At 45.4% G+C, this 66,448-nt stretch overlaps 3 protein-coding genes and 1 pseudogene across 4 annotated transcripts; 1 reads left to right on the forward strand and 3 right to left on the reverse strand.

Moving 5' to 3' along the window:
* Positions 1 to 5,383: 5,383 nt before the first annotated feature.
* DUSP3 (dual specificity phosphatase 3) lies at positions 5,384 to 17,441 on the reverse strand. The gene is made up of 3 exons (XM_053568993.1): positions 16,963 to 17,441; positions 13,505 to 13,731; positions 5,384 to 6,824 (listed from the first exon to the last, which is right to left on the reverse strand). The coding sequence occupies exons 1-3, from the start codon at positions 17,085 to 17,087 to the stop codon at positions 6,619 to 6,621; spliced, it is 558 nt and encodes a 185-aa protein (XP_053424968.1). The 5' UTR covers positions 17,088 to 17,441; the 3' UTR covers positions 5,384 to 6,618.
* A 1,275-nt stretch (positions 17,442 to 18,716) lies between these two features.
* CFAP97D1 (CFAP97 domain containing 1) lies at positions 18,717 to 22,125 on the forward strand. Its single transcript, XM_053570770.1, has 4 exons — positions 18,717 to 18,840; positions 19,967 to 20,037; positions 20,312 to 20,430; positions 21,942 to 22,125. The coding sequence occupies exons 1-4, from the start codon at positions 18,717 to 18,719 to the stop codon at positions 22,123 to 22,125; spliced, it is 498 nt and encodes a 165-aa protein (XP_053426745.1).
* A 6,666-nt stretch (positions 22,126 to 28,791) lies between these two features.
* On the reverse strand, positions 28,792 to 29,199 carry LOC128571189 (fatty acid-binding protein 5-like; annotated as a pseudogene).
* A 4,897-nt stretch (positions 29,200 to 34,096) lies between these two features.
* MPP3 (MAGUK p55 scaffold protein 3) lies at positions 34,097 to 60,097 on the reverse strand. 2 transcript variants are annotated; one of them, XM_053569997.1, is made up of 19 exons: positions 59,893 to 60,097; positions 58,615 to 58,668; positions 58,313 to 58,431; positions 58,026 to 58,103; positions 56,769 to 56,849; positions 56,407 to 56,544; positions 54,558 to 54,639; positions 53,268 to 53,353; positions 52,955 to 53,029; positions 49,371 to 49,567; positions 46,892 to 46,956; positions 45,611 to 45,631; positions 45,020 to 45,061; positions 43,810 to 43,974; positions 43,627 to 43,707; positions 42,168 to 42,261; positions 41,856 to 41,964; positions 40,337 to 40,459; positions 34,097 to 34,528 (listed from the first exon to the last, which is right to left on the reverse strand). In XM_053569997.1, the coding sequence occupies exons 2-19, from the start codon at positions 58,637 to 58,639 to the stop codon at positions 34,352 to 34,354; spliced, it is 1,758 nt and encodes a 585-aa protein (XP_053425972.1). In that variant the 5' UTR covers positions 58,640 to 58,668; positions 59,893 to 60,097; the 3' UTR covers positions 34,097 to 34,351. The 2 variants fall into 2 exon arrangements, with proteins under 2 accessions (XP_053425972.1, XP_053425973.1); XM_053569998.1 differs by lacking the exon at positions 59,893 to 60,097 and adding an exon at positions 59,622 to 59,674.
* Between the last annotated feature and the right edge of the window lie 6,351 nt (positions 60,098 to 66,448).

The raw sequence follows: 66,448 nt of genomic DNA on the forward strand, positions 1-66,448 counted from the left end.
TAGCTCATTTCTGTTTAGTGCTAACTAATATTGCACTGTCATGGTGCAACATGGTTTATCTGGTCACCTACTAAAGGATATCTTGGTTGCTTTCAGGTTTGGGCAGTTATGAGTAAAGCTGCTACAAAAATCTGTGTGCAAGTTTTTTTTGTTTTTTTGTTTGTTTGTTTTTGTTTTTTGAGATAGAGTCTCAAGCTGTCACCCTGGGTAGAGTGCTATTACATCACAGCTCACAGCAACCTCCAACTCTTAGGCTTAAGCAATTCTCTTGCCTAGCCTCCCAAGTAGCTGGGACTACAGGCACCTGCTACAATGCCCAGCTATTTTTTGGTTGTAGTTGTCATTGTTTGGCAGGCCTGGGCTGGATTCGAACCCTCCAGCTCCGTCATATGTGGCTGGCACCCTAGCCACTTGAGCTACAGGCACCAAGCAAGTTTTGTGCAAGTTTTTATGTGGACATAAGTTTTCAAATCATTTGGATAAACACCAAGGAGCATGATTGCTGTGTTGCATAAAGAGTATGTTGGTTTGGTGCCCATAGCTCAGCAGTTAGGGCACTGGTCACATACACCAGGGCTGGCAGGTTTGAACCTGGCCCAGGTCTGCTAAACAACATATGATAATTGCAACAAAAAAACAGCCGGGGGTTGTGGCAGGCACCTGTAGTCCCAGCTACTTGGGAGGCTGAGGCAAGAGAATTGCTTAAGCCCAAGAATTTGAGGTTGCTGTGAGCTGTGACGTCACAGCACTCTACCAAGGGTGACATAATGAGACTGTCTCAAAAAAAAGAGTATGTTTAGAGTTGCAAGAAAATTAACTGCCAAACTGTCTTCCAAAATGGCTGTACCATTTTGCTTTCCCACCAGAAATTAATGAGAGTTCCTGTCACTCTATCCTGGCCAGATGCAGATTTTTTTGTTTGTTTTTTGTTTTTGTTTTTTGAAGAACAAAGCATTAAGGACCTTCAAAGGAGAGAACAATTTCTTCCCCCTGGGGTGGGTTTGAGATCTTCATGGTGAGACGTGGTGTTTGGACCAGACTTTGAAAGATAGGCCAAATTTGGAAAGTATATTATGCTCCTTTGACTCTTTGGGATTGTAGAGTCTTTGAACTGGAAAGAACCTCAGAGGTCATCTGGTTTCTTTCTATACTTGGTTATTGAGGAGGCTCTTCCCTCTAATTAATGGAAACTGAAGGTTCTGCATATTGGCTGCATTTTTAAACAGATTTTGCTTCCACTACTCAGTGCTAAGAAGGGAATGTCTGGACTTGGAGTCTCATTTTTAGGCAGCTGCCTGCATTGAGAGATGTACAAATCATCCTGTCTTTATTTGCACACCCATAAACATGGAATGCTATATGCTGTTAAGACGAATGGGGTAGAACTCTAAGAAATAACTAGAATAAAATTTTAAAAACAAAGCATAGATATCTTTATGTACACACACATCAGTAAGCTTACGGATGCATAGTTTTTCTTTTCTTTCTTTTTTTTTTTTGTTCAATAAAGTTTTATTTTTCCAAATATATGGTTGGTTGGACCCTGTTCACGCATCTTCACCAGTAGCTGGGGCATCTCCACCCTTGGTATTTCTGGTGTAAACTACTTGAGCTCTATGCTTTGAAACCAGTTAGATAAGGCCTTTACTAAGGAGCTCCTGAAGGGCTGCCCTGGCCAGGGAACCTCGAATCCTCAGTCTCTCAGAGACCACGGCAGGAGTGATAAGCTTATAGTTGGGAACTTCCTTACAGAGTTTGTCATACGTAGCTTTGTCAAACAAGACTAGGTTGTTGAGCTTGTCCCGAACTTTGCCTTTGGGCCACTTCTTCTTTTTGGCCTTGCCTCCAGATTTGTTCACTGGGTCTTTGTCTTTCTTGGCCGACTTTCTGGCATCTTTCTTCTTGCGTCCTTGGGTGGCATTGCGAAGCTAGGAGAGGAGCTGCCACTACTGCAACCTGGCTAAGATGTCCGATGCATAGAGTTTTTCTTAGAAGGATATGATACTAGTAGTTACCTTTGGAGAGATTAAAGATTTGGAGTAAAAGGAGTCTGTCTCACTTTTCATTATAGGTCTTTATGTTATTTAAATTTATTACTATGGGGTGGCACCTGTGGCTCAGTCAGTAAGGCGCCGGCCCCATAAACCGAGGGTGGCGGGTTCAAACCCGGCCCCGGCCAAACTGCAACCAAAAAATAGCCGGGTGTTGTGCCGGGCGCCTGTAGTCCCAGCTACTCGGGAGGCTGAGGCATGAGAATCGCTTAAGCCCAGGAGTTGGAGGTTGCTGTGAGCTGTGTGAGGCCACGGCACTCTACCGAGGGCCATAAAGTGAGACTCTGTCTCTTAAAAACTAAATAAATAAATAAATTTATTACTATGTACATATAGTATTAACTGTCCATTAAAATGTTTTAAATACTTTAATAACACTGTTACCAGATTTATCTATTAGTGTTCTGCCTTAAGTTTGTGTAAAACTATCAAGATTATGTTGTTGGGCAGCACCTATGGCTCAGTGGGTAAGGTGCTGGCCCCATATACCAAGAGTGGTGGGTTCAAACCCAGCCCAGGCCAAACTGTAACAACAACAAAAAAATTATGTTGTCAAAGAGGTTTGACAAATAGTGAACCAGTCTAATTGGTTCATGTGACAGAGGGGGGTGGGAACCTTAGAGAGGCTCCTTCTCTGCCTCCAGAGGCTTTTTTGTCTGGGAGAAAAGATATTCACTTTCTCTAACTCCACCTCCACCCCACCTCCACCACAGAGGAAAAGGAATATAATGCTGATAGTGGTAGTTAAGATATCTGGGGGCAGGAGATATATTTTGGGATTGCCTGTTAGCAGGATCACTCAAACCCCCAAATGCCACCCAATCATCATGTCAGGCCACCTTGAGCCTGCTACCCCAGTTCCTTTCTTAAGTATACAAATCTCACCTCCCTCCAATTGGGTGAACCACTGTACCCATGAATATTCCTAACATAGAACATTTCTGGTACTAGAGAGAGAGACTCCACAAATAGCTACTGCATAAATATGACCATTATGGAACCTACAGCTAGCTTCGGATGGCTTTTTAGATGATAATTATTTTAAAAATCTAGAAAAAGCAAACATAAAACCTAGATATAAAACCATCAAAAAAATCAACTGGGATAAGGAGGACAGAAAAGACAATTTCTTTGTAATGTAAGACATTTATTTTGGTTACAATTTTAGTGTTTTAACACTGATTTGTGATACAACGAACATTAAATTTGGTTTTGTTTTTCTTTTAACCAATTTTATACCTCTCCCTTTTCTGTCCAGAAAATTCACTCTTTCACAATCAAATTATCCCAAAATTTGGCAGGAAGTAAGGGAGAACAAAAGTTAAGCTTACAATCAATCTGCTCTCTCAACTTGAGATGGCCTCTATTTCCAATCACAATAAAATCTTGACTTGGAAAGACCATCATTGTTGGCTCTTCAATTATTTCTGAAACAAGTTTTATGAAAAAGAAATTTTTCTATGAGAAAAGCTCATATCTTCATATTTAAGGTCAGTGCTTACTTTGATTAAAACATTAGCATCTTAACATTAACTTGCGCACAAAAGGCACCAAATTCCCCTTTCTGAACCGTCACCACGGCGGGGACGCAGCGTCACCTGCTGGCCAGTATATTATTACTCGCCTACCCTAATTTCCCGGGGGTACTAAACTCCAAGTAAGGATCCCCAGAGACCCCTCAGAGCCAAAAGGCACCTTAGAGGTCTTCTAGATGAGTCCCCTCGTTTGATAGGTGGAGGTTTCTGCTCTCAAGATAAATCAGAGTGGCAGGGAAACATACCAGCCTGTGGAAAGGTGTACTGCTTTAAGATTGAAAAGAAAATTGTTTGGCGCTCTCCTTTTGCCCGGATGGAGCGCTGTCAGCAGAAGGGATTGGGGGGGTGGGGGTGGGGGATAGTAAGGGCATCCTGAGTTCCTATCCCATCACTTCCCAGGGGGTGGAAAACTGTCTGGGAACAGCTCCCACTCACAGCTGGGCATGTGTTGGCTCTTACACAACAGAATTTTATTTTACTTAAAGTGCTAGGAGCTAAATCTCGTGAGGTTTCAGGGATGAAAAACGATATATCAAGAAATCCTAAGTTATTGGCGTAAAAGTAGCCCCAAAATAAAGGCAGTAATTCTCCCAATGGCTTTCTCTCCTTCATGCCCACACAGGCCTTGGAGAGGTCCCAGATTAACCAGCCACATCCCCCTGCTGTGCTCACCTAAGTAGCTGTGGCTTCCTAAGGAGTGACCACTGCCTGGACCCGGAAGGGAGCACTAGCCCCAGTGATTCCTCTAGGAGCACAGAAGAGGCTCTGACTTAAGAGTGCTACATGTCACCTGGAAGAAGAGCTGCACACTCTAACCCAGTTGGGGACCTACACTTGTTACTTCCTACTCCAGGGCTGGGGTCAAGAGCGTGTGCAGTGCACTTGGATACTCTTGTGGAGCTCATTTCTTGAGAAATATTGTATTAAAGAAAGAACCCAGCCTCAGCAAGCAGCAAACCTGAAATCTTACCTCAGCTGTGCCTTAAAGAGCTAGGCAAAGGGGGAGGGGCACGCCTTTCATCATTCTGAAACCCAGTTCCCTTTTTTTTTTTGTTTTGAAAAGATCACAATATATGAATAAGCTCTACCAACTTTATAGGGTTACTGTGAGGTTCAAGTTAGATTAAGTAGGAAGGCTACCTGAAAACTGTGAAGTGAGGCACACAGTTTGGGGGACTGCCATCTCACTTAGGTGGGTCTATCTGGACAGCTCAGTGTCTGGAAAAGCTACAGTCTAGTAGTCCACAGCTGCTGTGATCACACAGAAAAGGGGACAGTGAATGTCCAGGCTATGCAGGGCCAATCCTGTGTAATCAGAAATCCTCCCACCTAGAAGTGAGGCCTTGCAACATACCTGCTTCTCTTAGTCCTAGCTGGAAGCTTCTGGTCAACTGAAAAAGGCACATTCCCCACCTGGACGTGTTAATACTGTCTGAACTTAAAATTTAAAACTGAATTTTAAATAGTTAACAAAAGTCCCTGATATTTCCTTCAGTGCAGGTAAGACTCCTTTGCAATTCCTTGCCAGTGATCTTACCATGAATTCAGGCTTCTGGGAGTCTGATACACCCACCAGAACAATGTCCTATATATGTTTGGCATTCACAGAGTTTAATTCCACATACTTTTATCAGACACCCTGTGCTACGGGTCAGGGGCTTGACTGAGGGCCTTCTCTCTGCCCAGAGTGACCCTAAAGATAAACAGCATTACACCGCTTTCCATGACAACGACAACATGAAGTCCTAACAGGACTGTGTCCAAAACAAAACTCCTATATTCTGGCAAATGTACACATACATAAGAGTGCTAGTGCATCCTGATATCATCCTAAAAAAGTCTTTTAAAAGGTTGTTTCTGTTTGTTTGCTCTACCACTAATACAGGATCCATTTGGCCACTCTGCCATGTCTTGCTTCTGCCTGGGCTAAGTCCTTCCAGGGACCTTGCACTGGCACCAGAGAGCCTTAAGAGCCACCTGTAGATGGCAGGGTGTGTGCCTGGGACCATTCGTTCCCTTTCTTGTCCCTTGGCTGCGTTTCCGAGAGGTACACCCCCCCACACACACACCTACACACACGCACCGTCATTGGCCAGCTTCCTCCTTCGGGTCTCGAAATAGCAACTGAGACAAAAAGCAGTTTGCACGAGTGGCTTGGGCTCACCCACACTATAATTGAGGACAAAACCTTTGTAATTCTCCAAGTGGTGGAGTTTTTAAATAGGCTGGACTTCAACACCCTGTTTTCTAAAAAAGAAAAATAAAACCATGCCCAAAGCATCGCTCTTCTAACAAATGAAGTGACTGAAAGAGGTCCAAGAGAAATCTTCCAAAGCTGTGAGTTCTGCATTCAACCTTTCAAAGATTCACATTTTTAAAACTCTATGGATTTAGAACAGTCCTCTGGGAGAATTCATTGCCCACCCAATTAATCCCAAGGAAATAATTAAAATGCAGCCTTTTGTGGGAATCTCCATCCACTACAACTGACAGACACCCCCCTGCCCCAGCCTCAGAGCTTGTGATGCGAGAACTCTGCCATGCACAGCGTGGAAGGCTGCAGGGACACCTGGGGACACAGATGTGGTGGGGAGGGGTCCCGTGTTTGCCTAGTTCCTTTACTAGGGCTCAAGTGCTGAGGTTCTCTTTCAGGACACGATTTGGGGGTAAGGGAAGGGAGGTCATAAGGGGCCCCTGTGAGCATCTCAGGCCTCCCACTCCTACAGACCTCTTGCCCTGGGCCATCAAGAAGCATGCAGGCCATAGGCCTTTCCCTTCTGAGCCCCCACCCCAAGGAAAAGGACATCATAAGTTACAACAGGACAACCAGGGAGCAAAGATGCCTTCCTTACCAAGCTTCTTTATATGTTCCCCAGGGGGAAAGTGTCCCAGAACTATGTAGAGACAGACTTGTGGGCATGTGCCTTGTGATGCTGAGAGCAGAATACAGTGTGTTTTCTAAACATGGCGGCTTGGGACACCTTCAACCAGGGCCTCCCTGGAGAACCTCTCAAGAAGAGGCAGCAGGGGCCCTAGAGTTTCAATTTCCCTTCCTTGACTAGTCTGTCATTGAGCTGGCAGAGTTGGGCCAGGAAACCATCGTTGGGGCCGATCTCACGGTTCTGCCTCACAATGCTCAGGGCAGACCTGACGTCCATCTTCTGCCGCATCATGAGGTATGCAATGACGAGAGTCGGGGAGCGGCTGTAACCCTCACGGCAGTGGACGAGTACCCGGCCTGCAAGAAACAGGGAGGCGTGGTGAGCTACGGACATCTGATTCACACCACAACTCTGGTTGAGACTCTTCCATGAGATGCCAATTAAAAGCACAAAGTCATGCCACTGGGCACCCACCAGAATGGATAAAATGAAAACGATGGAAAATGCAAAGCGTCAGTAAGGATAGGGAGCAACTAGAACTCTTCTGCACGGCTGGGGAAGGTAGGATGTAAATTGGTACCACCACTTTGGAAAATGGTGGTAGTTTTATCTCCTCAAACAGAACACTTGCATCCAGATCCATGACAAACAGGAAATATATACACATGTTCCCAAACAGACATGGGCCAGCACTATTCAACCCAGCCCCAAGCTGGAAACCTCTAGGGGCCTATCAATAGAATAGATAAGTAAAAAGACTGAGCAATCTACGACTCACAAGAAACAACATAAATGAAACACACAAACACGAGGTGTCTGATTCCACGGAGCAGAAAAGTGGGTGAAACTGATCTGTTTTTGGAAGCTTGGATAGGGTAACTCTGGGAGTAACTACACACTCATGATATGGGTACTTCTTTGTATGCATTTTATACTTCAGACAAAAGCAAAACATGGAGGAACTCAAATGTCCATCAACAGGCCGAATGAGGTGGCTCATATCTGTAATCCCATCACTCTGGGAGGCCAAAGTGGGTGGATTGCTTGAGCTCAGGAGTTCAAGACCAGCCTGAGACAGAGTGAGACCTTATCTCTAATAAAAATAGAAAAATTTGGTACCTATAGCTCAAGCGGCTAAGGCACCAGCCACATACACCACAGCTGGCGGGTTGGAATCCAGCCCGGGCCTACCAAATAACAATGACAACTAAAACAAAAAACAGCCAGGTGTTGTGGCCTGTGCCTGTAGTCCCAGCTAATTGGGAGGCTGAGGCAAGAAAATCACTTTAGCCCAGGAGTTGGAGGTTGCTGTGAGCTGTGATGCCATGGCATTCTACCCAGGGTGACAGCTTGAGGCTCTGTCTCAAAATAAATAAGTAAATAAATAAATATAGAAAAATTAGCTGGGTGTCATGGTGTGCACCTGTAGTCCCACCTACTCAGGAGGCTGAGGCAAAAGGATCACTTGAGCCCAAGAGTTTGAGGTTGCTGTGAGCTATGACACCATAGCACTCTACCCAGGGCAAGAGAGTGAGACTCTGTCTCAAAAACATAAAAACAAAACAAATGTCAACAGGTGAATGAATAAACCACCAGTGGCACATCCATACACCCCACTACTACTCAGCAATAAAAACGCAACAACATAGATGAAGCTAAAAATAATTATGCTGAGTGAAACAGACCAGACAAAAAAAGAGAGTACATAACTGTGTGATTTCCATTTATAGAAAACTCCACAAAATGCACACTAATCTCAAGTGACAGGAGGCAGATCAGTAGTTGCTTGAGAGTACAGGATAGAGAGGAGTGGGAGGGAGGTGACATAGGGACATGAGGGAAATTTAGGGGGTGACGGACATGCTCACTATCTTGGCTATGATGATGGTTTCATGGGTGTATACATCCATCAAAACTTCAAAACTTATGTGCAGTCTGTTGAATGTCAAACATACCTCAACAATGCAATTTAAAAAACAAAAGGATACATATTAAGTACAAACACAAAAACAAAACAATCACACACACACACAGGCCCTCAAATGGTCTATGAGGTCCTGCAAAATCTGGTCTCCAGCTGTGACGTCATCTCTTTCTCTTCCCTTGCCCTCCACTCTAGCTGGCTCTGGCCTATAATTCCTCTTTCCCCCAGGCTTTGCTTAAATGTCCCCTTCCCAGGAAGGCTTTTTCCACCCACTCTCTCTCAATCCACAAGCCCAGTCCTATTACTTATCCTACCTAATCTCCTTCTCCCAGCTTTATTCTCCCTGCAACCTGCCACGGATCAGATCATTCTCACATGTTTACTGTCATCCTCCCACTGTGATGTAAACTCCACAAGGGCAGGGATGTCATGTGGTTTTCTCTCTTCTGGTTGATGAGGAGATGCTAGAGGTCAATGTCACCAAAGTCCTAGCATGTTACAGGAGGCCCCATGAACAACATGCCTTGGCTTCTCCCCACACAGAGTGCTTAGTTCAGTGCTTAGTTGTGTCCCTTGACACCCCCACACTGAGCTCTCCCTCCATCTGCACCACTTCCACTCCACTCTCCACCTACCAGCTGGAGAGATCTTTCCAAAACACAAATATGACCTGTCACCATTTGCAGGGGAGAATCTGGTCACCAAAGAGTGGCTTCCAAGGCCAGCTGCTCACAGCCTTGACATTTTTCCACACTTTTTCTCACCTCTACGCCTTGGCACAGGTTGTTCCCTCTACCAGGAATATATCTCCCTCTCGGCTACCTGGTAAACAACTACTCAGCCTGGTAAACAACTACTCAGCCCTTATGACACCGGTTCAATTATTTCCCTTGTCAGCACAGGTACTTAAAATCCAAATCTTCAAAGGTTCATGAACCTGGGTTTAAATTTTAACTTGATGGTTAAATGTGTCAATTTGACTAATCTACAGTGCCCAGCTGCTTGGCCAAACGCTAGTCTAGATGTTGCTATGAGGCTATTTTGTAGCTGTAACTAACGTCTACAATCAATTGACTTTAAGGGGTCCGCCACAATCAATTGACTTTGAGTGAAAGGGACTGCCCTTGATAATGTGGGTGGGCCTCACCAAAACAGTTGAAGAACTTAAGGACCACAACGGAGGTTTCCTGGAGAAGAAGTAACTATTCCTCAAGATTATAACAGAGAAATCCTGAGTCTACTTGGTGGCCAGGCCTACAGACCTAAGACTTGCCTGCCCCCACAATCACAGCCAACTCCTTAAAATAAACCATATGTGTATATATAGGAATATATATAAATCAATACAATAAACATACATTAATACAGGGTATCCATAAAGTTTGTATGCAATTTACTATGTTAAACTATTTTAATAGGCACATGAACTTTATGTCCACCCTGTATAAAAAATAAATCATATCCGTACAATAAGGATGACTTTAAAAAATCATATATACAGAAGATGCCAAAAAATGTATACTCATTTTAAGAAAGGAAAAAACTGTATTAAATTTGTGATACTCAAGTCATGTTTGACTTCTGCAATTACAAAAGGTTCTCAATGTGACTTGTGTTCATCTTTTGTTATCAGTATATATTGAGTATTGCAATTTTAACAGCTTTTTCCGTTCTTAAAATGTGTATACATTTAGGGGGGACTCTCTGTATACGAATATATGTATAGTTGTTTCTCCATATCTATGGGAGATTGGTTCCGGAACATCCCACAGATGCCAAAATTCATGGATGCTCACTTCTGTAAAATGTCATAGTGTTTGCAAATAACCTACACATATCCTCCCATATACTTTAAACCACCTGTAGATTACTTATAATATCTAATACAATGTAAATACCATTTACATTTCACATGCTATGTGGATAGCTGCTACACTGTATTGATTAGGGAATAATGACAAAGGAAAAAAGTCTGTACATGATCAGTACAGATGTAGTAACCTTTTTTTCCTGAATATTTTTTTTCCCTTGGAAACTGATACTTTTTTTTTCTTTTATTGTTTGGGTTCACTGAGGGTACAAAGAATTAGGTTACACTGATTGCATTTGTTAGATAAAGTCCCTCTTATAATTGTGTTCTGTCCTAAAGAGGAGTGCCATACACCATGACCCCCAACCCCCTTCCTCCTCCCCTCTCCTGCATTCCCCTACCCCACCCCTTGTATTAGCTCATCTGCCTTCATATTAGAATTGAGTACACTGGATTCTTGCTTCTCCATTCTTTTCCTGAATATTTTTAATCAGCAGTTGGTTGAATCGACAGATGTAAAACCCATAGATACAGAGGGCCAGCTTCATATTCTGTTGGTTCTATTTTTCTGGAGAATCCTGACCAATACACTGGTCATAACACTATGACCCACTAACTTCATGGTGCCGCCAGTAGACCCATTTCATGAGGTATTTGGGGGTTTAAAGGAGACCACACAAAAAGCCACTCAACTGGTGCCTTGCATACGAAGTCCTCAGAACTGTTACCCAATACTAGGAGCCCTCTGTTGGCACCTAGAACATCCTCAGCTACATCAGCCCAGTCCTGGGCCATTGCTGGCCATGTACAGATCTACTCTCCTCTTCCAGGGGGTGAATTCCTTAGGAGTGAGGACTGTGGAGTATATATTATTTTTGGATCCCTTATAATGTCTATGGTCATTATAAGGGACCTTATAATACTAGGTCCCAGTAAACAGTTGCTGACTAGTTGAAGAATGATTGCCCACTAACACCTCTACACAGCCATTATTTGGAAGGAAATCTGCCAGCTCAGAGTCTACCTGCTCCCATCACTTACCCACAAAACACTACTTTTCCAGCACCTCCCAAGTCAGGAAGGAGTCCTTTACTTTCCTGCCCATTCCCTCTCTGACTAGTATGCCTAAAGTGTTCAGAGTGGGACTGCCCCGCCCCCCACCTCCACCCTGGGAAAAGGACTCTGCAAAACAGCCACCTTACCACCTAGAACAGCAGTTCTCAACCTGTGGGTTGTGACCCACAGGAAGTATATTAAAGGGCTGCGGCATTAGGAAGGTTGAGAACCACTGATCTAGAACATACTCAAGGCACATAGAGCCCACTGGGGAAGGGGGTGGTTCAACCTCTGCCTCATCCCCCAGGCCAAGCCCAGATGCCATCTCTTCCACAAAGCCTCCCTTGGCCTCCCCAGCTGGAAGTGACTGTTCTCTCCCCTGAGCACCCCCAGCCATCCCACCCAGCTCTCTTAGTGAAAGGTTTCTGGGTCCCTTGAACCCTGCACATTGTTAAAGGTCAGCATTCTTCTGTCATCTGACTTGGCCAATCAACCTTAAAAGCATTTCCACTTGGCATTAGAACCCATGGAATTCACTGTCACTTGTTCAGTAACCATTTGCAGCATACCTACTATGTGCCTGACGTAGATCAGGAGACAGAAAAGGGATACAGTGGACGCAGCCTGAGGGAAGGCTTCACAGAAGAGAAGACACCATGCCCAGTACTAAAGCACAAGGAAGAGTTTGCCAGAGGACAGGGTAGGGAGAGGCAGAGACAGCTCTCTCTTTTTTTTTTTTTTTTTGAGACAGAGTCTCACTTTATCGCCCTTGGTAGAGTGCTGTGGCACCACAGCTCACAGCAACCTCCAACTCCTGGGCTTAGGCGATTCTCCTGCCTCAGCCTTCCGAGTAGCTGGGACTACAGGCACCTGCCACAATGCCTGGCTATTTTCTTTTTTTGTTGTTGTTGCAGTTTGGCCGTGGCTGGGTTCGAACCTACCACCCTCAGTATATGGGGCCGGCGCCCTACCCACTTGAGCTACAGGCACTGCCTTAGATAGAGCTTTCTCAACTGAAGTACCCAGGCTACCTGAGCTGAGGCAGGAGGTCTGAAAAAATCAGTGCATGTTCCTAGTTAGCTGGAACCAGGAAACAAAGTCAGAGACTATAAGTTCCCCGAACAGTTGACTCCTCGATTTTATATGAGAAAAGCAAAATCCTCCCCCATCAGAACCCTCATTCTGTATCTACGCAGAGCGACAAGCTTAATACAGCTGGAGTGGAAGTGGGTAGACTGGGCTGAGTGTGTAAGTGACCATGACAGACCATGAGGGGCCTCACACAAAAGTCTGCAGATTCCCTGGTCAATAAAACTTCTCTCCAGAGCCCTGACAGTGAGCTATCCAGTGGTCTGATGTAGTCCGTCTGCTGGAAATCACTTGGGTGAGAAGGCTGCTGGGTGTAGCAGAGAGAAGGCCAATAACACTGCACAGGGGTCACCTCCCCTGGGAGGGCATGGAATGGGGAGGGAGGACGAGGTCAAGGAAGGAGCTAAAAGCAGAAAGGGCAAGCGGCTGGGCCTGCTCAGCTGATACCTGCCCTGTGGCCTTCTAGGATTTCCTAACAGAAAGTCTTCTCTCACTGCCAGCGCCTCAGCAGTTCTCCCAGTCTTTCCTTACATTTGAAGGTTACAGAAAGTATCTTAAAAGCTGCTGGAAGATTTGGCATGGGGACCAGTTAGCCACACTACTCCCCATGTCAATACCTGGTCAGTGAGGTATGATGGGGAGTTCCCTGGGGAATTCCTGGGAGATGCTGTCCTTGCTCTTAAAAGAGAGAAACGTATGAAGAAATGGCTGCATTTTGGCCTGTTGGGATGTGGTGACTAGATCTCACCTTGGGAACACGAGGGTTCTGAACCCAATGTTGAGGTGGCAGAAGAGAGACAGGGAAAGAAAGTGGCCCAGACACCACCATAGAGCTGATAAACCAACTAGCCCTGGATAATAACAAATATTTCTTATGATTAAAGCTGCTTGGATTGGGGGGTAGGGGAGAAGCATGTAAGTGGCGGGAAACCAACCCTCAGCCAATGTCAAACCAAATGCAAGAGTCCTGGGTCTACACTGTGTGAATGAGCCACACAGGCAGCTCGGGGAGCAGGGAGAGAGCCACAGCTGTCAGTCATTCACCACAGGAAACACAGAATAAGAGGGTTTCCGAGATAAGACTTGCTGTGGGCCTGTGTTCTAGAAGGACAGTTATAGGGGCCTCCCATTTTTTTCCTGGGTAGCAGGTCCCTTACCGTTCTTTTGAGCCAAGGCCTGATCAATGAAGTCTGAAGCCTTTTCAAAGTAGGCGCTGAGGTTGAACTCCTGCGTATCATTGGCCTTGATGCCCAGGTAGATGATGCCAGAGTCCTTGTAGAAGTTGGCATTAGTGTTGACGTGCATGAAGGACCTGCCCTCAGCAGCATTCAGGACATGGGTGATACCCAGTTTCTGCAGCTTGGGGATATCCTGAGCCACAGACCTGGACAGGAGACAGTGGTAAGGGACAATTCACTGACCAACTGGCAATCCTGGCAGAGGGGACAGAGAAGGCTCTAAGCCTCTTGGCAAAGCAAGAACCCTCCATGCTCTGGCCCGTGCTCCAGCCTCATCTTACGATCTCTCCCTTCACTCCAGCCATATCAAATTACCAACATCTTCCCCAGATAGACTGGTGGTTTCATGCCCACCCTGTCCCCTCTGCCTGGAATGCCCTTCCCCCACCTTTTCTGTAGACATACCCCATCCTCATCTGTCACCAGCCTCTGTAGTATTTCCTCATCTCCACTCCATCCCATCTGGCACCATCTCCCTAACCAATGGTGGTAGGTGAACCAAGTGGTTACAGATGGACTCTGGAGCCAGAATGACTGGGTCAGAATGCAGCCCAGTTACCAGCCAGGCAACCTTGAGCAAGACACTTAAACTTCTTTCTTTCTTTCTTTCTTTCTTTTTTTGAGACAGAGTTTCACTTTGTTGCCCTCGGTAGAGTGCCATGGCATCACAGCTCACAGCAATCTCCAGCTCCTGGGCTTAGGCGATTCTCTTGCCTCAGCCTCCTGAGTAGCTGGGACCACAGGCACCCACCACAATGCACGACTATTTTTTTTTTTTTTTTTTTTGGCAGTTTCTGGCCAGGGCTGGGTTTGAACCCACCACCTCCAGCATATGGGGCCGGCGCTCTACTCCTTTGAGCCACAGGCGCCACCACCCCGGCTATTTTTCTGTTGCAGTTTGGCCGGGGGCTGGTTTAGAACCCTCCACCCTCGGTATTTGGGGCCAGCGCCCTACTCACTGAGCCACAGAAGCCACCTGACACTTAAACTTTCTGTGCCTCAGTTTCCTTCTCAGTAAAATGCAGATGATAATAGTGCCTACTCCCTATGAGTGTTAAACAGACTATTCTGCTGACAGAGCCTGACACCATAGTGAGCACTACTATTCTAATGCTCATCGGTGCTTCGTTGTTTCCAAGTCCCGACTGTGTGTTCCTTGAGGAGGAACCCTATCTGCTTCAGGTCTGTCTCCCCAGCACCTGCTGCAGCACCTGATACATAGTAGGTGCTAAATAAATAGGAAGTGAGTAAAAAAGAATGAAATGTTCACATGCCAAGCAGCCCCACCCCCACCCCAGAAGGGTCCTTCCTGCCACACTCCACTGGCCACATTTCTGAAGCTCTCATGGGTGAGTTAGGACTTGGGGAGCAAGTGGGCCCAAAAGAACCATGGGGGTGTCACAAAATATTTGATCTGAATCGTCAAATGGTCCCTTTATTTCACCTCACAAAAGAGTTCAATTCAAACAGTAGTCTACACTTTACAGAAAACACCGCCTCCTACAGAATCTCATTTGCCCATCTCAGCAGCCCTGAGAGCAAAGACGGACTGCAATACCACCACATGACAGAGCTCTGGCCTCAAGGACAGGTGGAGGGGCATGCATATGCTCCCCTTGGCTGCTGATGGTGGAGTGGGGAGGAAACCTCCTTCCCCTCAATGTTTAGTCCTGCTCTGTCTTCCACCTCACTCTGCTCTCATGCCCCAAAATCTGGCAAATGTGGCTCACACAGGCTCTGTCTGCCCTATGAGCACATAGCTGGAGCCCTGATGTTAAGGGTTCCTGATGGGTAGGGGAGCCTGAGTCCTCCCAGTACCTATGATCATTTGATCCTCCCTGCTGAGCACCCCACCCCCACCCTTGGCCAAGTCAAAGGAGGTCAAAGGATGCTTCTTCTATAGTGACTCAGCACTTGCCACTCTGGCTACCACCAGATGTTCACAACCTCGGTTTCCACACAGGAAGCAATGACAGCTGAGTGGCCAAAATGCCCAGGCAGCAGGAATCCTGAGGCTACCCAAGCCCACTTGCTGCTTGGATAGTTGGGGGGTGAGAAGGTGTTCCCAGAACTCTGAAATTAGTGGGGCCTTTGACTGGGACCATAGGATTCTGTTTTAGCTATGCCTGCTCAGGGCACTGCACAAGACTGTAAAGCAGTGGCTACTAAAAGAAACACTTTGAAGAGTCACTCTATTCATCTCCCTTCTCTAATATTAATTTGACATTCTACAAATTCACCACTGTCATTGTACTACCTCTACTATCAATGAACATTGTATACAGTGCCTGACACATCGTGGTAGCTCAAACTGGAGAATGAATGATGGAATGAATGAGACCACGAGAGGCTGGGTCTTGCCTCATGGACCCCTTCTAGCTCCATGATGACCCCAAATTTCCATGGCATTCCTTGGCAGGTTAAGCAGCAGGTCCTGGTGGAGGTTAGATACAGACATGAACAAGACACTGACTCTATCCTCACAATCCCTCAATTGCTTTGGGCCACCATGAGAGGAGATGTTAGTTCTGGGTTTTCAGGTCCCTTGGCTAGGCCTGTGGAGCTTAGGACTTTGGTAACTGGGTCTTCAGAGTAAGCTGTATAGGTATTCTTTCTTTCCTTTGGCTGGTATCTCAGCGCCTTTCTGGCTGGTTAACATTGGTTCTCTCCTGCTGCTGAGAAATTCTAACCAGTAGTTTAAATAAGAGAAAACAGAGAAATCAACCTCATACGCCTGTGCGTAATAAATATTACAGTAAATGCATTTCCTGGTGGTGAAAAAGTCAGGAACCTCTTCTAGGTGCCGGCTCAGGTCCTTACGGGGCTTATCGCTGCTTCGGTCTAGACTCTAGAATCTCATGTAAGTCAAACCCTAACTAGAAAATGGGAGAAGAGGACAGGAAATCCCAGCCCGGCTGTCTGGATATTTAGATTGCCTGATCCGGGCCTGCAGAGCGGGGAAAGTTCCACGCCCGAATTGTGACGTCAGCCCGTTGCCATGGCGGCGAAGGCAGACATTCCGCTGTGACCTCACTGCAGAACCAGGCAGCTGTCACATGATGAGCGGGCAGAAGACCGGCCTGGCGACAGAAGGCCACCTGTTAAGTGACCAAGGCTAAGACCGACCCCGCCCAAGACCGATCCACAAGCGGGTGGCGGCTAAGGGCGGGGCCAGGCGCCCCCTGGGGTTCGGGGCACCCGGCGATGAGCAAGGACAGCGCTGGGCCGGGCCGGGTCGGGGTCCAGCCCCTCCGCCCCACGCGAGGGTGAGCGTCGACTCCTCTCCCCACCATCCGCGGGTTCCCCCCGCCCACGCCTGCAGGTGGGCGGGGCGCGTCAGGGAGGGACGGCGGGGTGAGTTTGCTGGGGAGACTCACGCGTTGCCCACGTAGATCCTCGGGGTGACCTCGTTGCAGGGCTGGCTCGGGAGGCTGTAGCAACCGCTACCGTCTGACAGCAGGTCGTTGAGATCTTGCACCGAGAGCTCGAACGGGGCCGACATGGCGGCGGCCGGGCCCTGCACGCCGGGGCAGCAGCGAGCGAGGGGGAGAGCTGCGGGTCAGCTGGGCGGGGGCTCGCCAGACGGGAGCCGCCCCGCCCCGCCCCGGGGGCGGGCCCGCCGGGCGCTAGAAGTGGCGGAGCTCCGGCGCCGTGACGCCTGGGGGCATCCACGCTCCACGCTCGGGGAGGACGCGGATCGTTGGAACTGAGTGACGCTCCGCGGAACCCCCGAACGTGACTCTCAGGGATCCTCTCCCAAGCCCTGTCTAAGGCTGTTTGCACATCTTCATAAACTGGGAAGGGCAGCAATTTCCTTCACTGAGCCAAATGCGAGAGCAATAAATATTCCTAATAAAGGTACACCAGGGTGTGGCTTGGTTTTTCCAGGATATAGGGACACTCGTGTTCCACGTGTGAGCTGCTTCCTGCTGTGGACCAGCGGAGTGTTGTCACCACTCCGGCCCTTCCAAGAAACGCAGAATCTGCCCCCGTCCCCGCACCCAGCCCTGCTTGATCAGAATGTGTATTTTACCTACGCCAGGAGATCCCTAAGAAGGGCAAAGTCTGGGAAGCCCTACTCTGCGGCACGTCTGATTTCAACATTCATGGAGAGTCAATGTCTGTTTAAAATCTTGGCCTATATGCAGCCAGGCTTGAAAATCTGACCCTGGGGAATTAAGCTCTCTGAGCCTGTGGCTCAGAAAGAAATAGTGGCAATAATACCACCTAACTCCTACAGTTGTTGGAAGGGTTAAATATGACATCCAAGGACAGTGCCCAGCCCTACACAGTGAGCACTCGGTGTTGTTGTCCTCCCTCCCTGCATCAGCCAATGTGTTGAGCACCCAGTAGGTGTCACACCCTGTACTGGTGTGGAGATAAATAGGACTCCTTCACAGTCCTTCCTGGCACAGCTGTCAGCTCACTAGGAGCTACGTAGTATCAGCACCTCAGCACTTTCTGAGCTCCCGCTAAGTTGGAAAGACACAGTGTCTGTCCTGGAAGGAAGCGCCCCTCCCCCACTGCCATGTAAAATGGCGATTCCCTTCCCCAAAAGAGCGAATGTGGTCTCTGGAATTCAGGGAACCCACATTCTTAGCCCAGCTCTGCCACCAACTTGGTTCTTGAGATGCTTCACTGATGCTCTGGACTTGAGTGTCTTCATCTGCAAAATGAAGGGAATGGATCAGGTTATTGTTAATGTCACCTTTTCCCTCCCCAGAAAGCTTGTGGTCTTGCACCTGCCAGGAAACCATTGCAGGTGGAGACTGCTTGGCTTATAGCCCCAATGTGTATCCAACGCTGGAATTCTCTATCCGTCACCCCCACCTATGCCTTCCCACCCTTCCCAGCACACCACTCCTTTCCTTCTGGTGGTGGTTGGCAGCATCTACATTGTAGGCAGTAGGAAAAGCTTGTGAGTCCCTTGACCCTCATCTTGATTTAGGCTTAGGTTAGCATTAAACAGAAGCCCAGAGACAACCAGCCATGCTCTGTTACTCCAACTCTTTCCTGAAACTGGTCCCTGATGTCATAACTGGGTAACTATGACAACCTGCCATGGGGAAAGCTAACTACCTCACAGAGGAGCCTAGGTGCCTCATTTCTGAAGTGATACTAGGAAGAGAAGATGAACAATTCCCTGGATTATCTGGCCTACCCTGTTATCGTCTCTAATCACAGGCAAAGCACAACCTTCAGAAAGAAACTGGACTTTGGCCACTACCTATTTCATAAGAATAGAATACAAATAGGTATGTGGGTGGTTGGGCTGGTCACTGCTATCAGGGATTCTGGAAGAGTCTTCCATGGAGATATTTACAGTAAACCAGATTAGGACATGGCTTTGGAATGATAGGGCCTTCTCTGCTGAGTCTGGTCAAGAGGACATTAGCATCAGTAACAAAGTTTATCTTCCACCAGGGATTTCATTTGATGGAAACACTCATTATAAACTCTTTAAGGCCAAAGTAGCTTAGAAAGAAGATAGGACTTCAGAACCCACTAGACAGGCTAATAATATCGGGAAAGATGGGAGAGAGCCTCTTTCATTGGATTAAAAGGACATTTGGGCTGGGTGCAGTGGCTCACTCCTGTAATTCAAACACTTTGAGAGACTGAGACAGGAGGATCACCTGAGGCCAGGAGTTTCAGACCAGCCTGGGCAACATAGCAAGAACCATCTCTATAAAAAGTAGAAAAATTGGCTCGGCACCTGTAGCTCAGTGGTTAGGGTGCCAGCCACATACACTGCAGCTGGCGGGTTTGAACCCAGCCCAGGCCTGCTGAACAACAATGACAACAACAACAAAAAAAATAGCCAAGCGTTGTGGAGACGCCTGTAGTCCCAGCTACTTGGGAGGCTAAGGCAAGACAATCTCTTAAGCCCAAGAGTTTGAGGTTGCTGTGAGCTGTGATACCATAGCACTCTATTGAGGGCTACATAATCAAAAAAAAAAGAAAGAAAGAAAAGTAGAAAAATTAGTGCAGGATGGGAGAACTCACACTTGTAGATCCAGCTACTCAGCAGGCTGAGGTGGGAGGTTATGATAAGCTATGATCATGCCACTGCACTCCAGCCTGGGTAGCAGAACAAGACCCCACCTTTTAAAAAATAAGTAAAAATACAAATAAAATAAAAAGGACATTTATCTCTGTAAATTTTACTTTTTCTAGTCCTCACCATTCTTTCATTTCTGCTCAAAACTCTTTAGACATGTCCATTTGGGAAATTAAACCAAACTAAAATTTCTGAACCAGATTAAGGTCATAATTCAAAACCATTCATTAGCCAGGGTCATTGCCTATATGTGAGTTGGTTTTCTGAGGCTGCTAATTAGGATTCCTCTGATATAACTCTTTTTTATCCCTCTTCTCTAGTGAAGCCTACTGTTGATACCAAACCTCCAGTGGCGCATACACATCATATTTTAAAATTGAGCAAACTACAGGTATTTGTTTTTGCCATCTATAGATGTCTTTTATTGATTTTTAACCTATGTCCTAAAGAGGTCCACTTTCCCAGAGCCTTCTAAATACCCACCCAATTCAATGATGTGTTAATATTCCTTCATCCCATACACATCACTGGTTTCCTAACCTCCAGTCTCCCCTGTGGCCCTCAGGGTGTCCCTTTCCCACAATCCCAGAGGAAGGGTTGCTAAGCCACTGTGTGTTGGAGGAAGCGTAGCCATGTCTCCCCGGCGGGGTGCGGTTTCTTACCAGGGTGAACAAAAGAGAATCGACAAAATCGAGTACGAAAATAAGCAACTATGCCAGAAAATTGCAAATGCTCATCGAGGCCCTGCCAAGGTGGATTGCTGGAATGAATATTTTACCAAGAGGTAGTGTTCTTTCTCTTCATTTCATTTTTGGAAAGTCAAAATTGGCCCTCCCTTGGGGTTTTAGTGGGAAGTTCTCCTGAGTAAGAGGAATACTTAAGGGAAGTTATCTTGAGGGATAACCAAAGCGTCCACTTCAAAAAGGGGACCTTTCTCTAGTGTAAAGAGCCACCTTTTATTTCATCTAAGAGATTTTTCAGAGTCCTATTTGGTTTGTCACAGAATTCACTGCTTGCTTTTTAAAATGATCATGTGCTTTAGTCCATTAGAGGATGACAGTAGAACTTCTGCAAATTGACTACCCCAGGGATTATAATAAACTGGTCAACATACATAGGTCATCATCATAAGGATCTAAGCCCACTATACTGATATGTACTAAACGGACCTAATTTGCATAGACTGGACATGCATCACGTGTACTAAGGCCTAGTTCCTTATGTTGACCACCTCTATATGTCCCTTAGATGGTCAGCTTATAAGAGGTTCTACTATACCACAAACTAGTGGCTAATAAATGACAGACATTCTCACAGATCTAGAGATGGGGAATTCCGAAGATCAAGGAACCAGCAAATGTGGTGTCTGGTGAGAGCCTGCTTTACAGACAGCCATCTTTTCACTATAACCTCACTTAACAAAGGGGCAAGGGGACTCTCTCAGCCTTCTTTGATAAGGGCACTAATTCAGTTAGGATGACCTAATCACCTCCCAAAGGCCCTGCCTTCTAAGAAGATCAGCTTCTCAGTTAGGATTTCAACATAGGAATTGGGGAGGGAGTGGGGAGAGGGGAACACAGACATTCAGACCATAGCATCATAGCTGGGGCTATGATGTAGCGTTTTAAAATCTGCTCCACAAATATATCCTGAGCAATTGCTAAGTGCTAGGCACTAAGAATACAAAGATGAAATGAGATGTGTATTTCCTAACCTCAAAGAACTCAAGATCTTGGGGGGAGGCATTTAGGTAAATAACAGTGCAGTGTGGTCAGGGCACCAAAAGAAGTGTGTGCAAGGGGAAGAATTTGATGGAATGTGTATGTTGGTGGGGGGTGTCAAAATGCCTTGACAGTATCCTGGGATATCCTGGTATAAGTTGAAAGCTGAGAGGAGTGACATGAACCAAAACTTGTCACCAGCCATTTGCAACTTATCCACTGGGAAACCCCATAATATGAACCAGAGGTTCTCAATTCTGATTTCACATTTTACTGCTTGGAGAACTTTTACAAAATGCCAATGCCCAAGGTCCACACCAGACCAATAAAATAGAATCATCTAGTGGGCAGCAGGTTTGAGGACCACAGATATGAACTGTAGATGCTCTGCATGTTTCCCAAAATGCAGTGTGGTCAGTTCCCAGGGCTGCCCCTGGGATCTCAGGATTCAGCAGGATGGTTTATTCCCCACACTCAGGCAGTGTTTATGACATGATGACTTTATCTCCTCCCCTACTCCCATCCAGGAGGAGTGTTTCCTTCTCTACCCATCTTGAAATTTTGTGTTTTTCAGCTTAAACAGAGAATCGAGGAACCGTGAGCTAGTGAGAATCACGGTGGAAAACCAAGGCATTCTGAAGAGGCTTGGTGACCGCAAACCCCACTATGACCGTAGGTCATCTGAGATAGACTGGCAGGCACGTGCACATTCTTGCCGCATCTCAGGCATGCACACAGTTTGTCTATGTTCAGCCTAGAGAGAGTCTCGGGAGAATCCTTAAACAGCTAGGGCCAAATTATGTGAATTGCAATAATCGTTAAAATGAAAACCATCCAAAGCAAAGCTAACAGGCACAAACCATCAAACAGCTAGAGAGAGCTTGGTAGCAAAACTGTTATGTGTCAGTTTCATAACAATTGTAGGTCAGGTTCAGAAAGTATCTGCTAGCATCTTCCTTCCTCCTTAATTCATTAGGAAAGGCTGAAAACAGCACAGAGATGATGGGTATGCAGTTCTGTAAGCAGTTGATTTGCTTCTTTTAGGAATGGCCCTTCATAAAGGGGGGAAAAAGGCATCTGCGATGTTTTGAAAAACCTCCACTCCCTGGCTTTGGTCTGTAAACATTTTCTAAGCCATCTTTAGGATATAGAACTTAAGCAGCAGCACCAATGTCATGGCATTGACATCAAACTTTCTGATATTTTTCCTTCAAGAATTCAAGGCGCTATATCAGAAATACAACAAGATATCTTCTCTCCTGAGATGAATGGGTATGTCTCTTTGCTATAGAATATGATCAAGTTGATACCAAAGCCCTAAAGAGCCCCATGAATGGTGATTGTGGGCCTAGTTAAGGGGAGGGATTTTTTTTTTTTTTAAGAGACAGAGTCTTATTTCGTTGTCCTGGATAGAGTGCTGTGGCATCACAGCTCACAGCAACCTCCAGCTCTTGGGCTTAGGCAATTCTCTTGCCTCAGCATCCCGAGTAGCTGGGACTACAGGCGCCCACCACAATGCCCAGCTATTTTTTTGTTGCAGTTTGGCTGGAGTCGGGTTTAAACCTGCCACCCTCCGTATGTGGAGCTGGCGTCCTACTCACTGAGCCACAGGTGCCACCCAAGGGGAGGGATTTTGCTCTTCTCATACAGTATTGGTTGGTCAGCCATTCAGGGAACTGAGGGCTTGCTCTCCAACTTTGTTTGCTCTCTCCATACAAGTAGGAAATGAAATTGTCTTTTGTCATCAGCTTTAAGGCTTTATGGGAGTCTAAGGGGAAGTGATTTGTTCCAGTAAAACAAACTAGAGGCCTCGTGGCTTTAAGTTGTGCCAAGGTTACATTACAGGTCTCCATCAGTATTTAAAAGTACTGTCATGCATTTTGTATTATTTAATGTTGTTAGTAATGACTAAGCGGTCCCCACCACCACCACGCCAAGGGGAGAAGGATAAATAGACACTCAGGCTTTCTAAAAAAATAGGTTGTATAATTGATATGTCTCTCTCTCTCTCTTCCCTGCTGAATACAAGGTTGTTTGCCATGGAAAAAGATATAAGAGAAGACCCTAGGATTTTCTTGGCTGCTTAGAATCTCCAGACACTCCTGAGTGGCTGAATGCTCAATCTTAGGGTGCTTCAATAAAGCTTGGAACATAAAATGAGTAAGTCACATTTAAGGAACCCAAAGGCTTAACATTCCCATCCCAAAATGAGGGAGACAGAAGGAAAGATGCAATGAGCATTTTTATTTGGGGCTATGAAAATAAATTTTAAAAGAGGAAGAGTGAGAGAGGAAGAGATCTGAGACAGAGAGAGAGGGTGGGGGAGATTTGAAAGAACTTTTTAAAACATACACCATCATTGTCACCATCCTGGGGCAGGGGGAGGGTGGGGTAAGATCATCCAGCCACAAGTACAGCTCTGTCAAAATGGAAAACAAAAGCACGTGACAACATCAAGGTTCAGACAACACGAGGAACAAATGCCATTATTTCCTGTGAATACACAAAATTGGAAAAGAATAAAGAACTGAAGTTTCCTTGTACTCTGTTGATTTATAGGGGAAAACAACAGTTAAAATGTCTCAAAACATATGGTGTATGTTGTATCACTTCTATGGCTGGTCTTGCTGGTTTTGAGCTGGACTGTATTAGTCAGGGTTTTCTAGAAAGATAGAATCAATAGGATGAATGAATGGATAGATAGATAGATAGATGAGAGGGGATTTACAAGGGGGATTAGCTCACAAGATTATGAGAACTGAGCAGTCCCTCCATAAGCCTTCTGTAAACTAAAGCTCCCAGGATGCTAATAATGTGGCTAAGTCTGAGTCCAAAGGCCTTAGAAGCAGGGAAGCAGATGGAGGGACTCTCAGCCCCAGGGTAAAGGCCTGAGAACCCTAGGGGCAGGGAGTACTGGTGTGAATCTTCATGTCCAAAGGCCAAGGAGTTGTTGTCCAAGGAGAGGGGGAGGAAGATTGTCTTCCAGTTGCAGCAGACAGATCTACACACTCACCTTTGCTGTGTTTGTTCTCCTCAGACTCGCAGCAGATTGGATGGTGCCTGCCCACACTGAGGGCGGGTCTTTCTCACCCGGGCCACTCAGACTAATTTCCTCTGGAAACCCTGCCCCCCCAATTAATGAAGCTTTACCCAGACTTCTAGGTATTCCTTAATCCATATAAGTTGACCCCTAAAATTAATCATCACACTAACTTTTTAAACTTTCTATTTTGAAATAAGACAGATTCACAGGTAGTTGTATATAAATGTACAGGAAGGCCTCCTGCACCCTTCACCCACCTTCCCCAGTGTTCGCATCTTGAGTAACTGTAGTATGATATCAAACCCAGGAAAGTGTCCTTGTTACAATCCATAGAACAGATTTCATCAGCCATACATACGTTCATTTATATGTCTGTATATAGCTGTATGTGGTTTTGTCACGTATGTAGCTTTGTGTAACCACAGCCACATTCAGGATACTTAAATGTACTATTATCTGAAAACACTTTTTGGGGAGGCTGAGGCAGGAGGAATGCCTGAGGCCAGGAGTTTGAGACCAGCCAGGGCAAAAAGCAAGATTGTGACTCTACCAAAAAATTAAAAATAAAAGACACTCTGTCCCACTCCCTTTGGCCACAGTCACCCTCTTCCCCCCATCCTTAAGTCCTGGCAAATCACTAATCTGTTTTCCATCATTCATGAATGTTACATAAATGGAGTGATGTAGCACATGTCCATGCTTTGGAGACTGGATTGTTCACTCAGTATAATTTCCTTGCTATTCACCCAAGTTGTGTGTGCCAACAATTTAGTCCTTTTTATTGCTGAGTAGTATTCCATGGTATGGATGCACCATAATTTATTTAATTATACATCATTGAAGGACATTTGTGTTGTTCCTAGGTTTTATTAATGTAATAAATAAAGTTATTATGAACGTTTGTGCATAAGTTTCTCCATAAAAATAGATTTTTATTTTTCTGGGATAAATGCCCAAGGGCATAATTGCTAGGTGGTATAGTAAGACCATTTTCAATTTAAATGGAAGTACCAGGGTGGCACCCATGGCTCAGTGAGTAGGGGGCTGGTCCCATATACCAAGGGTGGTGGGTTCAAACCCACCCCCTGCCAAACTTCAACAAAAAAATAGCTGGGCATTGTGGCAGGTGCCTATAGTCCCAGCTACTCAGGAGGCTGAGGCGAATCGCCCAAGCCCAAGAGCTGGAGGTTGCTGTGAGCTGTGATGCCATGGCACTCTACCAAGGGTGACAAAGTGAGACTCTGTCTCTAAAAAATAATAATCATAAAAATAAATGGACCTAAAAAACTATTTGCCAGAGTGGCTGTACCATTTTACATTCCTACCAATGATAGATGAGTGATCCAATTTCTCTACCACCTCACCAACATTTGATGTTATCATCTTTTTTTTTTTAATTTTAGGCATTCAGATATGTGTGTAGTGAAATCTCATGGGGTTTTAATTTGTATTTTCCTAATGCTTAATGAAATTGACTTCTGATGGTTCAACTTAAGATTTTTTTTTTTTTTTTTTTTGGGTAGAGACAGAGTCTCACTTTATTGCCCTCAGTAGAGTGCTGTGGCATCACACAGCTGACAGCAACCTCCAACTTCTTGGCTGAGGTGATTCTCTTGCCTCAGCCTCCTAAGTAGCTGGGACTACAGGCACTTGCCACAACACCCAGCTACTTTTTTGTTGCAGTTTGGCCAGGGCCGGGTTTGAATCTGCCACCCTCAGTATATGGGGCCAGCGCCCTACCCACTGAGCCACAGGCGCTGCTCAAGATTTTTTTTACTTAATGTGCAAAAGGGATACACATTCAGTAGAAACCATACTTCAAATACTCATACAACCATTCTGCTTTTCACTTTCAGCACAGTATTCAAGAAATTACATGAGCTATTGAACACTATTATCAAATGGGCTTTGTTTTAGATGATTTTGGCCAACTATAGACTAATGTAAGTGTTCTGAGCTTCATTAAGCTAGGCTTGGCTAAGTTAAGATGTTTGATATTTTAGGTGTATTAAACACAAGCATGTCCCAACAAATTCTGTTTCTCTTCATCTGAGAATGTGAAGAATAGTTTCACCAGATATAGTATTCAGGGTTGACAGTTCTTTGTTTTCAGCACTTGATAAATGTTGGACCATCATAGTTTCCTTCATAGGCAATGCAAAAATAACAGTTTGAACTGATATTCCTTCTTGGTTGCTATGTCCTGTTTTTAAGATTTTTTTTCTTAATCTTTAGTTTTTTAGAAGATTATTATGTATCAGTATGGATTATGACTACTTTTTCTTTTTTTTTTCAATTTAATTCCGACAGTTTAATTGAATCTGTATTCTTTCAAAAATAATTTGATCATTTATACTTCATTAACATGTAATGTAATGTTAGGACATCCGTCATAATGATTTCTTATTTTTCTTGTGCAATATTATCTCCTCTAATGAAACCAGCCTGTCTTAATTAGCTATATCATATCACTGACAATTTCTGAATAAAGCCACTTTAACAGATGAAATTGAATTATCTCAGTAGGTATATTCTCAGCAGAGTCTGTTCTTTTCTTCTTGAAAAACACCTTCTCCAGGCCCAGCCCCACAGTGCTGTGGGCTCATCATGGTGGCCTGGTACAGGCTGGGTGGCCGGGAAGGACTGTGCTTCTCCCTCACAGGACCTGGCAGGATGGGCTCTCCACCAATGCTGCTGGGGACTCTGTTGACACATGCAGGACACGGCCATCAGACAACAGGCAGCACAGCCCTGGCTGGGGACCACCCTTCACCACACATTATCCTTATGCCTCACAGTCACACCTCCAGATGCAAGAACAACTCATCATTACAGGAAGGTGGCACCTTATCCAATGCCACCCTGGGTGCACATCCACGGAAACTGAAATTGGTGCGTCCAAGAGCCATGCGCACTCCATATCCCTGCAGCTCTGTCCACAGCAGCCAAGATCAGCGGCCTCCAAAACACCCCTCAGATGGTGCCACCCACACAGAGCTCTCTCAGATTCCACTCTAATTCAGATGCTGCTAGACTATATTTCTCCAAAAGCAAGCTGTCCACAGGAAAATGGTGTGTACATTTTCACATGGCCTTTAGCTCCTTCGTGAGGCTCAGCTTTTGTAGGTGAACTGGAGGTTAGACGAAGGCTGCACATGGGATGGCACAGAGGCCAGAACCAAGAAGCAAGCTGGGAACTGGGAGAAGGGTCACATGCGAAGAATCCAGTTTTGGACCCAAAGGTTATCTATGTGCATGGTATTTTTATTGCTCACGACAGCCTCCTAGCAGGTAGCGCAAAGTCCTCACAGATCCCCCTCACATGCACTGCTGTGGCCTCTTCAAAACACTGGTGTGATCATGCCACCCTTTGCTGTGACCTCAGCACTGGCTCCCGCCCCGTCCCACGTCCTCACAGCTGGCTCTGCCACCGGCTTGCGGGAAGGAAGAAGCGGAAGGGACTGGGAGATGGAAGGATGGAGAAGACAGACGTGGGAACATGACTACTTTTTCTATTTGGTATCTAAGCACTTTTAAAATCTGTATATTTATGTATTTCATCAGATTTGGGAGTTTTCAGCCATGTTTTCTCAGAATACTTTTATTTTTTTTGAGACAGTCTTGTTTTGTCGCCCTCAGTTGAGTACCATGGCATCACAGCTCACAGTAACCTCCAGCTCTTGGGCTTAGGCGATTCTCTTGCCTCAGCCTCCTGAGTAGCTGGGACTACAGGTGCCCCCCACAATGCCCAGCTATTTTTTTGTTGCAGTTTGGCTAGGGCTGGGTTTGAACCTGCCACCCTCGGTAAATGGGGCCAGCGCCCTACTCACGGAGCCACAGGTGCCGCCCTCAGTATACTTTTCAATCTCTCTTTCTCTTTTGCTAAGACTGCAATGATACAAATGTTAGTAGCTCTTTTGTTATTGTTTCATAGGTCCCTGAGGATCTTTTTGAGACTGTTTTTTATTCCCTAAATTGTGGGATTAAGTAAATGCTATTGCTCTATTCTCATGTCCTTAAGTACGCTGATTTTATCATCTTCCTTACTGAGTTCATCTCAGTTTTTTATTTTTGCTTATGTATTTTTCATTTCCATAATTTCTATTTGGTTCTTTTTCATATCTTCTATTTCATTGCTAAGATTTTTTATTTTTTTCATAATTTATAATTAATTGTTGGAGGATTTTTTTATTAGCACATATTTATTAACCAAAAGGAGGAACCTAATTAAACCAACCCTTTGAAATAATTACATGTAAAATATTTGTGATAAATATATTGAATAGGGTGATGAAAAAAAAAAGCAGTGTGGAGACTTGCTCACTGAACTGAACTTGTTCATTCTCATGAGTAATTTCTGCCCAGAGTGGTGATGGAATTTTTATTCTACTTTTTCATAGACCTGAGTACAGGTGACATTGTTCATAATGCAGTTCACCACTAATTTCCTGTCTGTCAATTTTCTTATTATCATCCTTTCCTTCCCATCTCACCCTTGATATTGAACCAATGCGCCATATATATGGTTGCAGACAGTCTGAGTTTTTCTGCCATCAGCTGTAGTTTCTTCAAACTTCTCTCCCTTAACACAAGAAAACTGTGTCCTTTACAAAGTGTTCTCAGTTTTTATGGTGAGTTTTTTGCTGTCACAAGAGATGATGCGATCTGGTTTGGCCATTGCACTCATTTTTCACAGAGCTAGCCCCACTCATACTTCCTTCATGTATCCATCAAAGCCTTTGCTGTCCCCCAGGTGCCATCTTCCTACCAGCTGCTCAACAGTGGTCATGGTGGTTGCGGGGAGGCATATATGCAGTGCAAGCAGAGAAGGGTCTGGTATGTGGAAAGTCTAGTTGTTGAAGGATCTTTATTACACCTATTTCAAAATCCTTGTCAGATAAATTCCAACATCTAATTCATATTGGTATTGCTGCCAGTTGACTGCCTTTTCTTACTTAATTGTGACTTTCCTGATTTTAGATATGATGAGTGATTGCCTATTGCATCCTGAACATTTGGGTTATTATGTTATTGTATTATTTTTCCTATTTAAATCTTCTATTTTAGGTGCCACATATAGGTTCATGCCTTTTGCTTTTGGCTTCCAATGAAAGTTCAGTTTTTAGATCCTTTGCAATGCTATTCTAGTCTACTTTGTACTTTGGGTGTTGCTGGTGTTCCCACTCAATCTCTGCTGATGTCTTCTACTGGAAGGTGCTTCCTTGGGTTGCATGGTGTCACTGGGCTACCTTCTGCAGAGGAGTGGCCAGGGACTGCTAAACCTGGGTCTCCATATGCTATTGGGTAGAGCAGACAGACACAAGGCTCCACTGCTGCTGGTAATGCATCGAGCAACCTGCTACTGACCTAGTGTGGAATAAGTTTCAAGATCCCCACTAGGTCTCTATGGGGACTTCACCTTCCCCACCCTTTAGCCAGAGAAAGGAAGCTTTTCTTCGTTTTACTTTGTTTGTTTCTTCTGTCTATGCCCATGAATGTTCTGAGTTGCAGATCTCCCCAGAGCCCAGTCTTGGGTATACATGAGATTTAAAAAAAAAAAAAAAAAAAAAGCCAGAGAACTTACCATATTGTTATTTCTCAAGTTGTGAGGTCCCTAGTTAGCTCACCATCTTCTTTCCAGCTTTCAAAGTCCTTCTATCATTGACTTTTGAATAATTTCCAAGGTATTTATTTGTATTTAGAGGCAAAGAGGCCAGGTGCAGTGGCTCACACCTGTAATCATAGCACCCTGGGAGGCTGAGGCGGGTGGATCACCTGAGCTCACAAGTTCAAGACCAGCCTGAGCTATAGAACAAGACCCCATCTCTAAAAATAGCAGGGCATTCTGGCTGGTGCCTGTAGTCGCAGCTACTCAGGAGGCTGAGGCAAGAGAATTGCTTGAGCCCAAGAGTTTGAGGTTGCTTTAAGCATGAGGCCATGGACTCTGAGGGTGACAAAGTGAGACACTGTCTCAAAAAATATATATATTTTTTTTTTCACCACTAATTTCCTATCTGTCAATTTTAGGGTTAGGGTTAGGGTCTCACTTTGTCACCCTCAGAGGCAAAGAGGAAGGAAAAGAGAATCTAAACCAGTAGTTCTCAATCTGTGGGTCATGACCCCTTTTTTCCATTTGTAACAATGCGGCAATTAGGTAGGTTGAGAACCACTGATCTATACCATCTTGTTCTGAAACCACAAACCTGACTTTTAAAGGGGGCAATGGTTATTGTTTTCAAAGGGCAAGAAAACATGGAGTAAACTACTGGTCAGTATTAACTCCACCAAATAGAGAAATGCTGCTTATTAGTTCTTATCTAATTAAAACTAGGCTTTGTGCATATACTGAAGTCTGTAGTTATTAAATAAGTCATCAAATGCTATCATTGTTCAGATGCATGATCCTGTCATGGGTAGCATAAATGTGGCGACACTAGATAGGTGGATATAGAATTTGGCCACATGTTTTAAAGCATGTGTGTATTTGTACATACAATAGTAAAAAGCACAATGGCTAATGTTTAACATATCTAAGCACTGCCTGTGAATGACAGATGGCTTTAACTTTCTCAAACCCATATTCTGCAGGGAGTGGAGTAGGTGGCAGGGAAGGTTATAAATCACTGGATATAGGATGGAAAATGGGATTAGCTCACTTGCTAATTACACTCAATTGAAACTGAACACTGTATCCTGAAAGATCCAAAGGCAGTGCCTAGATTCAACAGGAGAGTGCCATGATTAATTAGTAATGTCTGCACAGGTGCAGAAATGCGCAGTTGCGGTACATATGTCACCCATTTAACAACCCTAATCTAGAACATTCCTCTAAAGCTCACATTCTTTCTTGTTGTAAACACAGAGAACTTACCTATGTTTGAAGACTCAAGAATTAAAAGAGGTACATCTTGAGGGATTTGTAATAAGGAGATTTATTGGTGCAGGGGCCCAGGGTGATGGACTTCTTCAAAAATTTTGCCCAAGGACTAAGAATATATGTACTGCTAGTTGGAGTGAGACTTGGGTTTACATTTACACACGTTCCACCAATACAAATTTGTAAACAGGTGCATTTTTTTTTAAAACAACAGTTTTCTTCTTTTTATGAGCTGCAAAAACACCTTCCAAATGACCTCTGTCTCTAGGGCCCTATCCTTTCTATTCTCACAGATCTAAGTAGAAGACAAAAAGCTATAGACACAGCTTGTCTTGGGGCTAAGGAAGTTGCCTTGACAGAAAATAAAGCAACCATCACATTTTACAACTTCGCTTCATAACACATGTAAAGAGCTGGGTGCAGTGGCTCATGCCTCTAATCCTAGCACTCTGGGAGGCTGAGGTGTGGATTGCTTGCGCTCAAGAGTCCAAAACCAGCCTGAGCAAGAGAGAGACCCCGTCTCTACTAAAAATAGAAAAACTAGCTCGGAGCTAGTAGTGCCTGTAGTCCCAGCTACTCAAGAGGATTGCTCCAGCTCAAGGGTTTGAGACTCAAGCCCAAGAGTTTGAGGTTGCTGTGAGCTATGATGCCACGGCACTCTACCTAGGGCAACAGAGTGAGACTCTGTCTCAAAAAAAAAAAGAAAAAACAAGAGAATTACGACCATTTCATCTGACAATTGTATACAGATATTGTGTAAGCAGTGGAAAATGTCAGTTAAGTGATATGAAAACACAGAAAAAAAAAAGTTACCTGGTTCTCAACCACTATATTCTAACACTAAAGGAAAAACCACCCAGATGAGACTTCTGAGAGTTGACATCTGAAAAACTACCCAGATGAGACTTCTGAGTTCTCCATCATGTTGCCTCTATAGGGGATTTTCAAGAGTAATTTTTACTTATGGGGGTTTGTTTTGCTCTGCCTGAGAGCAGCCTTTAGATTGCAGCTTCCTGCATAACAACCTTGCATGTGCCATTTACACTTCTGGGGGTGACCAACCTCTCTGGCCTGGTTCCCTATGGAACAGCTCAAGATCAATTTCACTTAACAAGAATCTAATACTGGCCGGGCATGGTGCTCACGCCTGTAGTCCCAGTGCTGTGGGAGGCCGAGGCAGGCAGATTGCCTGAGCTCAGAGGTTCAAGACCAGTATGAACAGCAGTGAGCCAGAGTAAGACTCCATCTCTACTAACATCTACTAACGTTGTGGTGGGCGTCTGTAATCCCAGCTACTGGGGAGGCAACAGGACAGCATCGCCAGAGGAAGCATTGAAAAAAAGAAGAAAGAAAATGAACAACCAAAAAAAAAAGAGTACTTCAAATGAAGAAGAATGATGAACAAGCAAGCTGAAATTAAAAAAAAAAAAATTAAAAAAAGAATCTAATACTCTGTAAATACATAATACATAGAAGTCCCCATCCTTTTGCTAGAAAGTTCTGAAGAATGTGATCCTGGTTGGTGGACCTATCAGTTCATGAGCTAAAGAACTGCAAAAGTGTCCTTTTGTAAGAAGGTAAAGTCCAAATTTCTAAATGAGCAGCAAGCCTTCTCCCTCCTGCTTTGCCTTAAACCCGGCCTCCTTTTCTTCTCATGAGTAAAAGTGCATGAACATGTATGCATGTGTAAATAGCCTCTTCTAAGTCTTAGAAGTTAAAACCAGACCACATTTCGTTAATTCTAGGTGTGAACATATTCCTCACTGGTAAGTCAGTTATATTAATGAGTAGCTTCGGTTATGAGACCACAAGTATAATATAGTGGTTATGACCATCTTTTGTACTTGGGAGATGTAGGCTCAAATACCATAGCTCTGCCATTTTTTTTTAAGCTATGGAAGCTTGGGCACATTATTTAAACTTTCTAATCTCTATTTGGTTTCCATTTATATAATAGGATGGTAAGAATCCTACCCCATTGGCTTGGTATAATTGCTAAGGAAATGTACATAAAGGCCTCAGCACAGCATCCAGCACAGAACAAAGACATACAAATGTTGGCTACTATTAACAAATAAAATTATCTGGGCAGCTAAGACAAATCACAGATCTTGTGTGACATTCATTATTCTTGCTCAGAGACAACCCATGAGGCCCACACTCTGAGTCTATATACACTTTTATTTTGTCAGAAATGCTTTACCATGGCTTAGACATAGGGGGAGTCATCTGGTTTCCCATGATCCAGCACAATGGAGCCCCTATAATCTGAAAGTAGGGACAGGCTAGAACCAAGGCAATTGTCAGTAACAAGAAAGACAACTGATGAAACAGAACAGATCAAAACAAAGCAAAGGCTCAGTTTTAGGAATCTGAGGGTATTTAGAAAGGGAAAAAGCAGCCTTACACTCCTCAAGAGTCCCTGAAGGCACCACTGTATTATAGAATAGCACAGTAATTCATGTTGATGGTGAAGTGTGCCTCAGTCTTCCAGAAAAAGGTCACATGGGCTCACTATTTGAAAAAAGCAGAGAGCCAAGTTTTTTATTATCAGGCAAGCACTCACTATCAAAAAAAAAAAAAAAAAAAAGCTAAAAATCAACATTTTAGTGCTTGAAAACAGGAAAACTTCAGTTGCATGGAAAATCTTCTTGGGTAAAACAAGAGCTTCCAAAAAAATTACATAGAAGAGTTGCTATGTTTATAAAGCTTGAACATCTCTACAAATCAGTACTGTATAAATTAACCACCACCACCCCCAAAAGACAGTGGCTACTTAACTTTGGTACAAAGAATCGGGGTCAACTTTCCGGTGATACTTTAATGAATGAAATGTGTCGTTTTCTGATATGCCCCTTTCAACTCAAGATCCCAAGAAAGGCAGTGAAGAACAACAGACAAAAACCAACAATGAACAAGACTTCCCGCTTATATTCTTCTTGAGGATGGAATTTGTGGAAAATTCTGCCCCTCTCTGCACTTGAGATTCCTCAATGGCGAAATGAGGGAGGCTGGACTACATGGTCATCAAAGTCCAGTCCAGCCTGGCTGTTCTGGGATAAAGTTACCTGACCCAACTAACAGGTACCCAGTGAGTGTCCTTGCTCAGCTTCTCTAAGACCACTTTGAGCTGGCTGTAAGCGCCCTGGAGATCCTCCTTCACCAGCACAGCGTCCACCAGGTGCCCGTAATGCTGGTCTATGAAGGCAGCAGACATGGCCATCTCTTGCTGCTCCTCGTCCTGAAAGGAAAGAGACAGCATGGAGCAACTGGGCTTTTCTGTAAGAAACCTACAGCCTTTGTCTTGGGAAATGTTCCAACCTTAAATTTTTAAGTGATGAATGAATGACTATGCCCCATTATTAACCAACTGGGGACACGAGAACAGCAAGTAGAGACAACATCACGTCAAACTTTAAAGAAAGTTAAAAGCACTAAACATAATCACTGTTCATTTACTCACTCACAAAATACCTACTGAGGGGCGCCTGTAGTTCAGCAGCTAAGGCACCAGACACATACACTGGCCTGGGCCTCCCAAACAACAGTGACAACTACAACAACAACAACAAAAATAGCCAGGCGGGCATCTGTAGTCCCAGCTACTTGGGAGGCTGTGGCAAGAGAATCGCTTAAGCCCAAGAGTTTGAGGTTGCTGTGAGCTGTGATGCCACAGTACTCTACTAATAGTGACATAGTGAGACTCTGAAAAAAAAACCTCCTGAGGACCTATGAACTGAAATCTGTGACAGGAAGGGCTTTGAGAAATGCTGATTCCATATCTGTGATTATATGTCAATATCACATTGCCTGCCCCTCATGTATTTCCAAAGAAGTGTTATTGTGTTACATGGCAATTTGATATACAGGTTAAATAATTATAAGAAAGAAATATAGGCTTGGCGTCCATAGCTCCGTGGTTAGGGTGCCGGCCACATGCACAGGGCTGGTGGGTTCGGACCCAGCCTGGGCCAGCTAAACAACAATGACAACAACAAAAACAAAATAGCTGGGCATTGTGGCAGGCACCTGTAGTCCCAGTTATTTGGGAGGCTGAGGCAAGAGAATCGCTTAAGCCCAAGAATTTGAGGTTGCTGTGAGCTGTGACACCATGGCACTCTACCAAGGGCGATGAAGTGAGACTCTGTCTCAAAAAATATATATATATATAATATTAACTACATAAAAGCAAAGTTAGCATTTCTGGAATCAACTGGGGGAAGGAGAAGGAGAATAACTCTAATGCTGTTCTGAAGACTCCTAAATTCATAATGTAGAACGCACAGGACCAAACACTAGCACAGTAGACAAATTGAAGTTATTTAAGAAAGTCCTGGAACAATTCTAATCAAATTCCCTGTTTCCTTAGACCAGCTGGTTTCTTTAATCAGATTCCCTTTCTGATATCTAACATTAAGGTATAGAAAACAACCCCTTCTTACCCAATGTGAGTACTACTGGGTTCTTCATTCAAAAGAACCTCGAATAAGTAGAATTTCAGTGAGTAGCTGACTGACAATTAGCCTGGGTTTTGGAAGAAAGGAAAGAGGCAGATCCACTCTAAGTAAAATGACAAAATGAAATTTGTCTCTGGCATTCACTCACTTCCCTTCCTGTCCCTTTCCAGCTCCCTTATGGCAGCAGTGTCTTCATGCTGTCATGAGGGAGAAGGGTGAGTTATGTCCTCTCCCAAAGAGACTCACATTCCAAAATATTCCCTGCTCCTCTATGTCACCAATCAAACTCAATTTTGACTAGCCTATGCTAGTCAAAACACCTACAATGTCAAGAGATGAGTTCTAAAGGTCTAGGAAACAGTTCTTGCTTGCTACTACAAAGACAGTAGAAACTTAAGAGAAGTCTGAGATAAATTCTTCTCTTCCTTCTCCAAGGATGGAAATAAGTGGGTAAAATTGGGAGATGCTTCCAAATTCTATATCCTATGCAGAATATTCTAGCATGGCTACTCTTATACTCAGAAGCATTCTGCAGTGTCCCAGAGTGGATCTTCAATCCCACCTTCCACAGCCCTTACACATACATGGGACGTGTGGGCCTGTCTGCTGCTTCCGGAGTTTCTCCTCCTCCCGCTCCATCCTGGAAGCATTTAGCTATTTAAGAAATTATAAAAGGTAAATTTTTGCCACTAAATACCATGATGTTCCTAATAAATATTTGCATATGGAAAGAACTCAAATAAATCTCTAATGGGGTGAAATATGTGACATTTGCTTTGTACCCATAAATCCCCTGAACCATTTTCCTGGCCTGTAAAAGTGGAACTCACCCACTCGTGGAAAATTCATGACTTCAGCAAGAAACTCACAGTCCTGAAGATCACATAGGAAAGATCTCTTATGTGCTGTCCCTTGCCCCCCTGTTGGATTAGCTTGCTGAATCAGAAGGCAGAAGCCCCATTAACTTGCAGGCAGGAAAGACAGACAATGTGACTACAAGGTGTTTTATGTAATAGGTTACCCTACTGAACTTCAGGTGCCAGATAATGAACAAATACTTAGCATTACACAAAACTCAGGTCATTGTGAGGAATTTCTCCAAATGAGGTGTGGGGTCTGCCTACATAATTGGAATCGCATGAAAAGATGCGTGTTAAAAATGGAGATGGCTGAGCCCTACTCCAAACCTCCTACGTCAGGATCTCTGGGAGTAAAGCCAGGGACTCTGTAGCTGAACAGCCTCCCTGTGACCTTGCTGCCTGCTAATGTTGAAAATGACTGTGGTTTATGGCTTTTGATGTAAAGGAAAAAAAGAACTATGTCTGCAGGGTCTGGAGACACTAGAGGAACAAGATGGGATTTTACAGCTGACAGGTGAACTGGCTCACAACAAAGAAGAACTTTGGCCAGCTGCATGTCATCATCAGCCAACCTGCTTGAAGTGCAGCATTTGGGTGGGTAACAAAGAGACGGAAAAGATAACAAAACTGGTCAGGCTGGGAGGACACTGGTAACAGACTAAAGTTCTGCTTCTCTTGGACAACCCTGGGCTAAGAAGGGTTTTGAATCCCAGAAAGCTGGCACTTCCTGTGGGCTTGACAATTTGGCAGATTTTTCTTTGTGTCCTGGGAAGCTGCCTCTTATTTCCTTTCTGTCTTCCTGACACTTGTTTACAAAAGGCTTCCCCCTAGTTATTCTTTCAGTCCTAAAATATTTGTAAAACAAGACAAATCCCCCCAGAATATAGTAAAACAAACTGACCAAAATGATCCTAAAATTCATATGGCTTCACAAAGAACTTAGAATACCCAAATGAATCTTGAAAAAGAAGAACAAAATTAGAAGTCTCATACTTACTGCAAAAGCTAGTAATCAAGACAGTGTGGTATTGGCATAAGGAGAAACATAAAGGTTAACAGAATAGAATTCAAAGTTCAGAAATAAATCCTTATCTTTTTTGGCCAATAAACACATTAAAAGAGGCTCAACATCAATCATTAGAAACATGCAAATTTTAAAACACAATGAGACACGGTGGCCAGTAGTGGGGCCATAATAAAAAAGACAATAACAAGTGTTGGTGAGGATATGGGGAAATTAGAATCCTGAAAACTGTTAGTGGGAAGGTAAAATGGTGCAGCTGTCATGGAAAGGAGACTGGCAGCTCTTCCAGTTGTTAAACAGAGAGTTATCATATGATCCCACAGTTCCATACCTAGGTATATACCCAAGGGAAATGAAAACGTGTGTACATTCAAACTTGTACATGAATATTCATAGCATTATTTATAATAGCTTAAAAAGTAGAAATAACTTAAATGTCCATTAGTTGATGAATGGATAAATAAGATGTCATATTTGAAATATTATTCAGCCATAAAAAAGAATGAAGTAGTGATATATGATGAATGAACTGTAAAAACATTATATTCATTGAAAGAAGCCAGATGTAACAGTGACATACTGTATGATTGCATTTATATGTAATGTTTAGAATAAATAAATCTATAGTGACAGGAAGGAGATTAGCCATTGCCTGCAGCTAGGATAGGGTTGAAGGGAAACAGAATGGGATATTCTAGTGGGAGCGGGTTTCTTTTGGAGATGAAAATGCTCTTAAATTCACTGTGGCTGGCTCGGTGCTCATAGCATAGCGGTTACAGCTCCACCCACATGCACTGAGGGTGGCAGGTTCGAATCCGGCCTGGACCAGCTAAACAACAGCAACAAAAAAATAGCCAGGTGTTGTGGCGGCATCTGTAGTCCCAGCTACTTGGGAGGCTGAGGCAAGAGAAACACTTACGCCCAAGAGTTTAAGGTTGCTGTGAGCTGTGATGCCACAGCACTCTGCTGAGGGTGACATAGTGAGACTCTGTCTCAAAAAAAAATTAATTAGTTAATTAATTAAATTGACTGTGGTAATGACAACAGCTCTGTGAAAGGATCAGTGAATTGTATACTTTAAACAGATGAACTGTACCGTATGTGAATTTTCTCTCAATAAAGCTATTTACCCTCCTCTCTAAAAACAAAACAAACAGGGCAGCGCCTGTGGCTCAGTCAGTAGGGCGCCGGCCCCATATACCGAGGGCGATGGGTTCAAACCCGGCCCCGGCCGAACTGCAACCAAAAAATAGCCAGGCGTTGTGGCAGGCGCCTGTAGTCCCAGCTACTCGGGAGGCTGAGGCAGGAGAATCGCTGAAGCCCAGGAGTTGGAGGTTGCTGTGAGCTGTGCGAGGCCACGGCACTCTACCGAGGGCCATAAAGTGAGACTCTGTCTCCACAAAAAAAAAAAAAAAAAAAAAGATGAAAATAAACAAAACAAAACAAACAAAAAAAAGACATACAGTAAAACATAGAAAAGGAAACAAAAATTAGTCATGAGCCCACTATTCAGGGAGAACTACCTTTAGCATTTTAATGTACTTTTTGTGTGTGACATAAAATTAAACGAATTTTTAATTTTCTGATTTATTTCCATTTAACATTTTATTGTATTTGGCTGTGTCATCAAATATTCCTCAAACACAGGATTTTAATTTGCTACAATAATATTCCATTCCCTTTGCGAGTGTCATGTAACGTAGTATATTAAACTGCCCCCCACTACTGAACATTTAGGCTGTTGCTCATTTTTTCATTATTGCTATTATCACCACTATGATGAACATATTGTATGTTTCTAAGTGATTCTAGACCAAGCCAATTATCTCCTTAGAGTTCCTAAAGGAAAACATTTCTAATGTCCCTTCTAAGCCTATCATTCTAAATAACATATTTATGTGGACAATCAAAACAGAGAATTAATATGAACTAGGATTGCGTCAAAACTTTTACTTGGAGGGAGCTTCCTGACCAAGGGAAAGGAGCTAAGAGGGCTTCTTTTCAGATGAAACTAGCCATACTGGACAGCAAGCAAAGTGTACTCTGGGACTGCTTTCCTTCAGAACCCTCCCTACCCATCACAACTCTTCTTTCATTCCCCTAACCAACCCTGGTGAAAACCAGAAAAGATAAGTCACCAAGGCCATGTCTACTGGAAAAACTCGGTCAAATATTTAGGTTCAGGGTGAGGGTCCTGACACACACTGGGTGGAACAAAGAATCTATGACAGTGCAACAGAAGTTCATTTAGGAACACACTTGATGATCTCATCCACTAGTTTTAGAAATAGATTAATTCTCTGATGATTCAAACGAGTTTGAAAGCAATCTTAATGACCTGGTTAGTTGGCATTGCAATTTGAAAATACTGGGCTTTGGCTTAGGAGTTTAACAGATGAATATAGTTTGTCACACTCAAAACAGGTTCCTGATAGACGTCATATTTGAGGGAAGGGTGCTTACACAAGGGAATGTCGGGTATTAAGCCCAGGCAAAGTCACCCCTGCCTGGTTTGGGAGGCACTTCTGGCTATTCCACTGTGAGCCTTCCGGCCATATAACCATCTCCTTTAAGTTTTGCCAATAGGTAAAATGCAAAAATGGCCTTGTACAGAGATCTGTCCTGTGTCCCTTTCAGCTTCAAGCACCCTTATGCTTTAACAGCCTTCTTTAGGCCTTCCCAAAAGAAATGATCAACTTTAAACTTACAAGAGGGGCTGCTGTGTCCTCACAAGCTGGGGACATAGGTGGCGTCTTTCTTTTTTCCTGGATCGCAGGTTTTACAAATACAATATAGGGTTTGAACTCTGAGGTCCTCAGTTGTTTCAGTGCCTGAGAAAGAAAATTTGGGATTATATACTTTCGAAATATCTTATTGTGAAAGATACTTTTTAGAGCTCAATAATTGTGTGCTTCAATCCCATAACCTCGATGACAAAGGTTCCAGTTACACTTGTTCCAAGACAATGGACTTCAACTTGGTAGATCAACTGCCTGTTTTCTCATCCTTCACTTTGACACTGAACTCAGCCGCCCCTGAAGGTACATTAGCTAGGAAAAAGCATCAGCTCAGAGTTACTGTCTCTCTTAGTTCTGACCCTTCCAGCTCTAATTAACCTTTGTAGTCCTTCTCCCCTGCTGGCTCCTGACACTCCTGATGGAGGACAAGGATGTGTATCTATTTAGTTAAACTTCATCAATTTGGACTACACTAATGCAAAACTTATGCTACCACATTGCCCTCCTCCAGATAGTCAAAGAAGAAAAGGTTTGCAAAGCAAATGAGATCGCCTGAGAGATTACCTGAAATAAACCATATGGTTAGATATACAAATCATGTTAATTAATGCATTTTACCTATACTGCAATTGCCTCTATTTGTAGTGTTATTAAAATGCTATATATGCCCTATCTGAACGCCCCTCCAAATCAATAAAATCACTTTTCAAAAAAATTTTTTAAATTTAGACTTTTAATTTTGACGACTCTCAATAAGTCCAAATCAGTGGGAGTTTTCCTTTTTAGGCATAATGTGATTTTTGGAAACTGTTTCAAGCAAATTTCTATAAAATAAAACCCATGGTTTATATCATAAAATCAGAGATCTGTTTCTATAGAGGAAAAAAAAAAAAAGCCTAGATTGAGCTCAAAGCTTGGAAGTTTTTCTGAAAGACAAGGTTAAAAGGACTGTTGAGCCCCTGCAGAGCCTGCAGCATGCTGGGCGTGCAGAACTGGAAATGTTTTTGAAGCACTTTTCAGGGTCATGTCTTCCTCCCTCTTTTTCCCTTTCAAGCTGTTCTCCTGCCTGCCTCCCTCATTGGCCCCCTAAGTCACTGATTCTTCCTGCTATGGTTGGGGGGCAGACATGGCCTAGCGCCACAAGCTCGGCTCTTGAGTATTTACATCTAATTCTTGGCCATGTCATAAAGGCCAATCAGTGCCTCCACCTACTGGGTGATTTGCTCCATTCAGGGGCTACCAGTGGGGTCCTTGGGCCACCAGAAGATCCAAAAGTTCCCCACAATTAATGCAGTATTTGTGGATAGAGGGACACACTTGGGGGTACAAAGCTTTCATTAGATTCTCAAAGGGCAATCCAAGGAAATTTAAGGTCCAGCACTCTAGACTAAAAATTCCTTAGTCTGAGGTCAAGTGCTCCATAAGTTGTACAATCGTCTATGTTATAAATTTCGTTAACTGGAATTGCCCATCTGGCCCAGAAACTCACTTCAGGTTCCACGTCCACCACACAAACTTTGTTTTTGGCCAGAACAGCCTGAATGGCATCCAGGCTGGTCCCATACAGATTCTCCTTATATTCACCATGCTCTAGGAACCTAAAACACCACCAAAGGAGAAAAGACCTTTAGTTCCTGAGTTTTCCTGAATTAGCAAAGAAAAGTGGACTTCACAACATGACTTTTCTCCTACTTCCCCATCCTTTCTGGAAGCCCCCTCGCTAGGAGGTCCAGTGGAGTGTGAGGCAGATATAAAGTCCCACTACTGCCCCAAGGGCCAACTGGCCCATCAAGCAACATACTTGTTCTGATGTATGTCAGCCTCAAATGCTTGCTTAGAAACAAAGTGATATTCCACTCCGTCCTTCTCATGGCTCTTTCTGGGCCTGGTGGTATCTTTTAAAGAAAAACAAAAGAAGGCAAGCTGGGCAAAGAGATGCCACATCATAGTGAGGGGGGGGACAGGTACAAACCTGTGCCTCATTCTGTAGGTCATTGCTGATTTGTGTGTATAAACCAACCACTTCCATTCAGTGGGCTCTCTGCTTTTCCAGCTACATCAATGATACTCACAACTCTCTGATGTAGGAAAAAGGAGGCCTCACATTTTACTGCTGAGGAAATTGAGGTGCAGAGGGATTAAGCATCATCCCCAATGACTCACAGTCAGTAGGTGGCAAAGCCAACATTGGTCTGTCACATGCCAAGCATCTACCCTTAACTGCTCTGCTAAACTGCCTCACAGATGCTGTGGCTTTGAAATAATCACTGTAGAGACCCCCATCCTAGCTTTTATTTCTTCATTGTTTTTCTTTTTTGAAAGCAAAGGAACCACAAATACATTTAATCCTGATACATGCTCTTACTTCTTTATTCAATTATTTCCCATTTGGGGAGAAAAGGAAATATGAAGACAGACAGTCCTTTTATGGATTAGTTGTATTTCCACAAGGTGACTCCCAAATAAAAATTTAAAAACATATAGTGATTTCCATAATAGAACTGAGATGTATGCACCCGGGGAAAATCTGGTCTTCCACAGAAAAAGAAGACACATGAGCCTCAGTCCCTTCCTCTGTAGTACAGGAGGGTAACAATCCTCCTTCCCCGGGGGACTGGATGGGCTGACCAAGTTACTGCACATAAGGAAGAGTGCCTGGCTCGCTTCTTCCTCCTATCATAACCACATTCAGAACCAGAATCCCTCCACCCACTGGAGCTTGGCATACCAGCTCCCTCTAGCAACAGGAAACCTCAAGAATCAGGAGGGGTGGATCACCCAGGGATGTACCCAGGCACCCTGCCAGTCTAGAAGGCAGCCACAGGGAAGGCATGAGCAACACCACCCACTGGACTCTCCGGCTTCTCTGACAGGCTCGCTTACTTGAGCGGAGGGCAGAGGCCACAGGAGTCAGGGTCAGTATGAGGAGGGAGCTGGAATATCCTCTACCACAGTGGGATAGAAGGGTCAGGGTCAGGTTGAAGCTTTCACTTTGCCTGTAGTGTGCTCTGGACTCTCCTCCTACCTCAGGTAGAAACAGACAGCTGGTCCTCCAGCTTCTGTCTCAGAGGGTCTTAGTAAACCACTGAGAATGGATTTCTTCCCATCATGCCTTGGTCCCACAACCAGCCTAGAGCAAATAGTGCCTGGTAGTCCCTCAGACACAAAGTAAGGGATTAGGATAGATCTAGGGAGTTTAAGTCCCCATGAAATATTCATGTTTGTCCACACAAACACACACCCCACATGGACCCTCTTACGTGGAATAGCAACACCAAAGTGCTGTGGGTTCTCAGCCACCACCTTTTGCTTCAGCTCATGCAGTCGGGCTCCCAGAGACCCTGGAAAACAAAGGGAAGACTGTCCAGGTTCCCTGCTGAGCTCCTCCCCACCCCCTGGGGAGGAGACAAGCCCACTCTCAGGAAACCCAAGACATCACCTACCTATCAGAACCACCAGACGAGGCCACTCTCCGGGCTGGCATTGGTACCTGGCCACCTCTTCGTAAGTCAGTAGCTCTGGAGGCTCAGCTACTGAGGACACCTTCCCTTCCTGTGAGCCTCCTGGCCTCTCCCTACAGCCTAGCCGGAAGCTCCTCCGGAGACCAGCTTAGAAGAGGGAGCAGAGGGACCCTGTGGCATTTGTCCCAGGATCTCACAGGAAAAAGTAAGTACTCTCTCCAGACTTGGAGGTAGGACTGAGTCCCCTGACTTCTCCCAACCTTCTCCCAATACAGGAAGGGGTTGGTCAGGAAGCACAGTAATGCAATGACAGGGTGACCCCTGGCATCCACAAACTAGGATTCAAGATCACAGTTTTCCTCAGGATGTGACTGACATTAGACAAATCTCTTCATCTCTGAGCCTCAATTCTCTTATCTGTGCAATAGGGACACACATCTACAAATGCAATTTGTAGTCCTAGATCGAATCTTGGACCAGGAGCAGATGCTCTAAAGGATATTATTGGCACAATGGATGAAAATTTAATGACAGTATATAAGATAATAGAATTGTACGCATGCTAAATTCCCAGAATTTTATAATTGCCCCAAGAATGTCCCTGGCTTTGAGAAACACATGCTGAGGGATTTGGGGGTAAAGGCATATGATGTCTACAAACTCACGCTCATATGACTCAGGAAAAAAAAATGCCACTATGTAGAAAAGGCAATGATGAAGAAAATATGGCAAGTATCAACAATTGAATCTGGGTGTTGAGTATGGGGGAGTTCTTTGTACAGTTCTTACAACTTTTCAGTAAGTTTGAAATTACTTCAAAACAAAAGTTAAAAACCTCTTTGCCTATCTCTAAGGCCTTTGAAAAAACTGACCAAAATAAAAAAAGTAAAGGTACTTTGGAGTACCTGGCTGTGTAGTGGTAGTGTTAACACTGAATAAACTCCAATTAAGATGGTGATGATAGTCAAATTGGTATTAATGGAGGGGTCTGTGTCCCTTTCTGTTAGGGCTCTGTGCCCAGTAGTTGGCTGGGGGCCCAAGGCCTAAGAGGCTCAGCCCTCCTCTGGCTGACAGACACTAAGGGGAGATGTGGGTCCCACAGGCTCAGCTGCTCTCAAGGGTTCTGGAGCCCAAGCTGGGGCAGGCTGTGCAAGGGGGCAGGGGTGTCAGGGAAGAGAGCCCTGGTACTTACCCACATAGTGCCCTTTGAGGTACCCCTCACAGTCACAGATCTCTGGGAACCAAACAGATGAGGGGGAAGCCACTGAGTTCCACCGGACCCACAGCCAGCCCAGAGGGGCCTGGCACCTGATGGCCAGGCAGGAAGAGCCCTCTGGGATGGTGTCTCAGGGGAGCTCAGAGGAAATGCCATGTCCTGGCTGCCCAGGAAAACCAGCTCTTCTTCTTTTGCTTCATTTAGTTCTCTGTGCTCAGGACCCCAACAGGCTTTCCCAGGCCCTGAGTTAAGATCAGTGTAAATGAGGAAGGAGGATTCAGTCCTCCCTGCTCCACCCTTCCAACTCCTGTCTCCTACCCAGCCCAGGCACAGGGAAGGCTGGGCCTTGCATGCCAGGTGGTCAGGGAAGGGCTCCCAGGCCTTGAACCCTGTTCCTACCAGTTTTGCCCACCTCATGGAACAGGCCAGTCGAGCTGGCTGGGCAGGGAGAGGTGTGTAGAGTGCCAGAGAGGCACAGCCACGGCGGGAGGAGAGCCCCTCCAGCCCTAGACATTCCACAGAAAAGAGACCATGACTGTATGCACAGAGGACAAATGCCAGGCCTACCTTTGTCACAAGGCTGATCATCTGCGGTTTGCACAAAAGACAGATGGAACAGCATTAGTGGAGGGGAGCAGAGGCCCTGCGGCTGAGAGGCAGCAACGGCCCTGGGAGCCTGCGGAGCCCACCATCTGGCCTCTCTCTCTCCTCCAACAAATCTGTGATCCGAGTTAGTTTGTTATTAAACCCCAAGACCTGCTCTAATTAGTCTTCTTGTGTGTGTCTCATTAGCAGCCCAGAGAAAGCCAGCTTATCACTGGCGTAAGCAACCTCAAGGCCAGTGCACTCAGCCACCATTGCAACCTGACAGCAAGTCTGGAAAAGTGGCCCTTGGCAGCTCACTCCAGGACCCTGCAGTGGGAATCGGACCTGCTCTTTCTTGTCTAGCTTTGGAAACTGTTTGGGAAAATGCAGATGCAGAGGATGGAGCAGGGTGGAGCAGAGCTGCAGGCCAGCTGTGCCCTGGGCACAGGGAGCCTGCTCAGGCCTCTCCTCAGTTATGGCCCCCCCAATCCCCTCCTTGATCTACCCCACAAAAGCTTCCTCTCTGAAGGGTCACAGCCCTTCTGAAACCCAAGCCCAGCTCCGCTCACTTAACCTTGTGAACCTCCATTTTTCCATCTTGGAAAAGGGGATGCCCCACTCTGCCTACTTCATGGTGGTGTTGTGATGGTTAAAAGGCAGGAAGACCAGCAGATTGAGTTTTCTAAAAGGTAAAGTTCTATGCAGAATAGGGTTGCCAGATAAAATAAAAGACTCTCAATTAAACTTGAATTTCAAATAAATAACTCATAATTTCTTAGCATAATCCCTGTCCCAAATACCGCACAGGACATGCCAATGCTAAAACACATTCATCATCCATCTGAAATTCAAATTTAACTGAGCATCCTTCATTTGTATTTGCCAAATCTGGCACCCCTAACACGGAGGTGTGGGGTCACTCAAGGGCTCTTCTGATCCCTTCCAACATCAGTGTTTCTTCAATTTTCAAGGTTGGAGAGCCCCTGGGACTCTAATGAGCACTGTGGACCCTCTCCCAAACACATATAGGTTTACGCACCATTTGGGGAGAGGTGTTAACATACTCCCCAGTGCCATCTCTGAGTTCCAAATATATAAGATCCTCTCCAGGGAATAGCTGCACCTAGCCCACCCTGCCTTCTTCTCCCTCTTCCTCCCACTTTGGAGGTCTGCAAGCTCAGACAGGATCCCCGAGGCCCCTCCAGCCCAGTGCCCACTTCTTCCCAACCCTCTCTAGAGTACTGTTTTTCCCAATCTACTCACAGAGAGGCCTCCTGAGGCTCTGGGGGCTCGGCAGGGTGCCTGTGGCTCTCCGGTAGTTTAATCGTCTGTGGGGACACAAGGAAATGGGTGGGCCCATCAGCTGGGCCTGAGAACCAGCTGAAAGGAGTCTTTTGGAAAACTCAGAAACAGAGGTCTGGATCGCACAGGTGGGCACAGTTGAGCACTCCTAGGGTCACCCGCTTTACAGGGAGTTCTAATTTGAAACCGTACACTATCATAGGGGCTCACTGATTCCCACAGAGGAAGAAACCAAGTCTCTCACCTAGGAAATCTCGCTCAGCCCAAGGTGGCCACACACAGGGATCCAGCCCAGTGTCCACAGTCATCAGCTGGTTGTTAACTTTCTTGTGGCTCATTCCCAAGAAAGGAGGCCTCTTCTCTACTCTCCCTCAACTTCCCCATCACTGAGGAAGCTGGGAGATAGCAGAGTGACTCCCAGTAGAGATCCAGGACAAAAATGACCCTAATTTAACACCCCTCCCCTGCAAGGGAGAGCCCAGCCCCAGTTATCCACTATGGTTATTAACGAAGAAGCACAGCCAAGTCTTCATCTCTGAGTTGAGGAAATGCCCTGGGCTCCTGCAAGGGGTCTAGCTTTCCACATTTAAATGCAGCTGAAGAGCCCTCCCCTACATCCTCTGATAAGATGTAGCCAAGACCTGTGAAGCCAAAAATGCAGATGGATCTGAGGCTCCCCCGAGGAAATGGAGTAAGACTTCAGCATCTCAGAAGCACCTGGCCCATCTATTAGAACACAAATCTCAGAGTCTGCCCTGGAGTTTCTGATTCAGCAGGTCCTGGGTGGGGGCCAAGAAAGTGCATTTCTAACAAGTTCCCAGATGATACTGACTGCCCTGGGCTGGGGACCACGGTGACGGGTGGACCCTGAGGTTCTATCATCACTGCATTCCACATACCACAAGACAGGAAAAGAGCTACAACATGGAAGCGATGCCATCGTAACTGCCACGCCCTCTGAGCCAGGGTTTACCTTCTTAGAAATCTACGCTAAGGAAATCATTTAAAATATCAAAAACAGGGCTGGCACAGTGGCTCACACCTGTAATCCTAGCACTCTGGGAGGCAGATGCAGGAGGATTGCTTGAGCTCACAAGTTCGAGACCACCTTGAGCAAGAGCAAGACCCCGTCTCTAAAAATAGCCAGGTATTGTAGCAGGCGCCTGTAGTCTGAGCCACTTGGGAGGCTGAAGCAAGAGAATCGCTTGAGCCCAAGAGTCTGAGGTTGCTATGAGCTGTGATGCCACAGCACTCTACTGAGGGTGACAAAATGAGACTCTGTCTCAAAAAAAAATAAATAAATAAATAAAAATGAAGCATCAAAAACAGTCTGTGCAGCTACTGCAGCCTTATAACAGTGAAAAACTGGAGATGACCTAAAAGTACAGCCACAGGAAAGTCAGTTAGGTCTGACCCTTCCTCTGAGAAGCCTTCTTTGCATGCCCAAATGAGGTCATAACCTTCTAATATGAACTCACAGAGCACCACATACTCCTCCCTACACCCCTCACATTTATAAAAACTGAGGAATATCTGACTTGAGTGAGGAAAACTATACGCTCCTCTAGGGCAGGAACCATAGGTAGAGAGCAGCCTGTAAAACTCTGGGCACAAGGCCTGCTCAATTCATAAATACCTACAGCCTAGGGATGAAAGCTGTTATCTCCTGATGAAATATTATAGCCATTAAAGTCACACTGCACAGAACATACAATAATATGGAAAATGCTAACATCACATTATTAAATTTTAAAACAAAGCAAGACCAGGCACAGTGGCTCAAGCCTGTCATTCTAGCACTCTGGGAGGCCAAGGTAGGAGGATTGCTTGAGCTCAGAAGTTTGAGACCAGCCTGAGCAAAAGTGAGATGCCCCTCTCTAAAAAAAAAAGCCAGGTGTTGTGGTAGGCGCCTGTAGTCCCAGCTACTTAGGAGGCCAAAGCAAGAGGATTGCTTAAACCCAAGGGTTTGAGGTTGCTGTGAGCTGTGTATGATGCCACAGCACTCTACCCAGGGGATGACAGAGGGATATTCTGTCTCAAAAAACAAAACAAAAAAACAAAATTCTACATGCAACACTCACATAAAAAGCACAGGAAAGAAATAAATGATACTGCTTTGATAGTAACGGAGACTTTGGGTAATTATCTTTTCCTAGTCCTCCTGGTCTGCATTTTTATATTTTATTTCTCAACTTCCTCTATGCATCATAAAATTTATGTTAACTTAATAGCATAAATTTCCATGCATTTCTTTAAGTCCTAAACAGAACCTCTTGTTATGGAATAAGAAGAACACACACAAGTACAATTGGCACTTACCTCGGTGGGCATAACACTCAGTAGGCCTCTCTGGCAGCGGTGGCAGAGACTAGAGGGCTTGTCGTGGACCTGAGCCTCTGCCACTCTGGAACCAGCACTTTATAACACACCCCAGACCCACCTCTCCTGGAACCGCTTGGATGGGATGAGGCCGGCTCGGAGGTTGGTGTCCCCCACTCGCTTGGCCTGCCACCACGTGGGGTCATCCTGGCTCACCACCTCCAGGACCTGCCTGCGCTGGAAAGGCAAGCCTGCCTCCTGGCAGGGGATGGCCCGGTCCTCCCGAGGGTTGTAGTGGAAGAGAGCCCGCATGAACACCTGCACAGGGAGGGCTCCAGTGAGGTGGCCCTTCTCCGCATCAAAGGCCAAATGACAGTGACCAACCATACTTAGGAAGAACAAGCAGCCTTGAGAATAGAAAGATAATCAGACACACACTGCACCTATGTTCTTGTTGTTGTTTGACCATTTGGGATATTATAGTTGGGAAATCCATCAGGAATCAAACAACGTTAGAAGGGCAAATTTCTCTTTCTCACCCACGTATCTCCTTATTTACCTGCTGCCCTCGAACCAGCCTCTTAGCGTACACACAGCAACAACTAATCCTGGGAACAAAAAAGTAAAGGCAAGCACGATTTCCAACTCAAATGTTATTTATGACAAGCCAACTGCCGCCATCTGTTATATAAGTAATCTAGATGTTTTGGTAAGAACACAAACATCAACAAAACTACTGTTACTGCTTTCTCAGCATCACTTTTCAGTGGGTAATCGACACCCACAGTTTTCACAGCTCAATCCTGCCTCAACTGCCATAGATTTGGTCCAGCCCCAACTCCCCCCCTCTACTCTGGAGTCACCCTCTCAGGAGAAGATAGGGTGAGGACACAGCACTTTTTCATACGTTCTCAGTCTCTTCTGTAAGTCAGTGGCATGGATTTATTTATTTATTTCTATTTCTAGACCATCAGAGACCAATTACTTCGGCAGCAAATTGAAAAACAAAACAATTGGGAGTCTTTCTCAGATGGACCAAACTATAGTCCCTTTATGTGCCAACCAGAAAAGATACAATTAGACAATAGTAAGCACTTTCTGGCCACATATCATCAGAATAGACACTTTCATCTAGTCACAGGTGTTATTACTAGGGTCCCAGGCACACAGGGAAAGGGTGTAATCTTAAGTAGCTAGCCCAGACCAAGCATCTAGATCAAGAATAAACTTTCCAGAAGGAGGGAGTGAGGGACAGGCTAGCCATTTTGTCCTCTGGGAAAACTGAGTTCTCTCCTGTGTCAAAACTGCCTATACAGTGGACCACATTAACTTGTCCCAGGAAGAATCACCTTCCACGAAGTAAGAGTCAATATGACTTATGTCCTGAGATTTAATCAAAGAGTACAAATAAAAAATATCCATATAAAGATTATCTCTTCGCTTGCTGTAAAAAACTGTCATTGAGGACATTGTCCCTTATTAAACTTCATTCATCAAAGTATTTATTGCCATCCCTTCTGGCCTCTTCTGTTTCTGTGCCAGATTCTGTAATGTTTCTCTCTCTTTTTTTTTTGAGACTGGGTCTTGCTCTGTCACCCAAGCTAAAGTGCAATGGCACCACCATAGCTCACTGAAGCCTTAAACTCCTGGTCCAATGGATCCCCCTGCCTCAACTGCCTACAGTTGCTGGGACTGTAGGCACACACCACCATGTCTGGCTAATGCTTTTCTTTTCTTTTTGTTTCTAATTTTTTTGTAGACATGAGGTCTCCCTCTTGCTCAGGCTGGTCTTAAACTCCTAGCTTCAAGTGATCCTCCCACCTTGGCCTCCCAAAGTGCTAGGATCATAGGGTGAGGCACTGTGCTCAACCTTGTAATATTTCTTCTTACATGCATTAAGTATTGGGAGGGCAGGGTGGGAATCAATCTTGAAAACTTAGCATGCTTCCTCCTATCCTTACATCCTTACATCCAGATGAATAGTATGTAATTCATCATTTTCACCTTTCTGCTTTGGCTGCTAGGAAGCTCAAATCCAATTTTATAGTGAAGTCATACTCTGGTTTCTCTTCAGATCATATAAATCTTTCACCTTTTACCAAACTTATAGTGAAGTCAAAGTGATGACCTCCTCTCTAAACCCTTCTACCACCACTTCAGTTCAGGTCTTAATAACTTCTCACCTGGGGTCTTACAACACCCTCCTATAAGGCCTCCCTGACCCTGGCCCCCACCCATTCCGGTCTCCTCCACCTGGCTGCCCCAGGGAGCTTTCTAAAACACAAGTATAGTTGTATTACCCACTTCCTTTAAAAGAAGAAACAAACAAAAAAAAAAACTTTAAGAGCTTTTCACCACCTATGCAGCGGTTCTCAACCTGTGGGTCGTGACCCCCTTTTAACGAGGAAAATACATTGCCGCATTAGGAAGGTTGAGAACCACTGACCTATGGGGTTATCTTGTGGATCCCCTCCCATATCCCCCAGGGCTACACCATGTCAGCGCACCCTGGCTGACTTCCAGGTCAGCTGCCAGCACCTGCGTCTGCCAGCACTTGCTGGCAGCACTTGCGTCTCTTTGCCTAAGGACTTCCAGTGCCTGCACCTGCATCTCGTGCCTAAAGATTTACTTTCTCTGCCCACTGGAGCCTGCTCTACCCGAACCCAGCAGGCAGGAATTACTAGGAATTAATCCCTCAGGAGATCCTGGCAGGAGTTGGTGTATAAACCACCCAGCTCTTAGGTGTCTTGGGTGAGATGACAGAGGTTTGTGTTCTACAAGGGATCCCCAAGCTCCCCAGCAGGATTAAACTCCATTTGCCCAAATCATAACTTGCTTGATAACATGCCCTTTGCCAGACTGACTGCCTTCCCTTCCACATGCCTGTACTGGTGTTTCCTGAGGTAGCCTCCTAATAACTCATTCAAATCTTTGTCTCAGGGTCAGCTTCAGGAGGCCTCCACCTAAGCAGGGATTATATCAAAACCTTTAACAAAGCATTCAAGGCTATTTAGGAACACAGGCTTAGCCCATCTCCAAACCCACCACCACCTGTCCCCAGGCTCAACCACACTGCTCCTTCTCACTGCTTCCTACACACGCTCCTCTCCTAGGAGTACCTGGACATGCAGACATCTCTGCCTCAGCTTCCCCCGAAGTCCTACTCATCTTCACCTCCCTCAAGCCTCGGTTCCAACACCCCCATTCTGGGACACTCTCCAAGGTGACTGTAACTCTTCATACAGAATCTTGCCAAAACACTTATCACACAGCAATGAAAGACTTGCTCCCTGGCACCAAGAACCCTCAAAGCCACTAATCGTCACTGTCTCCAGCATCTGGCTGTGTGCTTGGCACAGAGGAAATGGCCAAGTAAGGCTCAAATAATTAAACAAACAGCAGTTACTTAGTTGGTCCAGAATCCAGCACATTTAGTACCTTCTCCTCTTCATGGCCTTGATTTTCTATTTCAATTCAAATAACCTTGTCTTTTATTAGTAAGCTACGACAAATTCTGTTTAGAAAGAGGCAGAGTACAAACAAATGAATCACTCTGTGCCTTAATTAAAGTTCTCTACAGGTTATTAGGACCAGATCTAGGATCTGTTCCCAAGTGACTGTTTCAAAAGGCAGGACTAGATCAGCCCAGCCAGCAGACTGCGTCTCCCAATCAGCAAGAGGGCCCCATGAGCACAACTCCCCTACCTTGCTCTCCTTTAAGCGATCCTCCTCCTGGGTGGCTGGGATGATTTTTAGGGTGATGGATCCCTGGGACTGGGCCTGGAAGGGGAGGGAACAGAGGCTTATCACCTGCCAGGTCCAACCCTTCTCAAGTTTGAGTCTTATTTCTCAGGTCCAAAAACTGATGCTTAGAATGAAAGTAAGACTCACAGCACCCCCTGAGGCCCACCTGAGGATAGTGCCCTAGTTGAGTTAATTACTGCCCTGACTCTAGGAAGCACCCTGCTTGTGGTATCTGCAGACCCCCCCATGGTCCCGGCAGGCACATGGCACGGACCAGGATCTGGCTGATTTCATCAGGCCGCTTGTGCAGGACTGCAATCCCGTTCACTTCACGGAGCTCATCTCCAACGTGGACCAGGCCTAGGAGACACAGGGGTGATCATCAGCACAGGAAGAGAGCCTCAGTCCCCAGGGCTCAGAGCTCTAGGCATCCAAAGAGTCCGCTACAGAGCAGACTCCAGGTTTAAAGCCAGCAAGTGGGACTAGGGTGGGGTGAACTGAGCCCTGCCGCACCCTGGGCACTTCACTGGGCATGGTAGTCTCACAATCACTAGGTGAAATCTTCAATTTACAAGTTGACAGCTGAGACCCAGGAAAATTAAGCAGCTTGCCCAGGGCTATATTGCTAAGAAAGAGTTTCAATAACTGTATTGAAACACAGTTATTTTTATGTATAAAGCTTGTATTCTTTCAGCTATAACCTCTGCTTTCTAAAAAATGTCATCAATTCTTCACTCTCCTGGGTTTATAGACACACTCCAAGAATGGTCTTCTTAAGTATTAACAAGGAAACTTAAAGCCACTAGTAGAGATGTCATCTAGAGGGTTACACACACAGTCTATCAACCTCTGCTTTAACAAGCATCCCTGCATATAGCAGGGTCCTATTTACTACTCACTCTGGGGACTGGGCAGCAACAGCAGCATTGCCTGGGAGCAGGTTAGGAGTGCAGAATCTCGGGCATAGCCCAGACCCTGCTGCATCAGAATCTGCATTTTAACAAGATGTCCAGGCATCCATGTGCTTGTTAATGTTGAGAAGTACTGGTTTAGGATTCTCTGCAACAATTCCCCAGACTTCAGGGTAATGTTCCCTACACGGGGAGGTTTGCCTCCCAGCTTAGCAGTTCCCCCACACACCACTGATTCTCACTCTGTTTTCCACCCAAACAAATCTGGGACATGAACACCCTCTCTCCCTAACAGCAGCTTGCAAAGCACATGGAGTTGGAGGGCAGGATGTCTTCTTTCCCCCAGTTAGAAATGCCCTATCAAGCCCATACTATATGCTTAATTATCATAGACCTCAAGCTAAGTCAATGCATGAGCTTCATGAGCCCTTTCTGATGGCCCCAAAGTCCTCCATGCCTGTTATACTTTCCATTAAAATTTCTACTGGGCTTGGGAGGAGGTGAGAATTCCAGCTCGAATCCCAGAAAGCAAAGCACATCCCAAACAGGTGACCCAACAGGAAGGGGGTGAGGAGACCTGTGAGCAAAGGGGGAAGGCCCTGAGATGATGTCCATCATCTTGGCCAGGCTGGCTTTGCGTTGACACCACTCACCACTCCGGTCTGCCGCGCCCCCTCGCATGATCCTGGCCACCACAACAGCCCCTGAGTGCTCGTCCCGCCGGATGGTGGCACCCTGCATCCGACAAAGAGCAGGCAGGCTCCTAAGAAGCTGTCCCAGATCACAGACCCTGACTCTGGGCCCAACACAGCCTCCCCCAGCCCTCCTCTGCAACCCCACAAGGCGGATCAGTGGGTTCCTTCCCAGTTGGGAGGACACAGTAACACTGACATCTCCTATCACCAGAGCACTGCACTTTACATTTTACAAAGCTCAGTAACCCTGAGACATTTTAGATGACTGGGACTGGGGCTCAGAGAAGTTAAGCATCTTCAAGGTCACCCAGCTGGTAAGGTGGAAAGCTTTTAATGATGCCAAACCCTGTGTTTTCTCGTCACCTCTCTACCACTTCACAGCCTTTACTCTTGCAAAGACATTTAATAATGACAGTAGTATGTGTCAGCAGTCTCAGCCTGCCTCCAACCACAGGGTTATTTGGCCTCTGTTGTTGCCAAGGGGAACCAATTATGCCCCAGCCGAGCTTTAGGACAAGGACTCGGCCCATGAAGCACAGTGAAGATGGCACCTATGATGACAAAGGCGCTAATGAGCCCCGATTCCCTGCACCATGCAGGCTGGACTGTTGAGAGCTAAGCTCTGGATTTGGATAGCCCTGGGTGTAAATCCAGTTCTGCCATTTACTAAAAGCATGTGGCCTTAAGCACAGAAGTCCCTTGTCCTCTTGAGCCTGCTTCCTCTGGGCACAGCATCGCGTTTAACTTGCAAGGTTGTTGCAAGGATTCCATCAGGTAATGCACACAAGGCACTTAGCACACAGTAAGCATCACAGATGTTAGCCATGTATTACTGGCCATAACTGCAAACACTTTTGCACACTCATTATTAATGTCCTCCATGTCACCTACTTGAAGTCTATGAGATAATTATTGCTGGAAAGAGAGGTCATCAGCTAAGAACCCCAGAGCTTATCGTCCCCTAGATTTGCAAACCTTCCAGCATCTCTGACCATTGTTTATTCAGTTTTGAACTGCAGGCGCCCAATGGGGAGCCTGCACAAAGAGGTCTCATAATACATTAGCCAAATTGATGGATGACTGCCCTATTTTACCAGTGAGGAAACAGAGGCAGAGAAGATATCCTCATCTGTTTGCAGAAGTTGAAAATAAAGAATGTCAGCTGTGGTGTTCCCCAGGGCAAGCACTCAACTGTCTGGATGTCCACCACTTCCCCCATCTAATAAACAACCCTGTCCCTTTGCTCAGTAAATCAATGCTGAGCCAGGACCAAAGGATAACCATCTGTCAGCTAGGGACAAGGAAGCCTGGGCCCTATGCTCCCCAGTATTCCGAGCAAGGATCCACAAACTTTTTCTGTAAAAGATCAAATGTAAATATTTTAAGCTTTGCAGGCCACATGGTCTCTGTCATAGCTTCTCAACTGTCCCACAATAGTGTAAAGGCAACCACAGACCATACATTAGGAATAGTTACAGCCAAGTTTCCAAATCACTTTCGTTATATAAATAAGACATGAGCTAGGTTTGGCCTTGGGCTTGATTTGTCCACCTCCGGTTCAGGGAGTGATCAGGGCTGCTCCATATACCTGTACAAGTAATTTACAATACAAAGTGGCTTGGCCACAGTTGAGGCGGCTGTATCTGACCAGAAAAAGGGGTGACATATACACAAAAGTGCTTCAGGAGTAGCAGCAGCCCTGACAAAGTTGCCAACACTCACTCTGAAGCATTCAGAAAGTCACCCAGTATTTTGGGTGAGGTGAGGTGCCAGGGAAGAGTGGGAAAGAGAGGTGGGCACCACATACCAAGGGTTCCTTGTTCTTTACCAAGCGGACAATCTTCACTGATTCTTCATCAAAATCCTCATCGATATTATCAGGCAGAGGGGGGAGAACAGGGTCGAAATTTTTCTGGGCAACCGTGTCATGTACCATGAGCACAGCCTGTCAGGAAAGCAAGAGAAAAGGGCTGGCCCCCAACCCACAGGACTCAGTGGGCCTGGGCTGGGCAGGAGTCTGGAGGGTTTGGGACATTGGGCCAGAGGGAAAACAACCCCAGACAATGGGGCTGAGGAGCCTCCCTCAGATTTCTTCATGCCAAGAGCTCCCTCCACCCCCATCCCAGGAGACACAGAGGTGTGGGCGGGCAGGGGCTGCAGCGTGACTACCCTGAGGTGGGGGGTGGACAGCAGCTGGAGCAGCTCCCTCTCATCACTGTGCACGGAGGCGGCCTGCAGCTCCTCCATCACCTGCAGAGGAATGAGACAGAACGCCACACCCAGCTGGGGTGCCCCTGGTTCCAAGTCTACTGAGAGTCCCTTCTTCCTAGACCGCAGACTCAAAGTCCCCCCTCCCAGGAACAGCTACACCACCCAGGGACACATCAGCCTCTCAGTCACTGCAGGACAGAGGCTCCCAGGGAAACCATTCCAGGGCTCAGGGGCACTTGAGCAGCTCTGCGTGGTAATCCTACTGGGAGCTAACATATCAACCTCCTGTGTGCCCTCTGCTTTATGTGCACATCCTCACTTAACCCTCACAACAAACTACATATAGTAGGGCCTATTATTAACACCTTGCCATTTTGCAGATGAGAGTCCTGAGGCTCAAAGAGACTAAACATTTTGCCCAAAGTCACAAAGCTCTTAAGTGAGCACAGCCAGGATCTGAGCCTGGGCTTATGTGATTCTGTTGTCTGTGCCCACACCATGATGCTATCTTATGAAAGAGGGAACTGGAGCTCAGAGAGGTTGAGTGGCTTGTTTAAGGTCACAGAGCTAGTGGTAAAGGCAGCACTGTGCCTGGGAGCCAAGCAACCTAACATGCTCTTCATCACATTCCACTCCACATTCCATGGAGAAGGACACGGGGGATCTCCCCCATCTCTCACTGGGCCATCTCCTGGCGTTAGGTGACTTACTCAGGAGCTCATCTCAGTTATCAACTGGGACAGCTTGTCCCCAGCCACACAACAGGGGACTAGGTCCACAAGACATTAACATACATTCCTTTAGAAAATGGGAAGACTGAACCAGTAAGCAGGGATGCAAGTCAGGTCCCTTGACGTGACAGGCCTCCCCAAAGCACAGATGCAATGTGCTAATTAACCTATACAAGTCACTAGTCCTCAGAATGGTTTGGGAACTGCTGAACTGACCCAACCAGGAAACTGACTTTCATAAGAACTTTCTCAAGAACACACCATAAGTGAGAGGCTCCATGTCACTGCATCTGTCAGCCTGCTCCAAGGCTCACAGGTTCCTCCCTGCCTATCGGAGAACCCAGAGAAGAGGAGGAAGAAAAAAAAGGAGACACTTCTTCACTTTTGAACTCCCAATTCCCAGTGTCCCCCTGGCTAAGCAATGGTGACAAGCAAAATAAAGCAGCCCTACAGAGTGGGGATTAGAAGACAAGCTGGGTCTTACATCCTCGGCGAGAGCCACAGCGCTGTGCAGAACTGGAGTTGGACTCTGCCTTTCATAATAGCGAAGTTTCTCATGAATCTGCAAAAACAGCCAATTTCAGGCTTGCTCTGGACACCACACCCCCACCCACAGCTGTGAGGACAACTAAGGCTGCAAACTGGGTGAGGAGGCAGCATAAGAGGACCTCCCCCCGGGTCAGGGGGATAACTAGGATGGCCTCCAAGGGTCTCAGACATCTAGGAAGACTTCTAGAAACCCTCGCCAGGTAGGAGCAAAGGGGACTTCACCTTCATTAAGTAACTGAGGCTTTTTTCACTGAAGACATCCCTCAGAAAGCCCATCTCCTCCTTGTGGTTAGAGTCAGGTCTGAGCTGTGAGGTTAGCAGGGCCAGGGTTTCATGCAAACCTGAGAGCATAAGAAAAACAAGGTATAGCAAATGCAATAGGGATTCCCCGTCCCTGAGGTCCCTGAGCCGACCCTCAAACAATATTTCAGCCCAGCCCTGGAGACATTCTCTCCCCAGGCTCTCACTGCTAGGGCTTGCAGTCTTCCAGGCTGTGGCAGGCCCAGTCAGGGAGAGGCACTCACCCGAGTCCTCCGACAGCACTGGCATGCCTGTACAGGTCAGGTCCCCAGCTGTCCCTGCAGATTCTGAGAGAAAGGGGGTGGGGACTAGGTGCTGAAACTCCATCAAGCATATTCATTCAACAAACAGTAATCACACATCTCCTGTGTCTATGACTAGTTCGTGACAGAGAAGACAGGAACAAATCAGTCTGCTCACTTTCATCTTTTTCAGAAAAGAAGAAAATAAAATTAAGATTTACCGAATGGCCCCAATGTGCCAAGCATTGTACTGGGTAATTTTATATAATATTTTTCTTAATCTGGGTAAAGTGCTATCAGGAGTAAAGTGTAAAGTGAAACTATCAGGAGTAAAGTGTAAAGTGGAATGTTTCCATTCCACCCATGAAGAAACAGAGAGCCTTGGTTTGGGGTTCGGTAAATAACTTGTGGATCAGAGTCACCTCTTCCAAGCTGGCCTTGGAGGTGTCAAGTTACCCCTGCCTGACAGTGGATGCTCTCCTGTACAGCAGCCCCCTCACATGCACAGTCACCTTAGGTTTTGCTCAAGTCCCCTGCCCAGACACACCTTCAACAAGTTCTTTCTGGGCCTACAAGCCCCCTCTCCTGCAACCTGTCCCCAACCTCCAACCCAAAGGGAGTCTCCAGAATGGAGCGTAAAGAGGGAGTACAGCAATGAAAGTCAGGTTTCTACTATGCGACGCGAGAGGGGGTGGGACCCCTATCTTAGGAGGCCCTAAATGTGCTCAGCAGCACGTGGACCTCAAAAAGTCCTCCTTCAGAAGGGGACAAGGAGAGACGTGATTCATTCATTCCGCAAACATGGAGCTAGCCCGCTGCACTGAGCATCAGTGACACCGAGAGGCGTAAGAATGGTACCCGGGCCCTCCAGTCCCCACCCCCACAACACCGGACTCATCCTCCAGCTGCTTCCAGCTGTGCCCACCCATCTCCCCTCAGGCGGCCGAGCGCTGGCTCCAGCTCCCTTCGGAAGGAACCTGTGGACGAACAAGGAGCGTTGCTGGGAGAAGAAGCGAAGCCCCAGGGACGCTCGGAGGGCGGTCCTGGAGGACATGAAGCGGCGGGGAAGGAGCTGGGCGCCCGGGGGTGAGAGTGCGGAAGGAGGAAAGCTGGGGGACGGAGGGCGGAGACTGAGCCCCCCCAAGCGGGGGCTCGCTGGGCCGCGCGGCTGCCAGAGCAGGCTCAGGACGGGTCTTGGCCCATCCTCCCTCCCCGCCCCGCCCTCCCGCCGCGGAAACCCGCTCCCTTATCGGTGCCTACCTCCTTACGCCGGGATCTCCGCTCGGCGACCCCGAGGCGCGCGGGTGCCCCAGCCTGGGCCGCCACTGGCTCCGCCCCCCAGGCCCCTCCCTGCTGCGGCCGCGCGGGGCGGGGGCGGCAGAGCCGGAGGAGGCGCGGGAGGAGGGGGAGGAGTGCGGGCAGACTCGCCGGCGGGCACCGCTGGGGCCCCGGCTCTGCTCGCCAGCGTCCTACCCCCACCTCCCACTCTCCTGCTCCTGGAGCCCCTGCGTGTGTGTGCGCGCGCGCGCGTCTCCTCGCCCGGGCACACAGCCAGCCTTCCCTGCGACCCCACGCCCGCACATACAACCCCCCGCGAATGAAGGGGTGGACACCTGCTCAACGCAGAATTCAATTTTGCAAACATTTATTGAGCGCCTTCCAAGTGCCAGGCACTGTGCCAGGGACTGGGGCTTCAAAGACGACCAAGGCAGGGATCCTGGATTTGAGGAACGCCCAAGCCCGGGCAAGGGCCGGGCGGACGCGAGGGCAACTCGCTGTAACAATGCAACGTGTTGGGAAAGATTTATCGGTGCGTGCTGCGCTGGGGCGCGGAGCTGGGAGGGAGAAGTGGAGCAGGAGAGAAAGGCGGGCTCGGATCTGCCGGGCTGGAGGAGGGGGTGGGGCTGCGGGGGAAAGGCGACTGGAGTCCAGGGGCTTCTCTCGGGGAAAGAGCTCCGAAATGGCCATGACAATCGCTGAGTTCTATTGTGCTATATCTATGCCCAGGTACTCCTCAGATCACTTAGCATTACATTAGCCGCTGAGATAGACACCATTATTATTTTGACTCTGAAGTTGAGGAAACTGAGGCTCAGGAGTGAAAGAATGTGTATGGAGGAGACCACAGGAGCTGCTGTGTGAGTGACCAGGTGGCTGTGGGCATCAGAGGGCAAGGAGTGGGCAAGTGGGTGAGTTCCCACCCTGATCAACCCCAGCAGCAAAGAGCCGCGCAGCAGAAACTGGGAGGAGCCAGCCAGAGGTTCAGTCTCGGAGTAGGCCCAGCGCTGCACATCAACCAGAAGAAATGGGTCGGTATCCCCTCCTCCTCCCCCAGCCTGCCGGGCCTGAGAGGGCTGTGAGAGACAGCAAATGTCATAATGACATTTCTCCTCCTTCCTCAAAAATTATCCACACCAGTACTCCTCAAAATGTAACGTGCCTATGAATCTCCTGAGGGTTGTGTTAAGGCTGGTGTGGTGCCAGATTCTGAATTTCTAACAAGTTCCTGGGTGATGCGATGTGGTCTTCCTTTCTGCAGACCACAGTTGGAGTAGCGAAAGACCACATAACACACATTTTTAGCTGGGTTGCTTACTGTTGGAAAACTATCAGGAGTCATCTGCTAGCTAGAGGGTCAAAAGAAGTGCAAGAAGTGATCATGGAATGACTCGATGTTAGTGTGTAAAGGGTCTCAATCCCTACCTCACACCATATTCAGAAATCAATTTAAGAAGAATCATAGGCCTAAACATAAAGTAAATGAGTAAAGCTACTAGAAGAAAACAGGAGAGAAATCTTTTCATTCTGGGGGCAGAAAAAGATTTTGAAAGGTTATTTAAAAGCATGGATCCTAAAAACAATTGAGGAATGAAGTTTATCAAAATTTACAACTTCTGCTCAGAAAAAAATGCTATTAAGAAAATAGGCAAACCACATTTATTCATAAGTGTTATGAATATTTCTTCCCATGTATTATTTATGGGAAGAAATATTCATAACATTTATATGTGAATAATATGAAAATAAATTTTAAAAAACAAAGACACAGATATGCTAAAAGAAAATGAATGAAACCTCATGAGGTGGCTCATGTCTATAATCTTAGCACTTTGGGAGGCCAAGCTAGGAGGATCACTTGAGGCCAGGAGTTTGAGACCGTTTGAGCAACATAGCAAGACTTCATCTCTATAAAAATTTTTTTTTTTTTTTTTTTTGTAGAGACAGAGTCTCACTGTACTGCCCTTGGGTAGAGTGCCGTGGCGTCACATGGCTCACAGCAACCTCTAACTCTTGGGCTTACGCGATTCTCTTGCCTCAGCCTCCTGAGCAGCTGGGACTACAGGCGCCCACCACAACGCCCAGCTTTTTTTTTTGTTGTTGTTGTTGTTGCAGTTTGGCCGGGGCTGGGTTTGAACCCGCCACCCTCGGCATATGGGGCCGGCGCCCTACTCACTGAACCGCAGGCGCCGCCCTCTATAAAAAATTTTTAAAATTAGGTGTGGTGGTGCACACTAGTAGTGCCAGCTACTCAGGAGGCTTAAACCCAAGAGTTTGAGGTTGCAGTGAGCTATAATGACACCACTGCACTTTAGCCTATTCAACAGAGTGAGACCCTGTCTCAAAAAACAAACAAACAAAAAGAATAAAAAATGTCTTACCAGACTTCCATGGCAATTGCAACAACAACAAAAATAAACAAATGGGACTTAATTAAACTGAAAAGCTTCAATACAGCTAAGGAGACAACCACCAAAGCAAATAGACAACCTACACAATAGGAAAGGATATTTGCATATTTTGAATCAGACAAAAGCTTGTTAACTAGGATCTACAGAGAACTGAAATTAATCAATATAAAAGATAAATCCCTTAGATCACTGGGTAAGAGAGGTGAATAGAATCTTCTCTAAAGAAAACAGACAAATGGTTAACAAACATGAGAAAATGCTCATCATCCCTAATTATTAGAGAAATGCGAATCAGAACCACTCTGAGATACCATCTAACCCCAGTAAGAATGGTCTACATCACAAAATCTCAAAACTGCAGATGCTGGCATGGATGTGGAGAGAAGGCAACACTTTTACACTGCTGATGGGACTGCAAACTAATACAACCTTTTTGAAAGGAAGTATGGAGAATCCTCAAAGAACTCAAACTAGACCTCCCATTTGATCTTGCAATCCCATTACTGGGCCCAGAAGGAAAAAATCCTTTTACCATAAGGACACTTGCACTAGCCAGGGGTCCTCAAACTGCGGCCCGCGGGCCACATGAGGCAGTGTGATTGTATTTGTTCCTGTTTTGTTTTTTTACTTCAAAATAAGATGTATGCAGTGTGCATAGGAATTTGTTCATAGTTTTGTTTTGTTTTTTTTTAACTATAGTCTAGCCCTCCAACGGTCTGAGGGACAGTGAACTGGCCCCCTGTTTAAAAAGTTTGAGGACTCCTGCCTGTTTATTGCAGTGCAATTTACAATCACCAAAATGTGGAAACAGCTTAAATGCCCACCAACCCAGGAATGGATTAACAAGCTGTGGTATACGCATTCCACGGAATACTATTCAGCCATTAAAAATATGGAGACTACATCTTTTGTATTTACCTGGATGGAAGTGGAACACCTCTTGCATCACAAGAATGGAGACGCAAGAATCCAATGTACTCAATTCTGATGAGGACAATTAATGATCTAGTACATGGTGGGGGATGGGAGAAGGAAAGAGCAGAGACAGGGAAGGAGAGAGTAGGGTAGGAGGTCACAGTGTGTGACACACCTTTTGGGGGCAGGACACAATTATAAGAGGGACTTTACCTAACAAATGGAATCAATATAACCTGGTTCTTTGTACCCTCAATGAATCCCCAACAATAAAAAAAAAAATGTTTTACCATAGAAAAACTAATTATTAAAGCTGGAGTGACTGCATATTATAAGGCAAAGTAGACCTCACAACAAGGAATATTACCAGGGATAAAGGGGAACATTTGATGATAATTAAGGATCAGTTAATCAAAAAGAAATATGTATATGAAGCTAATATGTATCCCTCGATGTGTATGAATCTAATAATCAAACCTCAAGGTTCCTACCAACACCAGAGTCATTTAATATCACTCTGGATGTGATGGCCAATAGGAGTAGATGAGAAAAAGAAATAACAGACATAGATATTATAAAGAAAGAGCCAGCACAGACAATACATGGGCATATCTAGAAACCCAAGATAATTGACTGCAAAGCCAATAGAAATGAGGAGGAAATTAAATAAGATGGCAGAATATATAATAGATATTAAAATTCCTGACTTTCCTATGAACAAAGTATAATGAAAGAAAAACAATACAACTAAAATAGCAAGCAAAATATTAATTGTCAATTCATAAACTTAATAAGATTTTAAAGTTTAGTGCCAAAGAGGCAATCAATAGCTAGACAAATAGAAAAGGATTGAAAGTACAGAAATAGTCCTTATGCATATGGTCTTTTAATTTTTGAGAAAGATGACTTGATAATTAAGTGGGAGGAAAAGAATTACTATTTTTAGAGAAAGAAAAGGAAAGGAAAGGAGGCAAGCTGGATCCTCACCTCACTCCTGACATCCAAATACTTTCCCAATATATTTATTTTAATAATCTTTCAGTGAAGAAAACATTTCTAAGCAAAATCTGAACCCAAATCTATTTTTTTAAAAAGGTAGGTATGTATAACTAAGTAAGATGTAACCACTGTTACAGACAAAAATATTATTTGCAATATAATATGCTATCATATGCAATATAATAGACTTAAATTCCTTAATTTTTTTTGTGAGACATAATCTCACTATGTTGCCCTTGGTAGAGTGCTGTGGCATCACAGCTCACAGCAACCTCAAACTCTTGGGCTCAAGCGATTATCTTGCCTCAGCCTCCTGAGTAGCCGGGATTACAGGTGCCAGCCACAATACCCAGCTAAAATTCCTTAATTTTAAAGAGTTTACAGATAATAAGAAAAGATAGGCTGGGTGCCTGTAGTTCAGTGGTTAGTTAGAGTGCTGACACTGTGCACCACGGATGGCTTGTTCAATCCCAGCCCAGACCTGCTTTAACAAAAAAAAAAAAAAAAAAGAGAAAAGATGAAAAATTTTAAAAATGGTCAAAGAGGATTGGCGCCTGTAGCACAGTGGTTATGGTTCTGGCCACATGCACCAAGGCAGGCGCCTTCGAACCAAGCCCGGGCCAGCTAAACAACAATGACAACTGCAACAAAAAATAGCCAGATGTTGTGGCGGGCACCTGTAGTCCCAGCAACTTGGGAGGCTGAGGCAAGAGAATCACTTAAGCCCAAGAGTTTGAGGTTGCTGTGAGCTGTGATGTTACAGCACTCTACCAAAGGCGACATAGTGAGACTCTGTCTCAAAAAAAAAAAAAGGGGGGTCAAAGGAAATACAGTCTGCTACAAAAGAAATAAATGTACAAGAAGTTGTACAACCTCACTCAAAATCAAAGAATTCCACACAAAAACAGAAAGAAATGCCTCTTATCAGCTAGTAAGACAAAATATTTAAGTTTATTTATATCCAGTGAAGTTAAGGATGTGGGGGAATAATATGTTTACACAATTGGAAAGAATATTAGTTGATGTAAACTTTCTGGAAGTTGAGGTAGCCATATTTGCTTAAATTTTATATGTACATGTCCTTTAGCCCAGGGGATATTTGGGCAAACAGATTCGAAGGAAAGATGAGCAGAGAGACAGAGGTGGTTTGGGTGAAAGAGAGTTCAGAGCAGGAGTGCATCCCAGGGCAGAGAAGGTGATGTGAAGGCAGAGTCAGGCAACATAACTGGAAGCCCAGCGCAGGAGTTGCGCCAGCCAGAGATTAGTCAAGGTGCTCTGTCCAGAGCAGCTGCAGAGGGAGCTGGAAGATAAGCTCAATGCTGGAGGAAGGAATAACGCCAGGGTCCATCTATATGGGGAGAAGAGAGTCTAGGACGCATGCTCTGGAAAAAATGGAATGCCAACGATCCTTGAAAAGTTGACAGAATCTGCCTCAGGCTACAGGTACATATTCTAGTTTGGTTTGGCTTTCACCCCAGACACCAAGGGGAACAAGGAATAAATCCAAGAGCAGAAATGGGCTTACTTCCAGATATGCATCAGGAGGGTAAAGAAGAAAGGGCAGGCTCAGCTCTGTTCACATCTCAGTAAGAAGGGAAATTACTGTACCTTTTTTTAGATTCCTGATAACTTTTCCTATTGTTTGTGGGCTCTCTCTCTCTCTCTCTCAAGTCTCACTCTGTTGCTCAGGCTAGAGTGCTAAGGCATCAGCCTAGTTCACAGCAACCTCAATCTCCTGGGTTCAAGCAATCCTCCTGCCTCAGCCTCACAAGTACCTGCCACAAAACCTGGCCAATAGACATGGTGTCTATCCAGGGCAACAAAGTAAGACTGTCTCACAAAACAAACAAACAAAAAAAAACCCTCTATTCCTACCCTGAGGCCATGAAGACGTTTTATATCTTCTAAAGACTTTATGATATTTACCATATCATAAAGCCTTTTACATTTAGTTCAATAGTCCCCTAGAATTGATTGTTACATGTAATGGGAAGCAGACATCAAGTGTCATATTTTTTCCATGTCAATATCTAAGTGTCTCAACACCACCTATGGGCTATCCTTTCCCCACCACTCTACTATGTCATGGATCAGGTGTCCATACTGTACCCCCCCCCAAGTCTGGAGCAAGAGGGGCCCTGCCCTGGGCCACAGGCTTTAGCACCAGGCATATATAACCATGTGTATATAAACACATATACACACAAATAATA

This window comes from Nycticebus coucang, chromosome 18 (genome assembly GCF_027406575.1).
Source record: "Nycticebus coucang isolate mNycCou1 chromosome 18, mNycCou1.pri, whole genome shotgun sequence".
Lineage (NCBI taxonomy): Eukaryota > Metazoa > Chordata > Mammalia > Primates > Lorisidae > Nycticebus > Nycticebus coucang.

What these genes read in the sequence shown, in the direction of transcription:
- CFAP97D1 (XM_053570770.1), top strand. Translation starts at nt 18,717, where the DNA reads ATGAACAATTCCCTGGATTATCTGGCCTACCCTGTTATCGTCTCTAAT. An exon ending in TAAGAATAGAATACAAATAG is followed by an intron (nt 18,841 to 19,966) that starts GTATGTGGGTGG and finishes CCTCTTCTCTAG; the next exon opens with TGAAGCCTACTGTTGATACC. An exon ending in AATGAATATTTTACCAAGAG is followed by an intron (nt 20,431 to 21,941) that starts GTAGTGTTCTTT and finishes TGTGTTTTTCAG; the next exon opens with CTTAAACAGAGAATCGAGGA.
- DUSP3 (XM_053568993.1), bottom strand. Translation starts at nt 17,087, where the DNA reads ATGTCGGCCCCGTTCGAGCTCTCGGTGCAAGATCTCAACGACCTGCTG. An exon ending in AGGATCTACGTGGGCAACGC is followed by an intron (nt 13,732 to 16,962) that starts GTGAGTCTCCCC and finishes TCTCCTGTCCAG; the next exon opens with GTCTGTGGCTCAGGATATCC. An exon ending in GGCCTTGGCTCAAAAGAACG is followed by an intron (nt 6,825 to 13,504) that starts GTAAGGGACCTG and finishes TGTTTCTTGCAG; the next exon opens with GCCGGGTACTCGTCCACTGC.
- MPP3 (XM_053569997.1), bottom strand. Translation starts at nt 58,639, where the DNA reads ATGCCAGTGCTGTCGGAGGACTCGG. An exon ending in GCCTCAGTTACTTAATGAAG is followed by an intron (nt 58,104 to 58,312) that starts GTGAAGTCCCCT and finishes CTGTTTTTGCAG; the next exon opens with ATTCATGAGAAACTTCGCTA. An exon ending in CTGTGGCTCTCGCCGAGGAT is followed by an intron (nt 56,850 to 58,025) that starts GTAAGACCCAGC and finishes ATTCCTCTGCAG; the next exon opens with GTGATGGAGGAGCTGCAGGC.